This window comes from Xyrauchen texanus, chromosome 22 (genome assembly GCF_025860055.1).
Source record: "Xyrauchen texanus isolate HMW12.3.18 chromosome 22, RBS_HiC_50CHRs, whole genome shotgun sequence".
In the NCBI taxonomy this organism is placed as follows: domain Eukaryota; kingdom Metazoa; phylum Chordata; class Actinopteri; order Cypriniformes; family Catostomidae; genus Xyrauchen; species Xyrauchen texanus.
In genome coordinates, this window is record NC_068297.1 from 41,761,156 (window position 1) to 41,833,244 (window position 72,089).

Here is a 72,089-nt window from a genome sequence, read left to right on the forward strand (position 1 = left end):
TCTTTACACACTACACCACTGCAGCAACACCTGAGAATGCAGTTTGTCTTTCATTTCTGTGTTTCCACCAGACTTTTTGAGTGTAAATAACCACGCTGTGTGGTAGGTGCTATTTACACCTAGTGCTCATTCCGTTATACTTCAGGTTGAAAGTCTGTGTCTATGTTAAGAGTAAAACAATTAAACTTTACATAAAAAGGCATTTGAAAATCAGCAAAAGGCCTGGTAAAAATTCCGTTTTCATGTAACCTCAAATAACAAAAATAAAGAAGTTGAAATCTGAAGTTAATCTAAAATAAAAATCAACCCCTGGGACATAAAAACAAACACATAATTGAGGATTGTAATCCCTATTGTTTTATTTCAGTTCAAACCACAATAGGCCTTATTCATAACAATAGGAGATCAAATTTGGTTAACACTTCACAATAAGGTTTCATTTGTTAACATTTGTTAATTCATTATGTATCATTAACAAACTTTTTTTACAGCATTTATTAATCTTCGGGTCCCAATTTATATTAAGTGTCTTTAAAGTACCTGCATCAATTTAAATTTGTATTTACACTGTTATCCTTACTCCTAACCCTAAACATAACCCTAACCCAACCCTTACCCTAGAACCTAACCCCTAACCCTTAACCCCATGCCTACTTCTAAACCTACCCGTACCTCAACCTCAGTAGCAGCAAATGTGACAATCTTGTGAGAATAATGCAGAACAACATGTAGTTGCACAATAAATACATTGTATTGTATGTATTTTAATGTTAGTATATAATAGTGGTTGACTGATATTTCGCAGAGGCTGATAGTTCGGCAGATATTCTGAATAAGTAATTATCAGCATCGGCCGATACATTTTCTTGTTTGGCCGATTTGTTTCTTTAGGCCGCACAGAGAATCGCCTGCTTGCACATGAAGGAGCTGTCTGAGACATGTAAAAAAACAATCACGGTTTGTTTTGTTGTTACGTGTATTGTTTTTCTACAATAACAGACCGGTGTGCAACACTGTGTCATTTATAAGGTCCGCATATCAGAGCCACGACAGATGCGTTAGAGCTCATAATGAATAAGTGTTCACCTGTTTCATTCTCCCTCTCTCTCCTCAACAGTTCCCTGTAACTTTAACTGTCTTGTCTTATTAGTTTTATTGATATTTGCCTTTTTATCATATCATATATACTGTCTGCTAATACGTATTCTAACAGTCTCTCCTCAACAGTTCCCTGTAATATTGTACTTTCTTTTCTAATGCTAAGCGCTCATTTATTTACCTCTAAAGCACGTATTCTGTAAGACTCTTTTTAATAGTTCCCTGTCACTTTTAACTGTCTTGTCTAATGACTAAAAAGACAAAAATCATTATACTGCCAGCAAATATGCAAATATCTCGTTTAAACAGATGTAATAAACCAACCTCACGAAAAGTTAGTGTTCTCTTCCTGTCGTGCGCTCATTTAATATCTTGCCCTGAAGCTTCTATCAGCCAGGATCAAAACTCAGTTCCTCTTATTTAGGAATGTTTCATGAGCTTGAAGGTCAGTCTATGACAATCCAAGCAGGCCATCTGGACCGTGTAAGCTGTAAGGAGATTGCTGCCTTCTTGATCAGCACAAGCGCATGACATCAACTTAAAAGTTAAAGCACTTCATGTGTAAGTAAATAAAAAAGTAAGTACATTTCATATTCACTATCACTGTATGTACAATTAATTTGATTCTGACTTCTGTGAGAAAATGCCATTGTTAATGCACACGTCATCCGTGGATGCAAGAATACTGTGTGCACTGTTATTTCCTTCCTCCTAATATAGTAACAATTGATTTGCTCAACTTCATTACTACAATTGGATGACTAAAAAGAAATCAGAAGAAACTTCTATATACTATTTAAAACACAGTGTGTCAGTGTGAGTTATTTAATTAAAATAAAATTGTTCATTGTTAGATCATAGTGCATTAACTAATGTTAATTAACGCAAATTTTGATGTATTAGTATATGTTAAAATGTGTGTGTAAATTGTTAGTAAAACTATTCTTAAAAATAGATTTGTGAATGATATACTCACAAATTGGTTCTGCTCTTGTTTAATGAATAAGACCAATAGCTTGTAACTTTGTGCGTTATGTGGTATTTTGATTCTGTCCTTTTGATGTTACATCTTTCCTTTTCTTTGTCTTCTTTTTCTTCACCATCACACTGGCTTTACTAGTTGGTTCAATGTTTAATGCGGGTCTGGATCTGGTTAAGTTAGCAGTAGGACTGAGTTTACTGCTGGTCACACTGGGGTTGGAGGTGCAGTGCATTCCCTGGGCAGACGCCGGTTTACTGATGGACGGTTTAGTGGCGCTCTCGAACAGGTTTGGCTGCGAGTATGAGCGCATGCCCGATGAGCTCGGGGGTTTGTACGACATCGCACCTGCTATCATGGGAAGGTGGACGTGCTCACTACTCATGTTCTGGACAGAGTAGCGGCTGCTCGTGGACATGACGATGTGGTGCCAGGAGCTGAGTGGGGTGGCAGAAAAGTGCTGTGGGCCTCTTGAGTCCTCTTTGGCCCCACCGGGTGATATGATCATGGAGCTGCGTGGGGTCACAGCCTCCACGGCGCTCTCGAAGGTTTTTAGGATCCTCTCGCTTTTCTGCTTCTCCTTCTTCTGGCGAGATTCCACTTTCCGCAGCTGACGCCGGTGGTCTCGCATCATCTGTTTCCTCGTGTCTGCCAGACCTCTGTAGGATGAGACAATCATTCAGAGGGTTCGGCCTGTTAAAATCGAATTGTTTGAAAAAAAGCTAAAAGTGCAATTAAAACTCATAATAAAAACTATCAAGCATTTTAAAGGTGAATTGTGTCTTTTTATGTTTAAATGCTTTCTCATATCTCAGTTTAATGCTCAGAATCAAATACAAGTAAGCCATTAGGCTTCCTGACAAATGTAAATAATGTGACGCTATCAAAACATTGATTAGTTTGTTTAAGCATCCCGTCAAGCCCAACACTGCCACAATGACTTAACCAATTGTGTGAGTTTGGGATTATCTTTTCTTTTGGACCAATTTTTTTAAAAAATAGCCATTAATTTGGCTGTTTTTGGGCAGACTGATCTCAATATGAATTTGGCAACAGCAAGTTGTACGAAAGGTGAAATGTCCACCGAGGGGCGCCAAAAGTGAGTTGTATTCTTAGGTCGAAATGATATAATACAGTCAACAGGAATGCATATTTTACTAACCCTAGCTCCTAACCTAAACCCCAACCCTAAACCTAACCGTCAGTTAAGTAAAAATGTAATCTTAGAAACTCATGTAAATACGTATTTCTTGCATTAACCGATTTTTGGTAGTTATAAGTGTATTGCCGTGTATGTAGATACACTCAGTGCCTTGCAAGCACCAATGAGCAAGACAAAGACAACCATCACAGCAGGAATACTAAGATGTTGAAGTATCAATTAAAAGAATAGTATCCATAGAAATTGTTCAATAGGATAAAAAATATACTTGTTTTTTTTACACAATATTTGTATTTGTGGTGTATTTGAATGCTTATTAGAGTGTCAGTGTAGAATACTTTTACAGGAGGCACTAGTAAGGAGGTTTTGGGTGCCAAACTTGTGAACTCAATGAACTCAAAAAACTAAAAAACATTCCTCTTACAACCACAATACCTGAGACTTAAACTAATGAATGAGGAGATTAAATTAAAGCTTACCAGGCAATTAAATCAATCAATTAAACAACTTAAAGACCATTCCTCCTGTCAAACAAGAAAAAAACTTTTTGTTTGCAATTTTTTTTTTTTTTTTTTTTAGCTTCGCAACTCTGTTCGGAATAAGTTATGAGTGGATGGTACGTGTTCACTGGTGTGGAAGAAATCCACTCACAACACTAGAGCAGTGTTTCCCAACCTTTTAAATGCCACAGCACACTTTTTATGACTAAATAATTCTACGGCACACCACTATCCCACATAGGCTAACCATCGTCAATATTTTTCCTTTTCAAGAACTTGTCCATGTTTTCTGTCCGTCTTAGTAGCATGTTTACATGTAATGTTTTAAAAAACAGTGCTTTGTTGGACTTCATCATTTTGACTGACAGGGTAGTAAAAATTCCGTCACAATCTATTATTACCCGTCATTTTAATTTTCGTATTTTAATTATAAGACATTTAATAGCTTTTATTTTCATTCACATTTTCATTTTTAATCATGAACTTACAGGACGAGCATAGAGCAGATTATACATTTATTTACTGTATTTATGAAGAGAACAGATTAATGTTTTTTTCTCCGCAGTGACAGCGGAGCCCACTAAAACACGACATATGAACAATGCAATATTACAAAAAACAAATACGATTAAAATATGAACAAAACTCAATCAACAACTCAAACCTTCCTCCTGGTCCGCATCGACTTAAACTCCTCTGTGTGTAATCAAACGCATCAAATTGTCATTATCTTAATTGTCATTAGATTTTGTGTCTTTGTCTCTGACAGAGGACTTCTCGTGGCAGTTTTAATTTGTTTCTGGAGGCTGAACCTAGCGTCAAGCGTCGCATCGCCCTTCACATGACAAGAGTTGCAGGAAGCGTCACAGAAGGGCGATTTTACCAGTTTGTCACATAAAAAGCGTGAGGTGTGCACAATAAACTTTGAAAACATGTATTTGGAAGAGAGAAGAGCTTGCAGTTGCTTTAATAGCAGAAAGTAATAAAAGGACTTGTTTATGTTTAGAAGCGTTTTCTTGGTGAATTTAAATGAGTTCAATAACTGGGGTCTCTGATATTCATAAACGATAAGGTAATAATTATTTCAAAGAAATTATGAGACATTCAGTGTCTCTCCACAAATTTGGACAGTTTTTAAATATTTATTGTTGCTTAGTTACTCTCAAAGACATTATTGGTGAAGCAAAAACATGTGTGAAAAAACTTTGGTGTGACGTCAATTCATAGACTTCAGTGTATTCTGCAGCACTGACGTGAGTCATGTGATGACCCTTTACCCATATAAATTTCAATCGCTTCATAGACTTCAATGTATTCTGCAGCGCTGACAGAGTCATGTGATGACCATTTACACGTATAAATATCACTCACTTCATAGACTTCAATGTATTGTGCAGCACTGACACAAGTCATGTGATGACCCTTTACACATATAAACATCACAGACTTCAGTGTATTCTGCAGTGCTGACTTGAGTCATGTGATGACCCTTTACCCGTATAAATATCACTCACTTCATAGACCTCAATGTATTCTGCAGCGCTGACACGAGTCATGTGATGACCCTTTACCCGTATAAATATCACTCACTTCATAGACTTCAATGTATTCTGCAGCACTGACACGAGTCATGTGATGACCCTTTACACGTATAAATATCACTCACTTCATAGACTTCAGTGTATTCTGCAGCTCTGACACGAGTCATGTGATGACCCTTTACCCGTATAAATATCACTCACTTCATAGACTTCAATGTATTCTGCAGCGCTGACGCGAGTCATGTGATGACCCTTTACCCGTATAAATATCACTCACTTCATACACTTCAGTGTATTCTGCAGCGCTGACGCGTGTCATGTGATGACCCTTTACCCGTATAAATATCACTCACTTCATACACTTCAATGTATTCTGCAGCGCTGACGCGTGTCATGTGATGACCCTTTACACGTATAAATATCACTCACTTCATACACTTCAATGTATTCTGCAGCGCTGACGCGAGTCATGTGATGACCCTTTCCACGTATAAATATCACTCACTTCATACACTTCAATGTATTCTGCAGCACTGACGCGAGACATGTGATGACCCTTTACACGTATAAATATCACTCAATTCATAGACTTCAATGTATTCTGCAGCTCTGACGCGAGTAATGTGATGACCCTTTACCCGTATAAATATCACTCACTTCATAGACTTCAATGTATTCTGCAGCGCTGACGCGAGTCATGTGATGACCCTTTACACGTATAAATATCACTCACTTCATAGACTTCAATGTATTCTGCAGCACTGACGCGAGTCATGTGATGACCCTTTACACGTATAAATATCACTCACTTCATAGACTTCAATGTATTCTGCAGCTCTGACGCGAGTCATGTGATGACCCTTTACCCGTATAAATATCACTCACTTCATAGACTTCAATGTATTCTGCAGCACTGACACGAGTCATGTGATGACCCTTTACACGTATAAATATCACTCACTTCATAGACTTCAATGTATTCTGCAGCACTGACACGAGTCATGTGATGACCCTTTACACGTATAAATATCACTCACTTCATAGACTTCAATGTATTCTGCAGCACTGACACGAGTCATGTGATGACCCTTTACACGTATAAATATCACTCACTTCATAGACTTCAGTGTATTCTGCAGCACTGACGCGAGTCATGCGATGACCCTTTACACGTATAAATATCACTCACTTCATAGACTTCAGTGTATTCTGCAGCACTGACGCGAGTCATGCGATGACCCTTTACACGTATAAATATCACTCACTTCATAGACTTCAATGTATTCTGCAGCACTGACGCGAGTCATGTGATGACCCTTTACACGTATAAATATCACTCACTTCATAGACTTCAATGTATTCTGCAGCTCTGACGCGAGTCATGTGATGACCCTTTACCCTTATAAATATCACTCACTTCATAGACTTCAATGTATTCTGCAGCACTGACACGAGTCATGTGATGACCCTTTACACGTATAAATATCACTCACTTCATAGACTTCAATGTATTCTGCAGCGCTGACATGCGTCATGTGAAAGACCCTTAATACGTATAAATATCACTCACTTTTGCACAATCGTTGCTCTTCACAATCACAAAAGTCACAGATTTATTTATTTTGTGGAATTTGATAATTTTCCACGGCAAACCTGACAATCTTTTACGGCACACTAGTGTGCGGCACAGTGGATGGAAAACACTGCTAGAGTGCTTCAGGTGGTGGTTTCTAACATGTATAGTGAGTGTGTTGTGTCTATGATTGCTTTCAGTACATAGTCAATAAAATCACATACTGTATTTGTATGATTACAGTTGGAAAGATGTTAACTTTATTTATGAATACCCAGCCACATTATGGCCACAATGAATGTGTGCAATTACTATTTAAAGGAATATTCCAGGTTCAATACAAGTTCAGTTCAATCATCAGCATTTTTGGCATAATGTTGATTACCACAAAAATGTATTTTGAATCGTTCCTCCTTTTCTTTAAAAAAAAAGGCAAAAAATGTTTTATGGTGAGGCACTTACAATGGAAGTGAATGTGGCCAATCCATAAATGTTAAAATACTCACTATTTCAAAATTATAGACACAAAACATAAAGAATATATGTGTAACATAATTTTACTGTCATAAAATCACTTACTGACAGCATCTGTGAAAAGACAGACAATTTTACAACCTCATTACCATGATAATGTAATGTCAACAAACCCTAAAATTAAAAAAAAAATTGTGAAAAACTCAAATAATACATGATTTTTAACAATATAATGAATGTAAGTGTTTTTATAAAATTAAAGCTTCAAATTTCAGTCTTTAAACCCTCCAAAAATTGACCACATTGACTTCTATTGTAGGTGCCTCACTGCTTTTTTTTTTATGAAAAGAAGGGACGGGTCGAAATAAATATTTCTAGTCAGCAACATTATGCCACAAATGCTGTTGATTAAGATAAACTTGTATTTGTCACGATCCCTTGTCATCTGCACCGTGTTTCATGTTTCGATCCCTTGTTGTCTGCCCCGGGTTTTCTGTTTCACCCATCACCGATCACGTTCCATGTCATATTTTCCCTGTTGTCCGCCCCGAGTCTCACTGTCCTTTTGAAAACTACATTTCCCGTCTTTCCCTGCCCTTCTCTGCGTTATTGTCCGCACCTGTCTGTTGTTTTGTCATTACCGTGTCTCTTTATTTAAACCCCGCTGCTTCCCCTTCCCTTTGTCGTTCGTTGACGTTTCATGTTCATGTCGCCTACTCTTCCCGATACATGTTTATTTTTCTATGTTTGCTCCGTGCCCGTTCTTCCGTGTTTCCCTAGTTCCGTGGTGTTCGTGTTTTGGTTTCGGTTTTGTCCCCCGAATCACATCTGATTATGTTTATTTTTGTACAATAAAACCGCGTTTGGATCCGCACCTCTCATCTGTCTTGTCCTGCTTCCACACCAAGCGTTACAGAACGAATGACCCAAATGGATCCAGCGGTCCAACAGGCCAACTATCAGCTGCTTTGTTTAAAGCAAGGGGACCGACCAGTTGAAGACCACATCCAGGACTTCCTTGAGCTGGCACACGTCTCGGACTTCCCGGATTCAGCCCTGGTGGTCTTCTTTAGGGGCAATTTGAACGTGACGCTGAAGGAGCGGCTGCCCCTGACGATGCGCGGCTGGACCCTGCAGGAAATCGTGGAAGAGACTTTGCTGGTCAGCGGCTCGCCACTCACTGTGGGCATGGCAGAGGAGGACCCATCCTCACCTCCCGCAGTGGTGACTCCCCACTCGCCCATGGCTCTTCCCATCAGGCCTGCCCCACTTGCCAGCGAGCAAACCCCCACACCAGTCGTTTCCCATGAGCCTGCATGGTCCACTTCGTCTGCCCGGAGGAGGAAGAGAAGACGGGCTTCTGCCTCCCGGCCCACGCCTGCCCCGGTCTGCGAGCCTGCGCCCACGCCTGTCACTGTGAGTGAGCCTGCGCCCACGCCTGTCACTCCTCCTCCCAAGCCTCCCAGGGCTCCACCTCCCAAGTCTCTCGAGTCTTCCAGGTCTCCTCCTCCCGAGCCTCCCAGGGCTCCGCCTCCCAAGTCTCTCGAGCCTCGCAGGGCTCCGCCTCCCAAGTCTCTCGAGTCTTCCAGGGCTCCTCCTCCTGAGCCTCCCAGGGCTCCGCCTCCCAAGTCTCTCGAGTCTTCCAGGGCTCCTCCTCCCGAGCCTCCCAGGGCTCCGCCTCTCAAGTCTCTCGAGTCTTCCAGGGCTCCTCCTCCCGAGCCTTCCAGGGCTCCACCTCTCAAGCCTCTCGAGCCTCCCAGGGCTCCGCCCCTCAAGCCTCCCAGGGCTCTGCCCCTCAAGCCTCTCGAGCCTTCCAGGGCTCCACCTCTCAAGCCTCTCGAGTCTTCCAGGGCTCCGCCTCTCAAGCCTCTCGAGTCTTCCAGGGCTCTGCCCCTCAAGCCTCTCGAGCCTCCCAAGGCTCCGCCCCTCAAGCCTCTCGAGCCTTCCAGGGCTCCGCCTCTCAAGCCTCTCAAGCCTTCCTGGGCTCCGCCTCTCAAGCCTCTCGAGTCTTCCAGGACTCCGCCCCTCAAGTCACTCAAGCCTTCCAGGGCTCCGCCTCTCAAGCTTCTCCAGCCTTCCAGGGCTCCACCTCTCGAGCCTCTCGAGCCTTCCAGGGCTCCGCCTCTCGAGCCTCTCAAGCCACCCAGGGCTCTGCCTCTCGAGCTCCTCAAGTCACCCAGGGCTCCGCCTCTCGAGCCTTCTAAGGCTCTGCCTCTCGAGCCTTCTAAGGCTCCGCCTCCCGAGCCCCCTACGGCTCTGCCTCCCAAGCCTCCTTTGGCTCTGCCTCCAGAGCCTCCTATGGCTCTGCTTCCAGAGACCCCAGAGCCTTCCTCGGCTCCACCTCCTGTGCCTTCCAGGGCTCCTCCTCCCGAGCCTCCCAGGGCTCTGCCTCTCAAGTCTCTCGAATCTTCCAGGGCTCCTCCTCCCGAGCCTTCCAGGGCTCCGCCTCTCAAGCCTCTCGAGCCTCCCAGGGCTCCGCCCCTCAAGCCACCCAGGGCTCCGCCCCTCAAGCCTCTCGAGCCTTCCAGGGCTCCACCTCTCAAGCCTCTCGAGTCTTCCAGGGCTCCGCCCCTCAAGTCACTCAAGCCTTCCAGGGCTCCGCCTCTCGAGCTTCTCGAGCCTTCCAGGGCTCCGCCTCTCGAGCCTCTCAAGCCTTCCAGGGCTCCGCCTCTCGAGCCTCTCAAGCCACCCAGGGCTCTGCCTCTCGAGCTCCTCAAGTCACCCAGGGCTCCGCCTCTCGAGCCTTCTAAGGCTCCGCCTCCCAAGCCCCCTACGGCTCCGCCTCCCAAGCCTCCTTTGGCTCTGCCTCCAGAGCCTCCTATGGCTCTGCTTCCAGAGACCCCAGAGCCTTCCTCGGCTCCACCTCCTGTGCCTTCCTCGGCTCCGCCTCCTGGGCCTTCCTCGGCCCGGCCTCTGGGGCCCCCCTCGGCTCCGTCTCCTGAGCCTCCCTTGGCTCCACCTCCAGAGCCTTCCAGGCCTCCGCCTCTAGAGCTACCTACGGCGCCACCGCCCTCGGCTCCACCTTGTAAGCCTCCCTCGACTCCGCCTCCTGAGCCCCCAGAGCTTTCCGTGGTTCTGCCTCCCTTGGCTCTGCCTCCTGGGTCTCTCTCGGCTCTGCCTCCTGGGCCTCCCGAGCCATCCTCGGCTCCGCCTCCCTCAGCTCCGCCTCCTGAGCCTCCAGAGCCTCCCTCAGCTTCGTCTCCAGAGCCCCTCTCAGCTCCGCCTCCGGGACCTGTCCTTGTCCTGAGGCCACCTCCCAGGCCTCCTGGACCTGTCCCTGTCCGATGGCCGCCTCCCAGGCCTCCTAGACCTGTCCCTGTCTTGTGGCCGCCTCCCAGGCCTTAGACCTGTCTCTGTCTTGTGGCCGCCTCCCAGGCCTCCTAGACCTGTCCCTGTCTTGTGGCCGCCTCCCAGGCCTCCTAGACCTGTCCCTGTCTTGTGGCCGCCTCCTAGGCCTCCTGAACCTGCCCCTGTCCTGTGGCCACCTCCCAGGCCTCCTAGACCTGTCCCTGTCTTGTGGCCGCCTCCCAGGCCTCCTAGACCTGTCCCTGTCTTGTGGCCGCCTCCTAGGCCTCCTGAACCTGCCCCTGTCCTGTGGCCACCTCCCAGGCCTCCTGGACCTGTCCCTGCCCATTGGACTTCCCTCTTGCCCTCTGTGCCCCCCGGACTTCCTGTCTGCCCTGTGTGCTCCCCTTGGACTGCCTCCTTGCCCATGTGCCTCCTTGGTTTGTCTCTGTGTCCCTTGTGCCTCCTTAGTCTGTCTTTGTGTCCCTTGTTTCTCCCTTGGTCTGTCTGTTTCCCCCTGGGTCTACCCCCTCACTCCTTGGTCCTTTGTTTGTTTTTGTTATTTTTGTCTTTTTGTTTAGGACCGTCTGGAATCCGGTCCTTTTGAGGGGGGGTTATGTCACGATCCCTTGTCATCTGCACCGTGTTTCATGTTTCGATCCATTGTTTTCTGCCCCGGGTTTTCTGTTTCACCCGTCACCGATCACGTTCCATGTCATATTTTCCCTGTTGTCCGCCCCGAGTCTCACTGTCCTTGTGTAAACTACATTTCCCGTCTTTCCCTGCCCTTCTCCGCACCTGTCTGTTGTTTTGTCATTACCGTGTCTCTTTATTTAAACCCTGCTGCTTCCCCTTCCCTTTGTTGTTCGTTGACGTTTCATGTTCATGTCGCCTACTCTTCCCGATGCATGTTTATTTTTCTATGTTTGCTCCGTGCCCGTTCTTCCGTGTTTCCCTAGTTCCGTGGTGTTCATGTTTTGGTTTCGGTTTTGTCCCCCCGTGGATGTTTTCATTTGTGCCTATCTGATTATGTTTATTTTTGTACAATAAAACCGCGTTTGGATCCGCACCTCTCGTCTGTCTTGTCCTGCTTCCACACCAAGCGTTACAGTATTGAACCCTGGATTTTTCTCTAGAGTTCTGTCAAACTACCCGCAAACTTGCCACTCATTATTTTCACATGCAAATGTTGTGCAGAAGTTTGCAGCTCTTCACCGGTAGTGGTAAACCTGCAGCAAACCTTTGGCAACAATGGACAATTTGCCGCAAGTTTGCCGCAAATCTCATTTGAATGTGAAAATAATCAGTGGCAAATCTGTGGCTGTAACATATAGGAAGGAAGTTCAGGAGCTGGATCTAGATGTGGCAAAAGAGTTTAATGAAAAGAAATAAACAAGTACAAAATAACGGGTAAACACAGGAACAAATAAAACACCCACGATGGGAAACAATGACATAAACATCCACGAAAACATCCACGAAGTGCACGGGCAAAAAAACGCTAGGTCTCAACACATTCAACAACTGAACAACGAATGATCAAACCACAGGGCTTTAATACACAAAAGATAATGACTAAATGAAACACAGGTGAGGACAAAGAAGGACAGCTGGCAGAGATGAGAGCAGGGAATTATGGGAAGTGTAGTCCGGGAACAGATGACAGGGGAGAAACACAGGCCAGACAACAGTGAATCATGACAGTGGCAAGTTTGCTGCAAATTGCCATGCACTCTCGATTAAGCAGATTAAGCATTTATGACAGATGTTACCGCCCTTAGCGCAAAGTGTTTGACTTCCGCCCACCATATTTGCTCCTCATTTTCAAAAAGTTGAGCATTTCTCAAAACTCTCAATGCTTGCTCTGCTCCGCTGTCAATCCCAAAATCTCCCCGCATGCATGTCATTCAGCTCCCATTGAGATTAATTGAAAACGCCTACTCGGCTCCGCTCACCCTCCATATGTATTTTTTCAGAAGACATTATGTCTATTTTGGGGCTTGAAAATTTTTAACCCTGTTGACCTGCTTTGTACTGAAAAAAAACACACCATGTATCTTTTAAAATGTCTTCAGAAATTCCGCAGAAGAAAGGCTTAAAAAGAGATAGCATAAGGGTGACTAAATGATCAGAGAATTATAATTTTTAGGTAAACTATCCCTTTAAGGCTTGAGTTAACTTTAATTATGATTTATTCTGCAGTAGCTAGACTAGACTAGAGGTCTGCACAGGCCTTATATGAAACCCGAATCATACCTGAGACCGTATAGCCCCATGCCACCTGGCCCAAATGATACCGTCAGATTTGAAGCCCAAACCCGACCTGACATCGCTTACTATCTAATTTCTTCTCCTAAGCACTGTTGCACTAGGCTGTATTTTATGTAAGCATAATAGGTAACATTTGTAACAGTACTGAAACAGTAAACATAAAGTTTTAACAAGGCACGACAGCCCCTTAAGCTGCGTTCATACAGCCAGCTACTTTGTCGCTGCATGTCTTCAGTGGCTTGCGTTTTGGTCGCTAGTGGTGTATATGGAGAATCTAAACAGCACTGTTTCTTTACAATACATTTTATTATTAAAATATTAGGATCACGTGAGCTAATTTTCTCATATTAGCTGTTGCTCCTGAATGTCACTCTTTATTTGCATAAACATTTCTCAACATTGTCACATCGCTGGACACGCCCACATCCGGTCGCCAACGGTCGCCGTCGCTCCTGTTGCCAGAAGTCACCAGCTCTCATTGAGAAGGCATGAGATCGCTTTGTCGCTGCGTGTCTGAACGTGTTAATAATTTAACTGTGCTTAAAACAATCAGCACAAATAATGAATCACAGTGCAGGTGTCTCAACATGTGTTTTTGACAATTTGAAGTTGTTTTTAACTTGACATGGTGTTTAAAATGTGCTGGTCCTGCACGAGACACTGAAGAAACAGCGAGACATGGTGCGAATGTCAGACATGCTTCCAAACAGAACAGACATGTGCAAAAACACATTTGGTGTGAACGGCCCCTAACTCGTCCGTTCGCGTGTCTGTGAGTGACAGCGCATGCGCGAAACAAGTTTGGTAAGCGTGTTTATTTTTTCATTCATACAATCCCAAACCTGAACTGAACATGAAGTCCTACTTGAAAAACTCACCCGAACCTGGTCGGGTTGCTGAACTCTAGACTAGACTAACATATGCATTGCCCAAAACATAAATCACACATTAAGACAACATTTGATAACCCAATTGTGATCTGCTAAATAAATATTGAGACAGATTTAAGGGTAAAGTTTAACCTTCAATTAGTCCTTAAAACAATTTAACATGGTAACCATAGTTTCCAGCAAAATACCATAGTTATTACAGTTGTTGTCATTACTAATACATTAATATGAGACTTGCATCAAACAGTGTAAGGTTTCAGGAAAAATTTCACCATGAGGAACTGTGTGAGAACTAGATTTCAACATGATGACAAAGCATACATGACTAAGACACACCTTACTCTCCAAATTCTACTGACATTGCTTATCCCATATGTATTGACGGTGAACATTACACACATCCACTGTAACAGTTACTTTACAGACATACTGAATTCGACTTTAGAAGGTAGCTGCCTATGTAGGTAATAGGTGGCAAGACAACTCACTAGGTTTTGCAGCAAGGCTCATGATTAATGACATATACTCAAGTATGTCAAGTATCAATATTATCAAATTGGTGAGAAATGTTCAGATGCACAGGTCCACAAGCATACTTCATTTGTCATGTCAGATTACTTCAACTCTGTAACGTAACATCTAATATTAAATGACTTCATAAAGCAATAAAAGAGAGCTCACCTGTAGTCCACTATGCCTGTTCTGTCTCTGTCCAATCTCTGAATCAGCTCCTCTATCTGGAATCTCTCCAATGGGATGCTGGATTGCTGTAAAGTTTTGTCAAAATAATATTACATGTCATTTATAAACATTCTGTCATTATTAAGAATGAACGAATTTCTCATGATCTTAACTTTTTCACCTAAAGGCCATTATCCCTGAAATAAGTTTTTTAGCATATATAAATTGTGCCAACAATTTTTTGATGAATTTACTATTATTCAAAAATTTGCAAAATAGTTATAATTAAGAATGAGTGGGTTTGTCTAAACTTGGACTTGACTGATCAGATACATACAGTAAAATAGAGATTTTAGTGCATAAAAGAACACAAAGCCATTTTTGAATGAAACAAGATGACACTTTGTTGTTGTCACGTAGGTGGAGAGAGGAGACGATAACACTGGATCTAACTGCAGCTATTTTAATAAAACAAAAAGCAAAACAAACACTGGAAACACAAGAAACTGGAACACAAACACTACAGCCTAGCAAAGGACAAGACGAGGGCAATACTGTATATACACAGGGACAAGGTTAATAAGAAACAACTGGGGAAGAATTAGAGGGGTACAAGGAACAGAGACAAGACCAAAAATTAAAACATGGTTTCAAAATATGAGTCTATACAAAACTAAAGTCCAGAACATATGTTGCAGAGCCCCCTTTTTAATGGGTGGTTCCTGAAGCCCAAAACAACACCAAAAAAACAAAACCAAGTGAGACATGGTATGGCACGTGATGAAAGGAATCGGGAAGACTACTGGCGACCATCGGGGGTCAGGAGAGGATGTTGGAGTCCAGGACAGTTCAGTCGACCAGACTCACTCTCAGCTAATAATTGGTTTCTCTCTGGGGCCAGCCACCCCCAGCTCCAACCTCCCCAACCTGCCCCAGCCATTAGTTGAATAAGAAGAAAGGAGGAGGAAATAGTACAAGGCCACTCTCTCTCCACAGATGCAGGAAGTGTGAGTTTTAGTCATGCACCCAGAGAGAAACACAGAAAAACACACAGTATATTCACTTAAGACTTAATGTATGATTGTGATTACACATGACTAAGTATATAGTATTAACATTTCTATTACAGAGCCTCAAAGCATAATCAATATATTCCATCAAAGAGAGTTCACATCTATATCCCGGCAAACAGGACTTATAAGGTTCATTGAGTCCAAACCTGTACAAAACCTTAAAGTTGGCATGAAACAGAAGTTGTGACCGACTTCACTTCCGTATTGTGACGTATTTCCGAGTAAACAGCTTATCGAATAAAAAAAAAATGTAGGGCGGGGATTTGAGTTTATCCATTGGTAGTTGATTGGATTGTGAAAATATGGGCGTTGCATAGCGGAACGGAGGCAGATCTGAATTCACCGTTATTCCTCCTCATTTGAAATGTAAATTCAAGCCAGCTGACCAGTTTGGGTTAAGGAGCGATAGTTTTTAGGGAAAACAAATACACCTAGCCATCTTCACCAACATGTGATTGATGCTTTGATCAACTCTACGCAAGGTTGTGGTATTTATAAAAAGTGGGCTGGGTTTAAGCTGACTGAATGATGTCACCAGAGAGATGTCAGTTGTTTCTCTGGAAGATCGAGTTATTATCATTTTGATAAAATTTTACGAGGTCAAAAAAATAAATAAAACATTTGCATGGATGAATCGTTCACATTAAGATTTATAACATGCATTTAGAAAATAGATAATGTGAACTTTCATTTTATGCTCAGTGTCACCCCAGTTCAAACAGTTCATCAGTGTACAGAAAATCTCTGTGTATTCTTCAATTGAGTCTGTCCCCTGCCGGAGAGACAGAAGCTCTAAAGCCGATTGATCCATGTTATATGTTGTAACCTCTCTTGAGGTTGTAGTTTAAAACTCTCTTGATTTCTTTAATGAATGTCTGAAGTTAATATTTAGCTATTGCATGATCAGAGGACAGAATGCATGTTCTATATTAAGTGAGAATACAAGCACAGTACATGCATTTGACTTCCACTTTTCAGGACAATCAGATTCAACACATCACAGATCCAGACCTGAACTGCTTTTCTGAAGTCTACGACAGGAACGCGCATGGTCCCGTCCTTATCAATGTTACGGAAGAAGTCCCACAGGCGAAGCTTCCGCTGGTCAAGGTAATCCTACAAAACAATTATTTGACATTTTGAATGCACAAAACTTCAAGATATGTATACAGAATTTTAAAATGAGATCACAATATTTGGCACCCCAAAATTAGCTTACTAATTAATTTGCTAATGATACCTCAGTAGATTTGCGTTTGTGTAGACAATTTACCTGAATGACTTTCATGGGGTCGATGCGTTTGTGAGGTTTTTTGGCGATAAATCCACCGACGCCTCCATACTGCACCTCCAGACTGGGATGTTCCTGACAGATCAACTCTAAGAGCTGGACGAAGTTCTCATTCACCAGCACATTCTTGAACACAACACACAACATGATGCATAACTGTGCGGTTTTTTATTTATTTTTGTATCATACGGGTTATATTGGATTTCTCTTACTATCACAGTCTACAGCAAAGATTCTCTATTGTTGGGTCCTCACGGGTCTTTTTGATATATTTGCGGACAGCAGGGATAAACGATGCTAAATGAAAATAATAAAAGTGCAACTGTACATATAACCGAGCAGAGTTATGATCGCAAAATAAATAGACTTATCAGCTTTTAAAAGGGAGGCAAAAATGCAAAGGTAAAGAAAATTCCACCCAGACTACATTAAATCTCGATTACTATTACACTTTTTAATTAATATATTTTATTAATTCGTGGATTTTTATAAAATAACTCTAATTACAACAAAACTCACTGGGCTCAATTTTAGTGAGCACGCTAAGCGCAGCGCTAGGTGCAACCACATGCGCTACATCTAATACATCTTATAGGGCGCTAATTCTGAGCAGGTCTGTTTTCAGCACAAAGTCTAAACTCAGTTCCTGCATTTGCAGTTTGGAGATTCACCAGCAGGTGATGATAAATGTCCAAACTCTGAAAATATAGTGGAACATTAAATGATGTCCCTGACAATCACTGTTGTAGATGTCTTATGAAACAAACATTTATGAGACGTCATGGTTTATTATTATGCTTATATTTACAATTGTATTATGATCTAATTTGTATTGGTGTTTTTCCAGCTGTTGTCTTAGAATGATTTTTAATTTACTGCAAAAGGAGCCTGTCAAAGAAGTTTCACATCGTTATTTTAAATATATTTAGTTTTTTATTTTATTTTTATTTCATTTGAATATAGAAATATTTTTCATGTTTCAATAAATGTATTTAATTTTTAAAGCAAAATCTAGTGAAGTGTGTGCAAGAAAAAAAAATTATATTACATTCTCTATAATTGAATGGAGTACATCCAAATCCTGATGAGAATCACATCATCAACACTTTTTTATAATATTTTCATTTTGTTTGAAGTGTGATTTTTTTTTGTGTGTTTAATTTTGTAGTGTTTCAATAAATGAATTTAATTGTTCAAAATAAAAAACGATGGTACAAGTGTGTGCAGATACAATCACTGTTAATATTAGCCATGATTTGTGTGTCAGTAGATGAATACGATTATTAATAATTACATTCTCTATAATTTAATGAAGCATTCATCCAAATCCTGATGAGAATGAGTTTCACTGTCATAGAAATATGTCTGATATTCAACCAGGACACAGTTAATGCACAAAAGAACGTAAGTCCATATTTCTATTCTTCTAATTCATTACACACAGTCCATTTACACAACCAACTTCTTCTGAATGTGCTGTGTTTGTTTATATCGCTGGTGTTTGAGGAAATGGACTATATAATAGAGATTATATCATGCAGCGAGTTCAATAACTGGAGAAGAACATTAAACTGCACTTGACTCCGCCCATTAGTGCGCTCACTATCGCCAAACCCACTTGCATGGACATGACCACTGACTTTGCGCTTATTTTTTATCCCATTGTGCTGCGCTTAGCACTAGTGTTCTTAAAATAGGACCTTTAAATAATGTTTACTTGCCCAAACTTTATTAGAGGTTTATCTTCAGTTTTCTTGTCATTTTCTAATTTGACAAATCATTTTTTTTCTAAATGACTTAATAAAGGTTTTGTGTTTGGTAGTTCGGGGAACAGACACAATCTCTATGTGTTTATGTTATGCCACATAATCATTCATAATAATTCATTTGTTCTTTATAGCACTGTATAATTATGCTGTAGATTTAAAAAGTAGCGGTTCATAAGAGCCATTCATTTGGGAATCTGACTACACTGGTCAAGCTGTATGCTGAATGTGTTGTGGTGCACATGTGAGTGGTAGCAGGAAATGTTGTCAGAGTAATTTAGTACTGTGTTCCGTCCAGCAAAAGAATGCACTTTCAAGAACTGTTAATGAAGAGAGTCATGAAAAGCATTCAATTCAGTATTTTTTCTTGGATCCCAACCCTACTTGCAACAAAGATAAACATTTATGTTAACCACATTATGTTTTGTGGTTAATATTGTGGTAATTATTGGCTGCCGAGAGCATGAAACCGTTGAAATGCTAATAATTTGCATATTGCTAGGCCTATGCAGTTCATGGTAATATAAGCGAATACAATCCCATGTTTGAATTTAAGGACATTTTTGTTTTTTTAACAATTAACAACTTGGGTTCTGGGTTTCCACTTGATGTTCAGTGTAAAACCTGTAGAGAACCGCTGGTCTATTTGACTCACACAAATGTTGATCTCTTCAATGGCAGTTTTAGGTGTGTTCTTGACAACATTAATCAAAGTAAAAGCTCCCTCCACTGTCAGCGAGTTATATGCCAGCTATAAGAAAACAGAACATGACAATTATCTCTGACACAAAAAAACACTTCAGAATCTAGTTAGTAATAAATATAGCATACATGTAGATCATAACATTATTGCTCAAAATAATCTTGTACTGTTTTTATTGGTTCTTACGCCTACTCTAAAGCACAAGTATATTTTCAACACTTCACGTTAGTTTTGCTGAATGAAATCATGACAATCTTTGAGAGTTTATCAGAATCTAAAGTCTAAAATGTCTCTGTAATATTGAGTCTTGTGTTTGTGTCTCAAGTGTTACATCATTTGAAGCTGTTTTGCACAGAAGTCAGACTTGCATTTGTTATGACTAATCTCATCTTTTGGGACACGTCCCGAAAGGCAAGATTTATATTTATACACTACTGCTACTGAGATATAATTCCTCAAAATGTGATTATGAGATCACTCGTCCCCTAATCCAATGGAAGCACCCCCCACACACACACACAGACTCACACAAACACACACACACACACACACACACACACACACACACACACACACACAGACACTCACACACACACACACACACACACACACACACACACACACACACACACTCACTCACTCACACATTCACACACACACACACACACACACACACACACACACACACACACACACACAGACAGACAGACATGCACACACACACATGCAGAAACACAAACACACACTCAAACGCTCTCACACACACACACACATGTAGTGTTTCCATGTTTTATGGGGACTTTCCATAGTCATAATGGTTTTTATACTGTACAAACTTTATATTCTATCCCCTAAACCTAACCCTACCCCTAAACCTAACCCTCACAGAAAACTTTCTGCATTTTTACATTTTCAAAAAACATAATTTAGTGTGATTTATAGCTGTTTTCCTCATGGGGACCGACAAAATGTCCCCACAAGGTCAAAAATTGCGGGTTTTACTATCCTTATGGGGACATTTGGTCCCCACAAAGTGATAAATACACGCTCACAGACACACACACTCACACACAGACTACACCCACACTCACACACAGACCACACACACAGACTACACACACACACACTCATACACACAAACACACACACATATACATATTTCTATTCTTCTAATTCATTACACACAGTCCATTTACACAACCAACTTCTTCTGAATGTGCTGTGTTTGTTTATATCGCTGGTGTTTGAGGGAATGGACTATATAATAGAGATTATATCATGCAGCGAGTTCAATAACTGGAGAAGAACATTAAACTGCACTTGACCCCGCCCATTAGCGCGTTGCATGCACGATTTCACCAAAACTTAGCACGAGACACCGAAACATCACGGTCATGATTTTGCGCTGAGTGCTAAAAATAGCTCTTAAAATGGAGCTCTGTATCTCAGAAATTTGATTTACCAAAGCAGAAATTGGCTTCCATACTTAAGAGACACTGTATTACCCAAATTAGCATACACATTGTGTAGGTGTAAGGTATAAACTTCACAACTGTTATGTTGTTTGCTTTATTTATTTTCTTCTATTCATTTTATTCCCTTTTTAATTGCTTCTTGTTCATATGATTTAACCAATTGTACTTTGTAGAATCACAGAAAAACTGTAACAAATGTGTTTCAAGGGGTAACATCTAAATGATCTCATTTTATTCAAGTCAAAGATGTTGTTTAATTGGACTAAATCAATCTGACAAATTAGATTGCACCATTGACAGTATAGATCCTTGAAGTAACAATTGTACAGTCCTGTAGGTTTCCACTTTCTTCAGTGTATTGTGTTTCACTTGTGCAACGTTGTTAAAAATATCACTTGAATCTATTATACTGTAGTGTAATCATCCCTGATGTTCACCTGCAGTACTCTGAGTGTATCATTAAACTCCAGTCCCTTACAGAACATGCTCACACCCTCATCTGTGATGCGGTTGTTGTTGAGGTACATGTAGACCAGGGTGTTGTTGAACTTGAGCGCTTCACCCAAAGCTAACGCCCCCTCATTTCCAAAGCCGTTCCATGACAGATCCAAGTGTTTCAGAGTCGTGTTCACCTGATAAGACACAAATACTTGATTTGCATAATTTGCTAAATGTGACCGACATGTAATGAAAAAGCAAAATGTCATGAAGTAGATTTTGCAACATTACAGCACGTGATTCATAACACAGTTCTGAGGTGAAATGTCCTCTGTGTGGCGCTAAAAGTGAGTTCAATGTTATCCCAAACAGATGAGGATTTAGGGTCAATGCTCTATTGTGTTTTAAATCAACACATGACCTCCCTACCTTAAACCTAAACCTAAACCTAAACCTAACCGATAGTGTCAGCAAAAGCAAATGTGAGATAAAAAACACAAGCACGTCATTTTGTGCTGCTTCTATGATGCTTTCGCCCTCACGTCGACTCATGTGCTCTTCAGGACTCGTACCCGCTCCTTTACATCACAAGTGCAACTCTCTATCAGTCGAGCTAATGCACAATTTCATCTCACTCAAACAAGCTTGTAAATGTGTTGTTATGTAATGCAAATGTTAAAATGAGACATATGTTCTAGTATACGTGTTTAGATGTCATAAGATACATTGTGTTAGGAACAGAGCGAAAAGTGTTTATGAATTGATAATCTGCCATTTTACTCGTGATTTGTGTATAAGTGAATAAAAGTAATTGTTGGTGTAGTGCCTCAAGCGTTCATTTGACCAGGAAACTGCTGCAATTCGTACAATGAGTCACGAAAAAATTGTTTAGCAAAAATGTAGGTACAATAACATGATTCAATGAGACCCGGTTGCGCAAGTTATAATACACATTCTTACGGATCTTCCTAAAGTCACTTGTGTTCATACCTTATAAATCAAAAACAGCTATTTGAATAGCCTATTGAAATTTCCTGAGGGAACCCATGGTTAATTAGCCTTTCAAGCCTACAAACTGATGTCATGACTGAACAGTCGAGTCTCTGGGAGGAGTACTTTTTGAGTTGCTTTCTATGTAGGGGTTCCAAACCATACACTGATGAGGTGAGACTGCTACCTTAAAAGGTAACTGCCTACGTAGATGGTAGAAGGCAAGGCAGCTCGCTATGATTTGGAATAGAGCTGTGCTGTTAGTGAGGTAGAGAAACCATAAAAAGTGAGTTTGGATGCTGTTGATAAAAGTGTGAACAGGTCAAGCGTCACCTACAAACAAGAGTCTGAGATGGCATGCTATTTATGTGTGTTTTAACAAGACTAAGGGACTGAAATAAATATACAGTACATATGAATCTTGCAAACTCTTAACGGTCTACTGTTACATCCCTTTCCTCTCTTGTGTATTTGTGAATTTGTGTGGTTGCACCTTCAGTCCAGCACAGAATGCTACGGCTCCTTTCATCCGTAAATGATTCCAACTCAGATCAAGAACTTCCAAACCATCATTGTTTGCTGTAGAAACAGAAATGAAATGTTTTATTAGATTTTTTATTCTGACACATCACAGGGATCCTTTATAATAACTTATTTACCGATCATTTGACCCAGATGTTCTCCACCTCTCCCACAGAACTGATTGTGACTCAAATCCAACTCCTTCACTCTGTAGTTACTCTGAAATCATATTCATGTGATGTTTATTTTCTTGTCAAAAACAAAAAAAAAAGAGTTAAAAGAAAAAGAATGGTTTGAATTTTACTTCTTAACGTACCGCTAAAACATCTGCAAACCACTTGGCATCATCTTCTGTGAATTTATTCCCTGTAAACATTGTGTGTCTGTCAATATAAATCAATGTCATAACAATCTCCAAGACAATGAACAGGACAAATCTTTCAAAAATGTAGTTTGAAATACATGTGCCAAGTTCTATAACTTGCAGTAATTTATGTTTATGTTGGGTTCATATGGTTTTAAATAAACATTTACACCATTTTCAACAAAGAGTTTGGCCCTAAAAATTACAAGAGCTATGAACATCAAGTAAAAAGTATATATTTCCTCCCACCTTGAATACATGTGTGCACATCTCTATCATTATAATACAGTATATATAAATATATAAACACTGGTAGCCAAAAGACTGGAATAATGTACATATTTGACTGTTTCAGAAGGAAATTGGTACTTTAATTCATCAAAGTGGCATTCAACTGATCACAAGTACAGTCTGGACATTACTGAAGTAAAACAGCACCATTACTATCTGAAAAAAGTCATTTTTGATCAAATCTGGACAGCAGCATCACTCCAACACCTTATCCTTGAGTAATCATGATAAATTGATCATTCATCGTGCTTTCCATAACATTGACTCTGAAGTTGTTAACATTATTGATGAAGTTTTCTTAAAATTAAAATTATGTTCTTCCTAATTTTTTAATTTTTTCCCCTTTATTATTTCCTGAATTTTACCTTTTCAACAGATAGACACACCCACACACGCACACACACGCACACACATGCACACACACACACACACAAACACACGTTGTGTTTCCATGTTTTATGGGGATTTTCATAGACATAATAATTATTATACTGTACAAACTATGTATTCTATCCCCTAAACTCAACACAACCCCTAAACTCAACACAACCCCTAAACCCAACACAACCCCTAAACTCAACACAACCCCCTAAACCCAACACAACCGCTAAACCCAACACAACCCCCTAAACCCAACACAACCCCTAAACCTAACACAACCCCCTAAACTCAACACAACCCCTAAACCTAACACAACCCCTAAACCCAACACAACCCCTAAACCCAACACAACCCCTAAACCTAACACAACCCCTAAACCCAACACAACCCCTAAACCCAACACAACCCCCTAAACTCAACACAACCCCTAAACCCAACACAACCCCTAAACCAAAACATCCCCTAAACCCAACACAACCCCTAAACCTAACACAACCCCTAAACCCAACACAACCCCTAAACCAAACACAACCCCTAAACCTAACACAACCCCTAAACCCAACACAACCCCTAAACCTAACACAACCCCTAAACCCAACACAACCCCTAAACCCAACACAACCCCTAAACCTAACACAACCCCTAAACCCAACACAAACCCCTAAACCCAACACAAACCCCTAAACTCAACACAACCCCTAAACCCAACACAACCCCTAAACCCAACACAACCCCTAAACCCAACACAACCCCTAAACCCAACACAACCCCTAAACCCAACACAACCCCTAAACCCAACACAACCCCTAAACCCAACACAACCCCTAAACCCAACACAACCCCTAAACCCAACACAACCCCTAAACCCAACACAACCCCTAAACCCAGCACAACCCCTAAACCCAACACAACCCCTAAACCCAACACAACCCCTAAACCCAACACAACCCCTAAACCCAACACAACCCCTAAACCCAACACAACCCCTAAACCCAACACAACCCCTAAACCCAACACAGCCCCTAAACCCAACACAGCCCCTAAACCCAACACAACCCCTAAACCCAACACAACCCCTAAACCCAACACAGCCCCTAAACCCAACACAACCCCTAAACCCAACACAACCCCTAAACCCAGCACAGCCCCTAAACCCAACACAACCCCTAAACCCAACACAACCCCTAAACCCAACACAACCCCTAAACCCAACACAACCCCTAAACCCAACACACCCCTAAACCCAACACAACCCCTAAACCCAACACAACCCCTAAACCCAACACAGCCCCTAAACCCAACACAACCCTAAACCCAACACAACCCCTAAACCCAACACAACCCCTAAACCCAACACACCCCTAAACCCAACACAACCCCTAAACCCAACACAACCCCTAAACCCAACACAACCCCTAAACCCAACACAACCCCTAAACCCAACACAACCCCTAAACCCAACACAACCCCTAAACCCAACACACCCCTAAACCCAACACAGCCCCTAAACCCAACACAACCCCTAAACCCAACACAACCCCTAAACCCAACACAACCCCTAAACCCAACACAACCCCTAAACCCAACACAACCCCTAAACCCAACACAACCCCTAAACCCAACACAACCCCTAAACTCAACACAACCCCTAAACCCAACACAACCCCTAAACCCAACACAACCCCTAAACCCAACACAACCCCTAAACCCAACACAACCCCTAAACCCAACACAACCCCTAAACCCGACACAACCCCTAAACCCAACACAACCCCTAAACCCAACACAACCCCTAAACTCAACACAGCCTCTAAACCCGACACAACCCCTAAACCCAACACAACCCCTAAACCCAACACAACCCCTAAACCCAACACAACCCCTAAACCCAACACAACCCCTAAACCCAACACAGCCCCTAAACCCAACACAACCCCTAAACCCAACACAACCCCTAAACCCAACACAACCCCTAAACCCAACACAACCCCTAAACCCAACACAACCCCTAAACCCAACACAACCCCTAAACCCAACACAACCCCTAAACCCAACACAACCCCTAAACCCAACACAACCCCTAAACCCAACACAACCCCTAAACCCAACACAACCCCTAAACCCAACACAACCCCTAAGCCCAACACAACCCCTAAACCCAACACAACCCCTAAACCCAACACACCCCCTAAACCCAACACAACCCCTAAACCCAACACAACCCCTAAACCCAACACAACCCCTAAACCCAACACACCCCCTAAACCCAACACAACCCCTAAACCCAACACAACCCCTAAACCCAACACAGCCCCTAAACCCAACACAACCCCTAAACCCAACACAACCCCTAAACCCAACACACCCCTAAACCCAACACAACCCCTAAACCCAACACACCCCCTAAACCCAACACAACCCCTAAACCCAACACAACCCCTAAACCCAACACAACCCCTAAACCCAACACAACCCCTAAACCTAACACACCCCTAAACCCAACACACCCCCTTAACCCAACACAACCCCTAAACCCAACACAACCCCTAAACCCAACACAACCCCCTAAACCCAACACAACCCCTTAACCCAACACAACCCCTAAACCCAACACACTCCCTTAACCCAACACAACCCCCTAAACCCAACACAACCCCCTAAACTCAACACAACCCCTAAACCTAACACAACCCCTAAACCCAACACAACCCCTAAACCCAACACACCCCCTTAACCCAACACACCCCCTAAACCCAACACACCCCCTTAACCCAACACACCCCTAAACCCAACACAACCCCTAAACCCAACACAACCCCTAAACCCAACACACCCCCTAAACCCAACACAACCCCTAAACCCAACACTCACAGAAAACTTTCTGCATTTTTACATTTTCAATAAAACATCATTTAATATTATAGTATGAGTTATAAGCTGTTTTCCTCATGGGGACCAACAAAATGTCCCCACAATGTCAAAACATTTGGGTTTTACTATCCTTATGGGGAAATTTGGTCCCCACAAAGTGATAAATACATGCTCACACACACACACACACACATACACACACACACACACACACACACACACACACACACTACACACGCTACACACACACACACGCTACACACAGACACACACACAATACACAATACACACGCACAATACACACACGCACAATACACACACACATATTACACGTCATTTTAATTCAGAACTCAGAAGAGGTGTATCACAACCATTTTCACTTGACTGAATTTCTAAACAAAATAAATGAGTGTCATGTCAATGATCACATAAAAATACCTGAAAGTTTTAAAGATTTAATGGAAATGTTTTCCAGCAGCATTTTAGCAACACTTTCAGCACCGGCAGACTGAAGATTATTATTGGACAGATCCTGAAGAGACCAATGAAGTCACATTTCAATGTTTTGCTTCCCTCTAGTGGACAAATAACAGTCATGTTGTGCAGACACGGTCATTACATTGATCATTGATTAATCATTTCTTCAGGGGGCAAAAACACTTAATCATGAAAATATAAACTGACAAAACACACTTACAAGATTCTGAATGGTGAAATTGGCCTTCAGCATCTGCATGAGATATTTGGCCCCTTCAGCCAACAAACAGTTATCTGCCAGCTCCAGTGTTGCGGTGTGCATGTCTGTCTTCAGACACGGAAATATTGACTCAATATTAGTCAGTATCAGCACTGCTTGAACAAATATTTGACCCGATGGACACAAAAACATCTCTTACCACCAGGGCGATTGCCAGAGCTTTTCCTCCCAAAGGACCGAGTCCGTGATGATTGAGGTTCATGGTTTCACAGCCCAGATTCCTGATGAAATATCTGACAGGAACGACACCACACAGTTTACAGGCCTGCAGGTATAATTCAGCAGTGGACATGTCCTTCTTCATGTGCTTCACCTCTGATAGAAAAACACAAGTGTTTTCAGGCAAGTAACTCAATATGGAAATTCAAAAACTGGTCTTTTTACGTTAAAATTTTGATGTCAATATTTATTTATTTTTATGTATTGATTATATAATAAGCCTTTTTCACAAGAATCGGAAACTAAGTCACAGCAGGCAAAGCTACTTCCGCTACAGGTTTGCGGCTATTGCCAAATGGCTAATATAAAATAATATACACATAAATGATTTATCATCTTTTCCCAACTGATTCGGCTATTCAGGCCGCCGTCTGTTTAGAGTTTATGAGCTCAAATGCAGCGTTGTGATGGTTTCGGCACCAGCTTCTGTCATATTCATTCAACCATGTCCCTCCTCTCATCACCGTGTCACAAGAAATAAATAATAAAAATATATACTCTCAGCAAAGATGCAAAAATACAAATAAAATCAATATGGCTAGCTGAAATTAAATGCAGTTTTTAAAAGTAAAAATCAAATTTAGTAATGAAACCAATCATCTTGTCCTGTTTAACATGTATTTACCCATAAATGATATATATTGTACATTAATCCCAACATCCCAGTAGATCAACAGACAGCAATAAGGAACTGTGCAATAAACAATGTATTTATAAGGATGATAAAATTACAATAAATAAGTCTTATTTTGATATTTGAGCCGTGTGCTATAAAAAATGCTGAGTGTAGTAACTGAGTTAGTTTGGCTTCATGATGTGAAAAGCAGAGTTTAATGAGTTTAATCCTGAATAACTTAATTCCATTTTCATTCAAATCTAAATAAGAGGTCTGAATCATCTCGCAATTAAATCAAAAATAAATAAAAGGAAAATGTAACGGGGTTTGTTCATTCTCATGTCCAGTATCCCGTCTCACCCTGAGCTTGCAGGTCTGTGTCAAATTCCTCATCCAGGGAGACATCATGTGGATTTTCCTGCTCTGTCAAACTGAGGGAATCCAGAGACACTGTAAACATTCGTTTCATCACCGCTCATCTTCTACATACAGTATAATATCTGTCGTATTGATATAGATGGGCATCAGTTCTCTAGTGTTGTCTGATATTGAAGCTGCAGGTTTCTGTCTTAGCAACAGGTGTACATGTGATACCTGCACTACTGCTGGAATCTGCCTGTGCTGTGTAAGTGGAAGAAAAGTCATTAAAAATGGATGTAACACACAGTCATGCACACACTCAAATTCCTACAGGCTGTTTTCAAAGCTGAGGAGAAACGCAACATTATTTACACATAAAAACAGCAGCAAACACAAGCAATGAAATTAAGAAAATCATGTAGGCTGTAATCATTTTGTGTATTATTATTCTGTCCTGTTGGAGGTCATATCACCTTCCTTTATAAAAACATTACCATGGTGACAATAGTTAGGGTTCAAATTTGCACACAAAAAATGCCTGTTTTAAATATGTCAAATTATTTGTTGATTTAAAATTATATGCATTGTTTTATATTTAACTAGACTTTAAAATTTTTATTAAATAAATGTTTTAAATAATGTCTTTTTATTTGTCAATTTAAAAATGATTTAATTTATGATTTTTATATTTAACTTCATTTTAAATATTCAATAAATATATTCAGATAAACAGTTTTTAATATGTCTATGTGAAGATTTACAAGTAATCTTTAATTAAATAAAATAAAACTAAATAATACGTTTTATAAATTTTTATTTGATAAACATTACACAGTTACATTTGATGTAATTTTGTTATGAAATTGAAATGAGTCAATCTTAAAAATAGGATAAAATATTATATAACAATTTTAATATCATCATTTATTTTAGTCATCCAATTTAATTTGTCAAAATAGTGCTTATTAAAAACTCATAATATTGCAAACAACAATCATATCCTGTCAAAAAACACAAACATTTATGAATAGAATACAGTCATTTAAAAATGAACACTTGTAGATATTACATAAAAATAATTAATCAAAGTCTTCATGTTTTTTTTAAGAAACAACTTAAAACATAATTTATTTCCCAGATATCTGACAGACAGTTTATTTGTTCTATTGAAAATCACTGACAGCACCTCTGCAAATGGAAGATTTATATAATATTTTCCCCCTATCATAAACCAAAAATGTCCATTTTCCTTTTTTGGGGTTTGGCGTGACGTCATTCGGCTGTCTGGATCTCCTACAGTGTCGTCATGCTAGTTACGTCATCTCGAGCTCAGTGTAATGAATCAGTTCCCCTTCTGTCACTCACTCGACGAATTAAGTGACACAAGGGGTCTTCCTGGGACGCCAAATGTACCTCTGAACCTGATAAACAGCCAATGTCAAGTTGGCAGACAGAATTTGCATGCCCCTCTCTGGACATACGGGTATAAAGGGAAGCAGGACAGCGAGTGCCAGTCAGAATTTTTCTTCTGAGCCGAACGGTTGTGCAACAGCAAGCTAAGTTCACCACTGTTCCACTCACCTCTACTGGCGATAAGCACTGCTGTTGGATCTACGGTGTGTTTCCAGCTGGCGTTCTCTCTCTCGGCACGATTTATTTCCTCTAAAAGAGTTTGAGTTCCCACTCATAAAAGAGCAATACACAGCAGGTGTTGAACATCCTTTTCAGGACACGTCTTTTTAAAGATGCCTTTCCGCTTCTGTGTAGATCCTGGATGCGGTTGATTTCTCTCCCCTTCGGACGGTCATAAAAGCTGCCTCGCGTGCCTGGGCTGCTATCACATGCAGGAAGCATTTTATGAATGGTTCATGTTCTCAGTGTGACATTGCGGTCTTTCTTTTCTCGTGAGAGAAAGCCACTTCAGCCCACGGGACTGAGGACGACACAGCTGGCGATTACGGCGATTTGGGCGATTTGGGGATGACGACAGGCTTGGTTTCGCCAGGTAAATCCTCACGAACCACCAGCCACCCAGCACGTTTGCTTGCTTCCGTCCGAGCTCGGGATGTGTGAGCTTCACCTCGTGGCCAACCGGCATTCTCCCTTGAGCCCCCGGATTTGGATGACGACATCACCGCTGCATCGGAGAGCGTCACAGCGGTGTCTGATGCCGATGACTTGTCTGAGCTGCCACCTCCGGGTCTGCTCGCCATTTCTGAGGCTGACTAGCAGATGTCCGCTATGCTTTCCCTGGCCGCCGTGAGCACGAGGCTGGACTGTAAACCTCCGTCCCCCCCTCACGGCTACTCAATCGGTTCAATCAGGGCGCCGCTCATAGCCACGCCCCCCCCGGTTCCATTCTGGTATCCGCTCCCAGACCCCTGGAACCTCCACGTCTGGCCCCTGGAGATCTAGCTGATCTACCACCTGCCGTTGTAGACACAATCAACCAAGCCAGAGCCCCTTCTACCAGGCAACTTTACGCCTTAAAGTGGCCCTTGTTCACGAATTGGTGTTCTTCTCAGGCCGAAGACCCACAAAGGAGCGCAGTAAGGTCAGTGCTGTCATTTCTGCAGGAGAGGTTGAAGGGGAGGCTGGCTGTCCCCGTCCACCTTGAAGGGGTATGTAGCTGCTATCGCAGCCCACCACAATGCAGTAGACAGTAAGTATTTGGGTAAGCACGACTTGATTATCAGGTTCCTAAGAGGTGCCCGGAGGTTAAATCCCTCCCGGCCAAGCCTGTTCCCCTCCTGGGATCGCCCAATGGTCCTCTCGGGCCTTCAGAGACCCCCCTTCGAGCCGCTAGAATCAGTTGGACTCAGGAAACTCTCCCTAAAGACGGCCCTGCTGATCGCGCTACCCTCCATCAAGAGGGTCAGGGACCTACAAGCGTTCTCTATCAGCGACACTTGCCTGGAGTTCGGTCTGGCAGACACACATGTGATCATAATACCGCGGCCGGGCTACGTGCCTAAGGTTCCTACCATGCTCTTCAGAGACCAGGTAGTGAACCTGCAAGTGCTGCCCCAAGAAGAGGCAGACCCAGCCCCTTTGGTACGTGCTTTGCTTACCTACTTTGACCACACACAGAGCTTAAGGCGTTCTGAGCAGCTCTTTGTCTGCTTTGGTGGACAGCGGAAAGGGAACGCTGTCTCCAAACAGAGGCTCTCCCACTGGGTGGTGGACGCCATTTCATTGGCCTATCGCACCCAGGCTGTGCCCCCCGAGCACACTCAACAAGGAGTGTTGCGTCCTCATGGGCACTGGCCAGAGGCACCTCCCTGCCAGACATATGCAGAGCAGTGGGTTGGGCAACACCTAATAAAATCTCAGGGTAGAGTCAGTTTCATCCCATGATTTCTCAGGTCTGAGCCAGTAGAACTCGGTAACACGCTGACGGACTAATCCGGGTGGATCGCTTGCACCTAGCGCCCTTTCCCTCGGTTGAGGTAAAACCATGCGCTTTTTCTCTGAGGTGATCCCACTCACTCGGCTCCCTGGATGACTCCTCCCTAGCCCTCTGGGTCCGCAATTCAGCGGAGGAATTTGCCAACCCAATCCACTGCGGGTACTCAGATCTACCCTGTACTGGAATAGGTGCTCCACAGGTCAGGGCTCCTATGTGGACTTCCCCCCTGTGTGTATTTTCCGCTGTACGGTCTGCTCGTAAGGGGACCGTACAGCGGAAAATACACACAGGGTATTATCTCCCTTGGGCAGTTCCCACTGCCCCCCCGGTCGCCGTGTCTGTAGAATTTTTTTTTTTTGGGTTGACAAAAGTTGATCAAAATGCAATTGTATGCATTTATGATACACCTTTATGTATATATCATTGGTGTTTTGGTTTTTGTTTTGAATTTCTATTTGGAATGAAGCAAAATAACCAGATGTGTTGAGCATATTGCCTAAGAAATATACATGTTAGCCTGTGAATACTGAAAGGAACAAGATGTTTCTTATTCAAAAAATATATAAAAACAATAAAAATAAAATAATACAAGGTAATAATTGTACATTTTATTTTAAGTGTCAAAAAGTGGCTAGAAAGTGTAACAATGACATAACTTTGCTGTGACATCATACATCAACTCTACATTTAATCTCAGAAATAGAAAACAAACAACAAAACAGAAGAGAGTGATTTCTGCTTCACGTCACTGATCAACAACATGACCAAAAGACAGAGGTGACAAACAAGAGTATTGAACAGCACCATACACCTCTGTGTTTCTCCGGATATTTGCACTTGTAGCGATTCATACTCGCCTAGAGAGTAAACACAGGTTCATCGTGTCCCACACCAAGTATGTTTGGCTTTACGCAAGACCATTATGTAAATGTGTCTACAGTCTACTCATTTGTGTTTAATATCTTCTTTATAAAAATATCATCTAATATTTAAGATGTAATTAGAAAAACAAATTCCTATTCCTAAAAAACTATAGCCAAATTCCACATCTAGATCAGGAAACTCCTAAAGTTTTCATGAAACAGCATTTGCAACCCATTTCACTTCCGTATTGTGATGTATTTCAGTGAAACAGGATTTTCAAAGAGAATAAATGTAGGGTGGGACTTCACGAATGATGAATTGATTAGAGGGTGTTGTTACGTGTCACTAGATGACAGGTGGCTGAAGAATACGAGGGCTTGGTGATGTGATGAAAAGGAAAGTTTTTATTTTTTGTTGTAATTGGGACTCTTTTGATTTCATGTTGACTTTAAATATTAAATATGTATAATAATGTGTAGAGCAACATGCTATATATTTGTAAAATAATGTCAACAAATGAAATGTGTGTTGTTGGTTAAGGGCTGCATTCACCATGTATAATGACTAAACCCTGTATATGTTTAATTGGAACACCAATCACACACTAATATTTTTAAAGATGCCCATTTTAACAGTTACATAACCCTATTTCAGTGCCTTTATACTGTGCTGCTCATATGTTACAACCAAACATTTCCACGATTTAGGAATTTCCACTGATGATAATGTCTTTTTATTATTCCAATAATGCAAAATTTAATTTTTTAGGTGTAGAGTTTGGATTAGTCTAGTTATTATAATTTGTTTTATATAAAACAATATGGTATGTCCCCATTAATATAAGTAAACATGCACTTGTGTGGGTGTGTGTGTGTGTGTGTGCGTGTGTGTAAACAAAGTTTATAAAAAGGCACCTAATAAATGGATTGCAAACTAGCCTCTACAAAAGTCTGGTTAGTTTCTAGTAGAGTTAAGGATAATAATGGGGTAAAGGATAATTCCCATATATTTACAGATTAAATGTGAAAAGTGAATATTAAAATGAATATAAATAAGTGCGGTTATTGAACATTCTTGAATAAAAGCCATTGTGACTACATTCCCTGTGAAGTGTGATACTTTTCATTAGAGGTGAACACAATTGTCCAACTGAGTTTCAGTCTTCTGTATTTCGTCAATCTCTCAGAGTTTGGCTGACCAGTTAATCTTTGATTTGAAAGTCATCCAGAAATCTGATCACCCACATCACACCCTGATCTGGTATCCATTCACATCAGCAGCAGGTCCGGTCTGCACCAGTTTCTTCTCTACTGACACCCTGTGAAAACACACAAACACTAAATGATTATGAAAATATGATTTATTTATTTATTAAGTTAAAATAAATGAGACATTTTTTTTTTTCCTTTTATTAACTTTTTAACAACATATATTACACACACACCAGGAACAAAAATACAAAATACAAAATGCAGTATAAACACATATTGATGTCTTTCGCATCATTACAACTTAGCATGTCTCAATTTGTACAGGACTCACATCCTCAAGACTGATGAACTAAAAAAAAAAATAAATAAAAAAAATACATACAAACTATTAAGGCCTCCTAATACAAATACATCCTATAATCTCACATATCTTCAATTGTCTCTTTAAACATGTCACTATCCTCCTTCTCTATGAAGGATCTAAAGGGATCCCAAACATCTTCAAAAGTCTTACCCTTTCCTTTAATAATATATGTTATTTTCTCCACTGACATATTCAGTACCATCTCCCTGAGCCACCTTTTTATGCTGGGTGGTTCTAGATTCTTCCATTGTAATGCAATGAGGCGTTTAGCTTGTAAGATACACATAGAAATAAAGATACATTCCTTTGACTTAAGCTTAGGATACAAATGCAGTAGAAAAATCCCTGGTCCAAAAGGAAGACTCACATTTATAATTTTACCAATCATATTATGCACTTCTTTCCAGAATTTCGATATTTCTTCACATTCCCATATACAATGGAAATAGGTACCTTTACAAACATTACACTTGGGACATGTATCTGGTATATTTTCATTAAATTTGTTTGATAATACTGGAGTTATGTATACACGCATAAGCCAATTATATTGCAACACCTTTAATCTTATATTAACTGTTTGTACTTGAGCATCTTGACAAATCTCACTCCATTCATCTAGTGTGATCTCCTCGTTAAGATCCTTACTCCATGCTCCTAAACGAGAGCTAGAAGACTCTGGGGAGCCCTCTACCAACATATTATACAGAAGTGAAATCTGACCATTATCATAACAATCTTTGGTGACTACTCTTTCCAAGACTGATACTGGTGGTATATTTCCACTACTTTTTTGAAATGATAAAATGAAACTTCTTATCTGTAAGTACCTAAAAAAATTACTTTTAGGTATATCAAATGTATTACTCAGTTCTTGAAATTACATAAGATTGTCTTCCTTATATAAATCTTTTATACTTTTAATACCTTTTTCTGCCCATGTCTTAAAACCTACATCTACTTTTCCGGGACTAAACTTAGGATTTCCCCATATTGGAAAGTAGCAAGATATCTCACTTGTATAGGAGATATTCAAGTATCTCTGCGTCTCATGCCATACCCTTACCATATTTAAAACCATTGGATTCGTAACATTACCCTTCATTTTCTGTAAAATTTTACAATCTAAATCATATAAATATGATTCCAAGGGTATTTTATTCGGAATAGAGTTTTTTTCCATTTCTACCCATACGGGTTGTTCCTTAGATGTTGAGAAGAAAAACATAATAGATCTTAACTGGGCAGCAGTATAATAACCCCTATCAAATGGCAAATATAAAAGAGATAATCTAATTCTAGATCTTCTATTGTTCCATATGAATTTAATAATTAACTTTTTAAGTCTAGAAAACAGATTACTAGGAGGTGTGATCGGAATATTCTGAAATAGGTACAAAAATGTAGGTAAAATATTCATTTTTAAAATATTAATTCTTCCTATTAAAGACAACGGTAAAGAAGCCCATCTTTCAACCAGCGTCACTGTATTCTCAAAAATTGAATTATAATTCTTTGTTACTATGTCTTCCAGTTTTGGAGTAATTTTAATTCCCAAATATGTGAACATTTCCACATTATTAAACATATCTACCTTACTGATAGAACTTTTCCTTTCGTCTTCATTCAGCAACATAACTGAAGATTTTGAATTATTGATCCGATACCCTGAGATTTTCCCAAATGTCTCTATGATTTGAATTAAAGCCGGAATGGTTGAGTCTAATTTCTTTAAAAATAATATAACGTCGTCAGCAAATAGCGCTATTTTATGTTCACTGCCAAACATTTCTATACCTTTTATATCCCTTTCTTTTCTGATAGCAACTGCCAAGGGTTCAATAGCCATCAGAAAAAGGAGAGGGGAAAGAGGCGATCCCTGTCTACATCCCCTAGAAATATTAAATGATTTTGATATAAAATTATTAGTTAAGACCTCTGTGGAAGGATTCTGGTACAACAATTTAACCCATTTGCAGTATTTATCTCCAAATCCAAACCGAATTAAAACATCAAACAGAAAATCCCATTCCACCCTGTCGAATGCCTTTTCTGCATCTAGTGCTAGTAATGCAGTATCTTTTTCCCCCTTTTGTTGATGCAGGATATTTAGCACTCTTCTTACATTATGACATCCTTGTCTATTTATCATAAAACCATTCTGATCCATCCCAATGACGTAAGATGCTACAGTTTCTAATCTTCTTGCCAATATTTTGCTCAGGATTTTAGTGTCTGAGTTGAGTAAACTTATAGGTCGAAAATTTTCACATTTATTGTTAGGTTTTCCTGGTTTAGGTAATAAGGTAATTATAGCTTCATTCAAAGACATAGGAAGTTTATTCTCCGCAAAGGCTTCTACTAGCATGTCTAACATAGGTCTTACTAATTTATCTTAAAATTTTTTATATATATCTATGGGGAGACCATCAGGTCCCGCCGCCCTCCCCGCTTTCATCAGATCGATCGCCACTACCACCTCTTGTAAACTAATGTCTTTTCCTATTTCATCATTATGTTCTTCTGGGATACTAGGTAACTCCAAATTATCCAAAAAAGTTTTTTGTATTTCTGAACCTGAAGTACATTCAGAATTGTATAGTTTCATATAATATGATCTAAATAAATTATGAATTTCTTGTGGGTCAACAATGATATTACCATCTGACTCTTCAATCGAATCTACAGCCCTCTCCATTTGCTTTTTTTTAATTTGCCATGCCAACACTTTACCTGTCTTTTCGCCTTGATCATAAAATGTTTGTTTTAGCTTTAATAACTTAGCTACAGTTTTATTTGCAGAAAGTGTATTATATTTAGATCGAAGCATTAATAGCTGTTTATGTTTATTTGCACATATCGAATCGCTATGATATACTTCATTTTCCAGCTCTTTAATCTCTTTTTCCAAATCTTGTAACTCCTGTCTAGATTTTTTACTTTTAGAGCTACAAAAACTAATAATTTGTCCCCTAATAAAACATTTAAATGCCTCCCACCGAATTCCTGCTGAAGTTTCCAATTGATTTGTTTCAAAGTAATTGTCAATTTGATTACCCAAGAACTCTACAAATGACGCATCTTTAAGCCAACTTTGCTGGAATCGCCATTTAGGGGGATCTTTAACTAATTTTGAATCGACATACGACAAAGATACTGGTGCATGATCAGAAATGACAATACTAAGGTAATGACAATCTATACATTTTGAAAGCAATTGGGCTGACACAAGAAAGTAGTCTATTCTAGAGTAAGTTTGGTGTGTTGCCGAATAGCATGAATATGCAGTCTGTTTTGGATTAAGATGCCTCCATATATCCACTAGATTAAGCTCTCCTATGAAATGTAGAATCTGTTTTGTGCGGTATCAACTCCCGTAGATCTATCTTTTCCTGGATCAAGTGTACAATTCATATCCCCCGCCATTATAACCTGACCTGATAATGAAGCCACCATCAGAAATATGTTGCTATAAAATTTAGAGTCATCCTTATTAGGGCCATAGATATTTAGTAAATGTATTATCTCTATTACCAATCTTCCTTGAATAATCACAAATCTGCCCGCTGGGTCCTTAATAACATTATTTACTTGAAATGGCACAGCTTTATGTATTAATGTAATTACCCCTCTGGCTTGTGTAGTAAAACATGCCGAAAATACCTGTCCTTGCCACCTTCTTTCAATTTTGATCACTTCCTCCTTAGTCATGTGCGACTCTTGCAAGAATACCACATTCGCCTGTATCTGCTTAATTCTAGTCATCACCTGTTTAATCTTTTTAGTTTCCCCAGCCCCTGCAATTCCATGATAGAAACTTAATCCCTCCTGTCTGTGCCATTTTTTGTTTTAACCATCCTCATTACCTTGAACCATATATTTGCCAAAATATAAGAGGCCAAACCTAAAATAACTAAAACAAAACTAATAACATAAAATATGAACTTACCCCAGCATTTTCCATGCTTCACTGATACCATCTGTATCAGTAACCCCCTTCCCTACACTCGACTTCTTAAAATGGTCTTCTCCTATTTGTTCTGTTGTTCAAAAAAAAATGAACACCAACACCTCTATCCATCATTACAGTTTCAACCTTCTTATCCATTTTTATACCCACATATTTTAACCAAGCCATGACTTGTCCCATAAAATACTATTACCTCAAAGAAAAAAAAGAAGAAAAAAAATACAAGAAATACGCTGACAATCTGTCATTCTTATATCTCCAAGTAACATCTTTCCAAATATACACATTATATTAACATAATATCTTCAAACTATTATCTTAAAATAAAGTCAAACTTTCACTTTGTGTCATTTCTTTTTTCAAATATTATAGCAAAAGCGCCCTCTTCTGAACCTTAAATGAATTAAATTAAACATCTAATAATTAGCTTGTTACCCTTATTAAAACAAAATTAAATATCTACTTTGGACGAATATAGGCTACAACTTACCGACAAAGAAAATAAACTACAATTTTACATTTAGTCCTCAGTACCTCGCATTAATACCTCAGTTTACTTGTTCTCAATTTGTTGCATTCCTTTATCCATTTCTTCTGGACTCGGTACCTCAGTTCACTTGTCCTCGACCTGCTGCATAAATTTCTCCACTTCTTCTGGGCTGTTCATAATTACAGTATGGTCTCCATGTGTAAGAAGCAATCGAGCAGGAAAGATTCCTTTGTCACGCAATTTTTGACAGATAGCATCGTACTTTCTTTGTTGCCTGTGAAGCTCTGCTGACAAATCCGGAAAAAAAACGAAGATTGGAACCTTTGTATGCAATTGCTCCCTTACTCTTTGCAGCCTTTAGAACCTGATTCTTCTGTTTGAAATTGAGGAACTTCATTATGACAGTCCTCGGCTGCACTTTACCATCTTGTCCATTTTTTTGACCTGAGCTGGGTATTCGATGAGCTCTCTCTATTATCAATGGCGTAACGCTTTCTCCCAACTCCAAAGTCTCTGGTAGAAACTTTTCCAGAAAAGCACACGCATCCAATCCCTCCTCTTTCTCCGGCAAGCCAACCAACCTAAGATTATTCCTCCTACTTCTGTTCTCAAAGTCAATTACCTTATCAGCCATTGATTTCATCTGTTTTTCCAGCGTATCATTTCTGACCTTCAGTTGGACGATTTCGTCCTCTGTCCCTGAAATTCGTTCCTCCGTCTCTGTCAACCTCTCTTTGACATCCACGACCGCCGAAAGAATTTCATCCACCTTGCCGCTTACTTGTCTTTCCATTGCTTTAAAGGCCTTCATCATCTCCGCGTTACTAAGATTCTCGTTTGAGGCCTCCCCCACTTCATCCTCCGTCTCTTCGTGCTCGCTCAGGCTTTCAGGTTCGGATGGCATACTTTGTGATTCCGCTTCCAATCTCCCTTTTGATTTTTGATCTTTTGATCTTATTTTTGATCTTCGACGGCATTGTTTTAGTAATCGCTTTAGCTATTCCACCAACTTAAATTAAGTATCTTAAGTGGGTTTAGAAGGATTGATTCTAGCCTAATGCACGAGGGTTGAAATCTGCGACTTATCACACCACCGCCATAACCGGAAGTCAAAATAAATGAGACATTTAATAGTTTCCAGATCTTTTGAAGGTCAGAGCTGATCTACTAATATAGTCTTGTAAAGATTGCGTCTTTCAGATGCACAAAATAACATGTCTTGGCAATTTTTGCAGGTTTCCCTGAAATGAATATGCAATTTAGAGACATGCCTCCAAATGCACATTTTAAAGGGCGGTGTAGATACATATTAATCAAACTGCAACCGCAGTGATTTATCAAGTCTGAAAGTAATTTCAGAATCTGAAACTATGAGCAAATCAATATTAATTAAAAAATGATTTGCACTGTGCATCATGCCGTCATTTTTAATAAAAAGGAGACTTTGAGAACAGCTAATATGTTGAACACCCTTTATTGACACACATTAATGTGAAATGAAATGAATACTCATGAACAAAAACTATTTGATTATTTTAAAACTGGATATCTGATAACATCATAATCCTACTTAAAATTTTTGCCCAAATGATGTTGTAATTTATTGTTTTAAATATAGTTTATAACTGCCGAAATATTGCAAAATATTTTAAGTAGTGGTTCTTTCCAGTATACGAAGCAGGCCGATGTATGTATGCTGAACAGGTTTCGTCTTGATCCCCTGAAACCAGCAGAGAGTGCAAGTTCTGTACCGCGCAGCTTCCCGTTTCTCTCGTACGCAGTTAACTTTACCACATGCAAAAGCATCCTTTTGCTGAGTGTGTCCAACATATTTGCACGTGTAGTTATTTGTGCAATTTTTATTAGTAAATCACCCGCAGAACGCCCACGACACGCGCACACAATTTCATACATTGCACAAGCAAATTAGCCCCTGTTATTTGAGATCTTAGTAAATTGAGCTACTGTAGTTACTGTATCAATGAATCTGTTGTGTTTCTTTGAGGACAACACCAATGAATGTACCGTCTGTCGCTGTTCTTGCGCATAGGGCTCCTGGGGTTCCTCAGAGGAGAACCGACATCCTTCCTCCTGTCTTTAGTGGGCGATGGAGGAGTAGTTTTACCAATCTGAAACATAAACAGCTCATTTAGTCCACTGTCAATCAATAAAACAATATATCTATATATTACAGCAGTCAAAATGAATGAAACGCATTTAACAATTTTGACGTTAGACTTTTAATTCAGCTATGTGTGAGTTCATTGATTAGAACATGGCGGAAGCTTTGTGATGTGTCCGGGGTCTTTACACTGTTGCACGCATACACAACACCGATTCCGTTTCAATGATCAAGTGATGGATAAAGGACCTTTTACAAAACAAAGTACTTTGCATCCTTTGAAATTGTATTACCACAGACGGATGTCAAGTCTAATCTATTAGTTAAAAGCCAACCGTACGGGGGTCTGGGTATCTCAGTGAGTATTGACGCTGACTATCACACCTGGAGTCACGAGTTTGAATTCAGGGGGTGCTGAGTGACTCCAGTCAGATCTCCTTAGCAACTAAATTGGCCGGTTGCTAGGGAGGGTAGAGTCACATGGGGTAAACTCCTCATGGTCGTGATTAGTGGTTCTCTCAATGGGGCGTGTGGTGGGTTGTGTGTGGATCGTGGAGAGTAGCATGAGCCTCCACATGCTGTGAGTCTCCGCGGTGTCATGCACAACGAGTCACGTGATAAGATGCGCCGATTGACCGTCTCAGAAGTTGAGGACACTGAGACTTGTCCTCCACCACCCGGATTGAGGTGAGTAACCGCGTTAAAGCAGTGTTTGATGCTGGGGTTAAGCGCTGTGTTGACGCCCTTGCAAATCTTGTGACCCTGCCAGCTAACTAATATTGTTGAGGATGAGGGTTTAGATAAGGGATAATATACAGTCAGCCAGTATGTTATCATAAAATAAACCTGACATGGTGTTTAGAGTGATCATGTATGAAGGAGTTTAGTAATACAAGAACACAAAATATTGATTTGTGTTGAATAATGTAAATATGTGAGAAGAACATAAAAGCAAATATGAGATGAAAAGCACAACCACGTCATTTTGTGCTGCTTCTATGACACTTTCAGCTCTTGTGTTGATTTGCGTGCTCTTCTGAACTCATACCGTGGTCCTTTACATCACAAGCAAATCTACATATCACTTTCTACATCGCTGAAGTTCTGATATGCATGTCTCAATTCATGTTTCAAATGTATTCTACAAAATATTTTGGAAATGCGTGAACCATGTACTTAAAAGTCAGCAGCTGTAATCTGATTACAAGGATTTAAAATGTAATGTTTTACACTACTTTTGACTAAATAGATATTTGATTCCTGTAATTACTTTGTAATCAGATTACACACAACACATGTCAAAACGATGCATGTTTTGGTATTGTCAGTAGTAATATCATGGAATTGTAAGCGTATCATGCGTTACCTTTAGTCTCATATCGCGAGTGTGTCTCTCCAGCTCTTTCTTCAGCTCTTCTGCGGACAGTTTGTCCACGTCCAGCACTGAATGCTTCCACTCGATCTGCTCCACGCTGTGAGGGTCATGTGACACATAATGACCGATCTTCACCTTGCTCAGCGTGTGCCAGTAGCCCTGATAGGCCACACGGAACTCCTGCACAAGGTCAGAAAGTGTTTTATACTCCAGTGGTTTGTACATCAGGTCCTCGCGCCGGCTGATTCCAAGAGCGCCGAAGCGCCCGCCGCTGTGCACGGCCAGCACGATGTGACAGAAATGACTCCCTGAGAACTGCGTCTTAAAGCTGAGAGGAAACCGCTCGACCGCCGGCATGCTGTTAGTGAGGTAACTGACCGGTTACTGGGGTTAAGGGTCAAAAGTCATATATGGCATATAGTCAAGATGGGAGTGTTCCAGTAAACAGTTTGAAAACATAAATGATATTTTTCACCTTTAAAGTCAACAAAATTGACCCTATCGTAGTGCATGTTCTATGTTCCAAAGAAAAAAAAGAGTTTGATAATCTTTTAGCAAAACGTAATAACTTGCTCCACCTCTGAGACAACTTTCCTTTTTAGCAGATATTGCTAATCCGTCTAATTTTTAGGCCCCCTTAAAACCATCTTTGCAAGTATTGAATTGTTGTTGTTATTATTATTATTATTAGCCTATAATTGGCACATTTCCACATGCAGTTTATTGTGCAATAAAGTACCAAAAACAGCCATAAAAAACTTATAAGTAGAAAGAAACAACTATTTACACAAACAAACATCACCAGGACACCCACAGTTACACAAACATCATTAGAACATTCTTGAAACTGAACTGGGTTCTGAATGTGATTTAAACATTATCAGCAACATACACAAGTTCATCACGATTAACACTTTAAAACAGGATCTCTGAAGTGAAGGATACATTCCGAGGATTACGGCTTCCAAACATTTGATTGGTAGAGATTCTCTCGTCATGTCCTTGGCAATGTCCATTAATCTGAAGGACGAATCAGAGGAAATGATCAAATGAGCGGATATGAGATCATGTGCTGATGACAAGATAATTTCAGCAAAACAGTCATGGGTGTTGCTTCAACTTTGGAGGTTGATTTTTATTCAAACAAACAGAATTGTGCTTTTTTCTTTGTTATTTGAAGATCTTATTAAAACTGACTTTTCACAAGGTCATTTATTTCTGGTACTTTTCAAATGTCTTTTATGAATAGATTTCACCTTGTCCCAGACCCAGACTTTCAATATTAAACTATGAAAATCGACTATAAGAATAAGAATGTTTCAATATCTAAAAGAGTGAAATAATATAAACCATTTCAAAATGTATTGTGTGAAAATTATTTCTATCAATAGGTGAAAAAATGATGGTGTCATTTCCAGCACACCAAACAATTTTGCCCCAAATAACGTTTGTTCAAAAGTTAGTGTACTTGTTAATCAAGTGGACAAACGTGTCAGTGAAGAGCATGCTTGAGATGAAATATGAAACAAAACAAAGAAAAATCACTTTTTATCAGCCGTCATTTCCAATCAAGCCCAATCCAATCAAAGTGTGAAAATATGATTTAATTGTGTGTATTTATGACATTAGCCTTAGCACCAGGAGTCGAGCATTTCATTTCAAAAACTTTACAAATTTAATTCCCACCAAAATATAGTCCAACTACCTTACGCTGGCATACAATTTGTGCATTTTGTTTTATTGTTGTTTTGTTTTGTGGCTGTTATTGAATCCAAGAATGTGTCCTGTGTAAACAGCCCATGCTTTCAAAATGTGATTGGCTTGATCAGATGTCATGATTTAAGTGACATCATACTCATCTGTTTCCTGTGTTTTCTTTGTGTTTAAATGCCGTTCAAAGGACACAACATCATTCTGAGACTGACAGTGTGAAAGTTAAAGATGAAACTATTAAAACATGAAATAAAACGTGTGGACTGGTCTTACGCTGTGAGTGGCCTGGTTTTCTTAATCTCAAAAAACTGTGTTCCAGTGTGATTGTATCTGAGAAACACTGTTAAGTACACAACACAAATAATGTAATACATCATTTCAGTCACCACACTAATCCCCAAACTCAATAAAAACAACTGAGAAGAAAGAGAGAAACATTCCACTACTTCAGAAGTTTAGATGCACCAAATCATTCTTTATTAATAATGTCACATTTTAGAATAATATTAAAGTCATCAAAATAATGATGATCAACTAAGACAAATCAAAACTCTCTTATATTTGACCATGCTTGTCTAGATTACTGAGTGTAACACAGTTAATGATGGGCAAGGAGGAGGCAAGAACCGGCTTGTCAACATAAATGATAATTTAATTAAACTCCAACCAAAAGCACAAACATAAACACATATGACGGACATGCCCGTAATTCTCTCTCTCTCGAACCATCGTCACCGGCTGGCTTTATCCCTCGCGCGCCTCATCAGGCCGATTGGGGCCCGGGCGCACGGTATTCCGACCCGGCCCCGCCCCCCTCTGCTCCACACTCCTCCCGCCGTTATCTCATGCCACCGGCATGACGTACACCCCCCCCATCCCTGGGGCGGGGTGTATCTTGCGTCCCGCATGGTCATCCCCGCCTTCCTCGCCCTGGGAGGAGACAGCAGGGGAAGAAAACAACAACAAAACAAATAGGCGAGGGAAAAGGCCAACACGGTGCAAAAGAGAGAGAGAGAGAGAGAGAGAGAGAGAAAAGCTCACTCACCGGTTCTCTGATGTACCGTCGCGTGGTCCTCGAACACTCCTCCACACTCTGGCGGACAACAGCCGCTCCAACCCCGGGCGACCCGGAGTGAAACCTTCGACCCCTTCGTGACTCTGACTGTTGTTTGTGCATATGCATCGAACAGCAGTTCTGAGTATTCGGCCTTCTTGGAGACCCTGAATGGAGTCCTGAATAGGGCCCCAGTTGGGCACTCCATAATGATACTGGGTGACTTCAACACGCAAGTGGGAAATGACAGGACATCTGGAGAGGTGTGATTGGGAGAATCGGCCTCCCCAATCTGAACCCGAGTGGATGTTTGTTGTTAGACTCCTGTGCTAGTCATGGATTATCTATAACAAACACCATGTTCTAACATAAGGATGCTCATAAGTGTACGTGGTACCAGAGCAGCCTAGGCCGAAGGTCGATGATCGATTTTGTAATTGTGTTGTCGGATCTGAGGCCATAAGTTTTGGACACTCGGGTGAAGAGAGGGGCAGAGCTGTCAACCGATCACCATCTGGTGGTGAGTTGGGTCAGTGGGTGGGGAAAGATTCTGGACAGACCTGGGAAGCCCAAGCGAGTAGTGCGGGTGAACTGAGAACATTTGGAGGAGGCCCTTGTCCGCAGAGCTTTTCAGGCATCCCTGCAGAGGTTGGGGACATTGAACTGGAGTGGGCAATGTTCAAGGCTTCCACTGCCGAAGCCGCGGTGGAGAGCTGTGGCCCCAAGGTCTTGGGTTCCTCAAGGGGTGGTAACCCTCGAACACAGTGGTGGACACTGGTGGTCAGGGAAGCCGTCCGACTAAAAAAAGAGGCCTTCCGGGATATGTTGTCCCGGAGGTCTCCGGAAGTAGTTGCAAGGTACCGACAGGCCAGAAGGGCTGCGGCCTCTGCTGTGAGGGAGGCAAAGCAGTGGGTGTGGGAAAAGTTCAGGGAAGCCATGGAGGAGGACTTTCAGTCAGCACCAAATTGCTTCTGGAAAACCGTCCGTCACCTTAGGAGGGGGAAACGGGGAACCATCCAAGCTGTATACAGCAAAGATGGGATGCTGTTGACCTCAACCGAGGTTGTTATTGGGCGGTGGAAGGAACACTTTGAAGAGCTCCTAAATCCCAACAAGCCCTCTATGCTAGAGGCAGAGCCGGAGGCTGATGGGATCAAATTAAATTTCCCTGGGGGAGGTCACTGAGGTAGTCAAACAACTCCGCAGTGGCGGAGTTGAGTGATGAGATCCGACCAGAAATGCTGAAAGCTTTGGATGTGGAGGCGGTGTCATGGATGACATGCCTCTTCAACTTTGCGTGGAAATCTGGGACTGTGCCCAAGGAGTGGCAGAACGGGGTGGTGGTTCCCCTCTTCAAAAAGGGGGACCAGAGAGTGTGTGCCAACAGGGGTATCACACTTCTCAGCCTGCCTGGTGAAGTTTACTCCAAGGTGCTGGAGAGGAGGGTTTGCACGATTTTCGAACCTCGGATTGAAGAGGTTCGAAGAGGTAAACCAGATCTTTACTCTCGCAAGGATCCTGGAAGGGGCCTGGGAGTATGCCCATCTGATCTACACATGTTTTGTGGATCTGGAGAAGGCGTATAACCGGGTCCCCCGGGAGATACTGTGGGAGGTGCTGCGGAAGTACGGGGTGGGGGGGTCAATTCTTAGGGCGATCCAATCCCTGTATGTCCAAAGCGAGAGCTTTGTCCGGGTCCTCGGCACGAAGTAGAATTCGTTCCATGTGGGGGTTGGTCTCAGCCAGGGATGCGCTTTGTCACCAGTCCTGTTTGTGATATCCATGGACAGGATATCGAGGCATAGTCGGGGTGGGGAAGGGACGGGGTGTGGTTCAGTGAGCTGGGGATCTCATCGCGGCTTTTTGCAGATGATGTGGTCTTTGTGTCCTCATCGGTCCGTGACCTTCAGCTCTCAATGGATCGCTTTGCAGTTGAGTGTGAAGCGGGTAGGATGAGGATTAGCACCTCTAAATCTGAGGCCATGGTTCTCAGCAGGAAACCGATGGAGTGCGTACTCCAGGTAGGGAAGGAGGTATTGCTCCAAGTGAAGGAGTTCAAGTACCTCAGGGTCTTGTTCACGAGTGAGGGGACAATGGAGTGGGAGGTTGGCCAGAGAATCGGGGCAGCGGGGGCGGAATTGCACTCGCTCTATCGCACCGTTGTCACGAAAAGAGAGCTAAGTTGTAAGGCAAAGCTCTCAATCTACCAGTCAATTTTCATTCTTACCCTCACCTCTGGTCATGAAGGCTGGGTCATGAATGAAAGAACTAGGTCGCGAGTACAAGAGGCCGAAATGGGTTTCCTGAGAAGGGTGGCAGGCTTCTCCATTAGAGATAGGGTGAAGAGCTCAGTCATCCGTGAGGATCTCGGATAAAAACTGCTGCTCCTTTGCGTAGAAAGGAGCCAGTTGAGGTGGTTTGGGCATCTGGTAAGGATGCCCCCTGGCCGCCTCCCTAGGGAGGTGTTTCAGGCACGTCCAGCTGGAAGGAGGCCTCGGGGAAGACCCAGGACTAGGTGGAGAGATTACATCTCCACACTGGCCTGGGAATGCCTCGGGGTCCCCCAGTCCCCAGTCAGAGCTGGTTAATGTGGCTTGGGATAGGGAAGTTTGGGGCCCCTTGCTGGAGCTGCTGCCCCCGCGACCCGACTTCAGCGGTTGAAGATGGATGGATGGATGGATATTTATTTTAAATTTTACTTTGTTTCATTTATTGTAACAATATTTTATAATTTGCAATTTTATAATGGGATGAAAAATGTTTTTACACGTTTACATGTCCTTTGAACGTGATTTTCATAAACCAGAATAATCTTAGTGATACTATCAATTGTAAACCTTTTAAATATTTGATGTACCAAATGTTGTATTTCTTTGTGTATAATGACAGGTTTTACTTGCTTTTACTGACTTTTGACACATCATCTGTCAGAGTGGCAATGTGGAATTAAATGAGAAAATGATGACAAAATGATCATTTCTGGATGAACTGTTCCTTTCAGCTGATACATTTACCAGGAAAATCATGGGCTGCAGAGTTGTCTCATTTAAACTATATAGGATGCAATAACTGTGCAAATTCCTGCAGACTGAATAGCATTGAAACTGTGAGTATATTGAGCATGATCAGAGTAAAAGGATACTGCAAGTCCCTGATGTATCTCTGTATGGCTTCCAGGCGCTGGGGAATACTGGTGTTCAGCTGGAATATAGGCACACTTGGTGTTGGAATCTGTGGAGTTCAAAAAGAGTTAGACTGATATATCCGCCACAACAATTCATCCACAGATATTTCGATTTCCTCTAAAGTGTTGATCACCCTATACATATGTTTGGAGTATTTCAAGTGAAATTACAGCATTTGTAGCATAATGTTGATAACCACAAAAAACATGATTATTTTTTTTTTAATTGGTGTTCCAGTGAGGCACCTACAATAGAAGTCAATGGGGTCAATTTTTGAGGTTTAAAGGCAGAAATGTGAAGATTATTATTTTATAAAAGCACTTACATTAATTCTACTGTTAAACATATTTATATTTGAGCTGTAAAGTTGTTTAAATTGTTATTTATTGTTTATGTCTTGTGTCTAAACTTCTGAAACAGTGAGTATTTGAATGTTTACAGATTAAACCCCATTGACTTCCATTGGAAGTGTCTCACTGGAACACACATTTGTGCTTTTTTAAAGAAAAGGGGGAACGAGTCGAAATACATTTGTGTGGTAATCAACATTATTAATGAGATTAACTTATATTAATGGAATAATTCAATCAAAAATAATAAAATCTGTCATCATGTACCAACCCTCATTCTGTTCCAAACCTGTTTGTAACCTGTGATGCTTTCTGTGAAAGACAAAAATAATCTTCATGCAGCTCTTTTCCATACAACAACAGTTCTTATTGCACAGCTCTCTGGAATACCCGATTGTGATTGGTCAACCACCGCATCAAACATTCTGACAAAGTGATATTTCGCTGGTCATCCTGGTATTGTGTCATTTTCCTACTTCTCGTCTTACTAATAAAATAATTTAAACTTAAATCAATAATGTTAAATAATCAATAATTAAATCATGTCTCCTTGTTTATGTATTTGTTAAGAAGTCTAGTAATGAGTGGGATAGTGAGCAGTTACACTGCAATTTTATGAAGATATTAATAATAAAAATAATACATTAATTTAAATAAAAACAATAAATAATATGGTTAATTATGAATAAACCTTATTAATTATTTAAAATAATACATCAAATGCTCCACATCCATAACAACAACCCCCCAAAACACCAATAATAAAAGTATCCTTAAAGAACTCTGTATGACTCGTGTGCTATATTCCAAGGAACTTAAATTGAATGTCAATTTGCATCTTTCAAATCATATTTTCAATTAAACATGTATGAACAGGCATACCACATAGGGGTGGCAACACACATGAAAACCAATGCTGCTTGGCGTCAAACCAGGTGCAACACATTTTAAAAGCCAGATTTGTATTGAACATGATCACAAATGAGACCCGAGACCTTTGACGGGAGGACTTTCAGTGAACAACAACTTCAATTTGGGTCTGCTCCTCACTCAGTTATTGTAGGACGTCAGAAGACTCGGAATATAGCGCACGAGTCACATGCACTACTTTTATGGTGTTTTTGGTCCTTTTTGGATCTTGACAGTTGTGGTCGCTATGAATTGTATTTGTATGGAAAATATCTGCATGAAAAGTCTTCAAACTTTCTCCTTTTGTGTTCAGAGGAAGAAAGTCATTCTGGTTTGGGACAGAGAGAAAATTAAGGCAGAATTTTTGGGGGGTGAATTATTCCTTCAAATAAAGGGATTAAAGGCAGAACTCAGAAGTCATACTTTGGGCAGCTCACAGGTTCCTCGTATCCTCTTCCCCACTTCCTCTCCATCTGGATGGATCCGGGCGATGTGCCTCCACATCTGCTCCCACGTCTCCTCGTTCACAGGCAGACCACCCCGATTAATGATGAAGGGAATCCCACCATCCCTCAGATCTTCACCTTCATCCTCCGGTTCCTCATCTCTCTCCTCCACTCCCTCCAAACTCACAGCAGTCTGCAGCATCCTGAACCCCACAGATGATGAACTGGGACACGGCTGATTCACACAAGTCCTGATGCCTGAACTCTGGGCGATTCTCCTCGGAGAGGAACCGTGATGGAGAGACGTCCCACAGCAGGACAGGGCCATGGACACGTAAAAACACACAATATCAGGAGCTCCTCCAACTCAGCTGGTAAAGCATGGCGCTAGCAACACAAGGATCAGGGGTTCGAACCCCAGGAAAAACATTCTGATAAAAACAGTAATCATTTAATAATAATAATAATAATGTACAGTTAGTAAATTGTCTTCCAAATGTAAAATATCAACACAGTCTCTATGGGTGGCTGAGGTGTCCAAACACACACTGACCCCCAGCCCAAACTCTGTCAATATATATGAACCAGCATTATAGATGGACAGGATGTAAACATAAAAGAGAAAATTAAAATGCTTTAGCAGCACAGAAATCACCTCCTTATGGCATATCTAAAGTATAAAACGCTTAGATTATTTGGTAATATCACAGGTGATCATTACAGTAACACATCAAACTATTTCTGATCTATGTTATACACACACCGCTCTGCTACATTACAAACAAACAGCACTTCATCTTCGACTAAAGGTTTAACTGCAGCATTCGCTCAAGGAGACGCGTTAAATCGAGGATCTGAGGAGAATCAGCAGCACATCGCAATTACAGTAAAGACGCACAGATGGACGCTCCTCTGACGTCAATATGCCGCTCTCGAGCGTCTTTTACGCGCATGGAGTTAAATGCAATAAAACGCAGTAGAGTTTTGCAAATCCAGCTCCACGGTGTGGGCTATCGGCCAGAGCCATCGCCCAGTCAGATCAAACTCACAGACCCGTTATATGACGCTGATTGTGATTTCCGTATCGAGAACGAGTCATTTATGTGAGCCGATACATTTGAACGATTCGTCCGAACCGAAAGCAAAGCGTTTAAAAATGACTCGACTCCAGGGTTGGGAGGGTTACTTTTAAAATGTATTCCAGTACAGATTACACAATACATGTTGTAAAATGTCATTTGTGACGCATTCCGTTAGACAACGCAAGGAAACGTAATCTATATACTTGGATTACTTTTTCAGCACAGATTTTTTTCACATGTTTTGACTATAAAGAAGTGAAAAATATCTGTACAGTAAGACAAACACACTTTTAACAATACATTCTCTGAAAAATCAAAGTATATATATATATATATATATATATATATATATATATATTTTTTTTTTTAAAGTCAAGTTCCTCAATAATGTCATATTTTATTTGTTAAAATAAATATACATAAAATCAATATTAGTTGATTTTATGTATTTTTATGATCAACATAAAATCTAAACCATGTTTTAAGGTTTTAATAACTGTTTTTTTTTTTTTTTTTTTAAGTGAATTGGGTCTCTTAAGTATTCATATTTAAAAATTATTTGCGAAAGAGTTTTTGTTTGTCATGATTACCAACAGTACTGTAGTGGAATACAGTTACTAATATTTTGTATTTTAAATGAGTAATCATGTTACATTTATTTCGTTACTCAACATCCCTTTGGATATTTAGGAGCAAAACTGACTGTCAGGATTTATTTTCTTTTTAGTTAGAAATAATTCACTTTGTTAATAATTTATATTAGTGGTATCAACACTTTTGTCATAATCTACAATATATAACCCAACAGTCAAAACATTACAAACTTTTTAATTACAAATTATTACAAAATACATTACATTCAGCAGAAATTCCGCGTGAGAACACTTTTGAGCAATGACTCTGTTGTGAATCGGTTCATTGAAATAAACTGTCCGAACGAATCGATTGGTTAAAATGATTCGGACTTCCCAACGCCCAAACACGCTTGACGCTCTCGAATCCCTGCTAGCTGCGCATGCGCAAAACGAACAGAAGATTGTAGGGCGTGTAGACGACGATCAAGTTTACAGAAATGCCAAAATCACGTTTTCTGTGTCTCGTTCTTATTTATCGACTCAGAGTTAGTAGGTTTTTGAATGCGTGTCAGACTGCGTGTATGAGGCGCTGGGTTTGTGCAACTAATGCTGTGCCTTAAAAATACAAAGCTCATAGAAACATAATTGCTTAATTCTGGTCAATGACTACAGAATACATAATCTTATGATTTCTTGCACAAAATGTGTAGTTCACGCATATTCGGTTATTATCCAATAAAATGTGGCAAATAGCATCACGATTTTAAAAGACACTGCGAAGTCATTTTGGGCCACAATAATCTGAAGAAAAGTGTTGTAAAATCGTGGTGACTCATTATTCAAGTCAAGTCAAGTCAAGTGGTTTTTATTGTCGTTTCAACCATATACAGTTAGAACGGTACACAGCAAAACGAGACAACGTTCCTCCAGGACCATGGTGCTACATAAAAACAACAAAGGACCAACACAGGACCACATGAGACAACACAACGAAATAAAATACCTATATAAACTACCTATATATACCTATATAAAGTGCACGTGCAAACATGTGCAAAAAGTACAGGACAGTACAACAAATTACTGACAATGAACAGGACAATAGACAGTGCAGCGCCGACCAGTACTCAGTAGTGCAAAAAGATGACAGTTTCTAAAAATGTAAACATAACATACTACGAGATAGTGTTCTATGCACATAGCAGTTATTGAGGTAGCAGACAGTTATAAAGTGACAGTTATTAAAGTGCAACTCAGGACACGTGTGTGTGTGTGTGTGTGTGTGTGTGTGTGTGTGTGTGTGTGTGTGTGTGTGTGTGTGTGTGTGTGTGTGTGTGTGTGTGTGTCAAACCAGTCTCTGAGTATTGAGGAGTCTGATGGCTTGGGGGAAGAAGCTGTTACACAGTCTGGCCGTGAGGGCCCGAATGCTTCGGTACCTCTTGCCAGACGGGAGGAGGGTAAAGAGTTTGTGTGAGGGGTGTGTGGGGTCGTCCACAATGCTGGTTGCTTTGCGGATACAGTGTTATAGACTCTTTAGTGCCGTTTATAGCTCAATTTAAGCAGTAGGGCAATTATGAAACAATTAATGGAATATCAAAATAAAAAGGGTAAATAAATAAAAAGGGTAACTAAATTTGTGCATGTGTATATATATATATATATATATATATATATATATATATATATATATATATATATATATATATATATATAAAGAATATTAAAATAAAATTATATAATATCAACAACAAATACAACACATGTGACACTTGCATGTGACCAAACATATTTTATTACAAATGTCTGAATAAAGAATAAAAAGTACACGTCTCGTATTTATGAGATATGTAGATTCAAAGAATAGGAAATGGGGGAAACAGCTTAAATATACAAACAAACATGAGCATAAACTGTTCTTACAGGAAAAATACAAACAAAAGATTTTTTTTAGTTTGCAATTGTAGCAAAACATGCTAATGTCAATCTAATAGTTTTGCATGAAGTGATGTCATTCCCTTATTTGGCAATGAATACAAAATAGTGATAGATGCTGTAGAATGATCTTTAAAAAAGAAAATCAGCAGTTTTGAACATTTCTCCATGTATATAACAAACATGCATAAGTTGCACATCTCTGTTAATTGTGAATACATAAGAACAGAGACTGTATGAGAGAAACAGGATTCACGTGCACAGAACAGCTCATCTGTACCATATGCGCAGCGTTAACGGAAGGTTTTAGGTCTGATGCGTGTCGAAAAACATCTCTTGCATTAGATCATAAAGACTAGATGAAACCAGTGGAGGTGACAGATGTGCAGCCAACAAAGAAAAACACTGTAAATATATCCTTAATACTGACGTTAAAGACAAATATAAAGGCATTTTTGGGAATCTCCTTGACAGTCCTATTATAAAAGAGTCATTTAGACTAATTTAAAAACATACTATAGTCAAACAATATTGTCTTGAATGATTTTTAAAGACAACAGTCTGATAAAAGCATTCTGAGCAATCCTGCTGAATGTGGACTAAAACAACTGTTTATAACACCTCTATTACATTCAGGTAGGGATCGTTTCATGCGAACCGTTTAACAACCTAGTCTCAGAGAATGAACGTTACTATAACTTCATTTTTGCAAACTGACTTTTACATGCCAATTTCTAAGTTTCTTCATTTCCTAGTGAAATGAACAATAGATCGCTACAACAACTGTGAGTTTTATTCACTTTCACACAAATCACGAGTACAACGGCTGACTATGACTTCATAAACTCTTTTTATTCACAAGAGTTGACACGTGAGACAAAAGTATCATAGAAGTGACATGAAATGACGTTGCTTCAGAAAATGTGCTTTTCATGTCGCATTTGCTTTTAGGACACTACCGGTAATGTTTAGGTGTTGGTGTAGGGTCAGGATGTCTCTCATTGGCATTTAGATCACAATTAGTTAGGTTTAAGTTTCAGGTTAGTTTGGTATATTTTACTCATTAAAATGTCTTAATATTCACCTTAAAAACCATTTAATTCGCTTTTGCCTGCCATGTTTTACTGGGAAACTGCAGCCAAACGTGTAATGAAGCACCTCATTTCGTTTAGCGGAAATGTTGCTATGGTCACATAATGTTAATGAGATCCGGCTGGTGCTTAAACGTGCTGTAGGTATCCAAAATATTAATAATACAGCACTGAAATATATGCTTTGGCTTGACATCCGCAGCATGAAGCTTATGATACACTCTTTGGTTTCAAAAGGCACTATATGATTTTGGCAGCTGAATAAAGCAATAAGTCACAAGAGGATGTGCGTTACAGTGATTTTACCACAGTTAAGTAGTGTTCGTAGGCACCACATGGCTCAAACGTGCCTCGTCCAACCAGAATTTACAGTCAGAACAGTCTGTTTTATAACCCTCATTTTGCCGTTCTCTTGGCCAAATGACTAACATACTCACTGTTACTACCGCTAACCGTGATTTAAAGTTCCTTTCTGAGCAGTATTGAGATTTGATCTGGATGACGTGTGGATCTCTCACTAGCCTTCGTGTTTGGAGTGGTGATATTTACTGATGTTGTGATGATCAGCTCCAGCTCTGATGCTCTCAATGGCTCGCCACAGTCTCTCGTTCGCTTTCAGCTGATCACTGAACTGAAGATGAAAGGAGAACTAATTTATTAACTTATCAAACCAAATCTCTTTAAGAAAGTTTGAAAGATATGTGGAATATTAAGACTGAAAATTGCAGTTGTTTTGTTGCTCCTTGGTCTTCATATTGAAGTTTCTTTAAAAACGTTCTCTACCAAATTCTGGGAAATTCCAGAAAAAAGTCTTTCTAGCAAGTCAGTCCACTGTCGGTCATCTTTGGAGCACTCTCAGGAGGTTATTTCCAGTCATGACAGTGCAGCTCCTATCTACTTGAATGGCGAAAAACCAAAATCTCAGTTGGTCAAGATTACGATCAAAGAACATATTTTAATTCAGCAATAAAATCTGACAGTACTGGAATCATAAATTGCAAATTATATGAACTAATATTACACTAAAACACGCAATTTTACCGGAGCTAAAGTGCATGTGCGTTCTCCAGTTGATTGACAGGTGATATCTGTATCTAAAATGTGATTGGTTCTTTTAACTGTAAGGCGGGACTTCCTTTCTACATCCGTTGACCATTGGGAGCTAGAGCTCTTTGTTTGGACGTTCCACTTTCTCCCATTCATTTAAATAGAAGTAGCCCGTCTCTGCTAAACAGTCTCTGACTGAGATCCTGTGACACTTTAATTGCACATTGGTGCACATTTAGCACATCTTCGTCAGTAATTGTGTTAACGAGATTAACGCTGGTGTAACAATCTGATCACTGTTTGTAAATCAAAGTTCCATCAGATCCAATAAACTTTCATGACCTCCACATGCTTCAGTTTCAAGAACAACACAATCAACCCACCAAAACTAATGCCGTTAAATGTCCAACACTTGCACTGGCCATGAGAGAGAGAGAGAGAGAGAGCCGGCGCTGACGTGATAAATAAATTCCACTTTACGGCTGTTCTGCCGTGTGTTTTTCCAACAGTCCAGGAAACCATACAAGACCTGTAAAAAGACCAGCATCAATTTCCAGACTGGTTGTACTGGTTTGAACCAGTGTAGCCATGCTGTTCACTAGCACAAACGGTGGTCAATCAGCGTGGTCTTTCTGGTTAAACTAGTTAAGACGCGAGGTGTGGTGTGGAGCATTTGAAACACAACACATGCTGGTGGGCAGCACCGCTGGTTCGTGATGTCAGGATGGCTGTTTTGCAGAATGACTGTGGAGTTATTCTGGGCTTTCAGGGGAATTCTGGAAGGAAAAGGCCACAGGAAACACTCCTGAAATAAAGGCGGAGGAAGAGAACGTGTACTTACTTCCCCCCTTTCTTTACAGTAGAGCCGTTACATGTAGTGCCACTGGCCGTCCATGCCCATATTCATGCCCATACCGCTCATGGGACCTGCAGGCACAAACACCAGACACAGTTAGAGTCCAGCGCTGAAGACCAGACCACAGACAGACAACATGACATATCAGTCACTCAATGATATTCCAGTGAGGCATCTCAGATGTTTCTCAGTAAGAATACAAATAGACACAAATGAGACTACCGGAGTGCTTTATCATCATGACAAAAACATTTTGTATTGCCAAAGCAATTGCATGAAAAGAATTGAACAAGGACTACAACATGAAAACAGTAATAGCTATCAGGAAATAAATACGAGAAACATCAGAGTTGCAGCAGACTTCTGCAAGATCTCCATTTGCTTTCCATTGTCTCCTTGCTGTATAGGAGAAACAGATCTCATGCGTGAGGTGTATGTTGTATGGGCAGACAGACAGCAGGTGTGATGGCAGGTAAACAGCCGTCTCGTCTCACCTGCCGGTCGAATTCCCATGTGTTGCTGTCCATCCAGGACGAAGCTGCCCATTGGCTGTCCCTCTGGACTGTACGCCGCTCCCTGACTCACTGAAGGATCAAGAAGAAAACCTGAGTGAAGTCATGCGTGGACACCAGAGAGAGAAGAAGAGAAGATACCAGACCATCAGTGATCTTTTCACTGTAGCAGCAGTTATTGTTGTGCTGAACTAAAATCACCGACAGGTCTGATCTGAGGTCCATGAGTTTTATCAGAGGAATGAACGTAAATGTTTTTATAAAATGATAAGCTTTACATTTCTGCACTTAAAAATTGTATTTAAAAATGGACCCCATTGACTTCCATTGTAAGTGTCTCACTGGAACACAGATTTATTTTTTAGGTAATAAATATTATTCTACAGATGCTGTCGATTGAGCTGAACTTTTATCGAACCCGGAATATTCCTTTCATTCATGACTAATAATCTGTAAAGCACTTTAACTCTCCCGTGGCCCATTACCATTCTGATGCGCTAATGTTGCTGTATAAAAAACATCCAATCAGATGTGCTGAACGTCTCACACCACAGACACAGAAGAGCGTGATACAACACTCATCCGCTCAAACATCTGACGAGAACTGTCTGGAGAACATCAGAGATACATCGAGATGTTTACCTGCTCGGTTTGACTGGTCAATCATGGGCTGGACTATTCTTCTTCTCGCATTAATGAACCTGAAAACATAAAAAGAAAAACAAGAAGAGTTTAAATCAGATGCCGTTACACAAGACCTGCTCTTCCAACTGTAATGAAAAACAAATCATGTCACAATCGCATCGAAATCAGACTTAAAATGTCTGTGATCGAGATTTGTAACCTGATTCTAGAGCTGTCATAAATAAAGCTTTTGATTTGTTTGAACAACCATCGGAAGAGAAGAAACACAAATGAGTTATTTTTAATATCTCGATGTCTCAAACCGTGCTCAGATTCACAGAGATATCAAAGATAAACTCAAACATTTCTCCTCAAATTCTCCAAACAACAAATGGTCTGAGCTCTTCGTCCACACAGCTCTCTACTCTTACTTTATGTCATCAGTTGATTTCTATAAGGAACTTTAAGAGGAACCTCAGTTCTGAGTGATAACATGTTCCTCTAGTAGACTGCAGCGTGCTCCTGTAGATGAACTGAAGCAACTACACATGAAACCAACATCTCCCTCTCATGCACAAACATTTTTGTTCAAGCGCTCTCCAGAATGTTTTGAGGGCCGACACAAGCGTTCCTTTGAGATGATGTTTGTGCCTGCCCCCCAGTTAGGTCTCGCTCTCTTCTCCAGCTGTCTGTAAATGAACGAGCTGCAGGCTTTTAGAAACTATTGTGATGTCAGCGAGACCATCAATTAGACCGTCTGAAGTTTTATCACCAGCGAACCCTCCCTCTCCCAATCACCCTCCCTCTTCAGCCTCTCTCCCGCGGCTTCAGACTGTGCAGCAGCGTGGGTCACGTTGAGGTTAGTGCCAACCGAGGGAACCTTTTTAATGCCGAACGGGTCACAGAGGGCCGTGTCAAAGGAGAGTACAGAGACTTCTTACTCAAACGGCACAGAGGAGCGAGAGTTAACGGTACCCATATGTGTTTGATATTAGGTCGTGGCGGGCGATCCCGCATGAAAGCTGGAGGAAAAGAAGCGGCCGTGCGTGCAGAGGGCGACTCAATGGGACCGGTCATTAGATCCACGCACAACTGGAATCAATTTGAGCTGTAATCCCTCCTGAAGCCGTCATACATGCCCTTACCTTCCATTAACTTTTAACGCCCGTAATCTGCACTTTCAAGTGACAAGCTCAGATTTAACAAACGTACAGCTGGGAAAGAGACATCAAGAGAGCACCGAAATATTTTTAGCTTTCTTTGTCTGAAAGAGGGAAACACTTGGATGAATGATGGACAAAAGCTGATCAACATGTCACACAAAAAAAGAAAAAAAGAGAATCCTGCATCACATACTCAAATGCTAAAATCATCAAAGTGTGCGTGTGAGTGTGTGTGTGAGAGAGGGAGTGTGTGAGTGTGTGAGTTTCTCACAGGTGAGATGAACACATGAACACACACCTCTACAATTTCTCACATGCATTATTATGATTATTATTGTTGTTATTTTTATATAAGTGGTGGTAGTTTATTATTGCATGGCTCTCTGGAATACTTGGTTGTGATTGGTCAGTCATGGCATTCTGCAGTCAATAGAGCTCAACAGCCTCCGGAAGTAAAAATCCTATTTCTTTTCTCCCTAGGTGAATTGATTATTAGCCAATAACTGATAAATCTTTAAAGGCAGACCAACCGTGAGCTCTGAGGTTGTTAATCGATAGTACATGTTTCTGTTGAAGCATCAGTCTGCGTTATTTCCACTTTATTGTTTAATAAATTATGTTTAATAGCAGAATTCCTGAAGAACTACACTACCCATGATTCTACAGCGATATCCACCAATCAGAGAAGAGCTCTGCAGCTCCGCCCACTCCCATGATGCACTGTGAATGATGCAATCAAGTCGCTCTCCCTCAATCATTCATGATGCACGACTCATTAATGAAGGAGATTATAAAATCTCTATAGAAAAAAGTGAATTTGAAAATTCTTCTGGAACCAACATGGCTGAACAAGTGTGCATGCATAAGTGGACTAATCTACATTCAGCTGGTTATTATTGCAAAATAAACCCCGTTTGGGTCACTTGATTCAATTATATTATTTTATTATTAAAAAACTACATAAAGCCTCATTAAAAGTGTGAAAAACACAGTGCAGCTCACAGCACAAGAGGGATTTATGAATTTCTTTGGGAGAGGACTGACCCCATCATAACACACACACACACACACACACACACACACACACACACACACACACACACACACACACGGGCAGTTTAACACAGAGTCTCGTGTTGTTTCTTCCACCGTTAGACTCTTTATTGAAGCTGCGGAAGAAACGAAAGAGACACACACTCACACCCCCACCGCTGCACTCTGCATGGAAACCCCACGCTGTCTTCAAACAAATAATTAAAGGCAAGGTGAAAGGTCACGGCAGGGCCATTTCTCTGGATGTGTCTTCACCGCCGCCAACAACAAACCCTCACAACACAGAGAATCTGTAATGCTGCATGTGCACGAGAAAAACACATTAAAGCAAGACGTTAAGTTGCTGTTTAGAGTGAAAACGATCAGATATGTTTGACAAACGAATATTATGAGAGAGCATAAGAAGTCGCTAGTTTTAAACCAATCCTCAAGCTCAACCATGAGACCAAAGTTACTGTGAGGAAACTGTTCAGAAATATGGGAAATATTTTGTTTAATACAGTAATACAGGTTCAAATCAATAAAAATGTAAAATACCAACTACATCAGTCCCTACTGAGCAATTCTGAAACCTGATCACCCGTTCTCATTTTATTCATATACTTAATTAATTATTTAATTGAACTCATTTTTATGTTTATTTAATGTTACTAGAAAATATTGAAATCACTGGAATCAGGGCCTTAAAATGTAATGTAACTGAAGTAACAGGGCTGTAGAAATTGCAACGCTCATATAAAACAGGTAAGGTGTGCGATAAACGATTTGAGCGATTCAGCACCAGACGAGAAGTGTTTAAATCGTTTAACACACACCTCACCGTGACTTATCCCGATTATACCGAGGTCCCTGGCCAGCATTATAAAGTTAAAGCTGTCACTGATTATTGCTGCACAAAAATACAAAAACTCAATTAAAAATAACGGTTATCTTTACTGTTGTTCATTATTTATCTACAGGTGGGTGTACAATCACAAAGCGTTTCAAACAAACGACACATTCATTCAGAACAGTGATTAAAACTGACCAAATGGTTTTAATGCACAGAACCGAGTTTTAGATAAAAATAGAAAATAAATGTCATTTTCTGAAGGTTAAGCTCCTCTTTCACGAACAGAGTTTCAAGCTGTATTCTGTACCCCATCCATGCAAGAGGCAGATATTCCCTCTGAAACACACAGAACAGTGAGTGCCGGTGGACGCTTGTCTTCACTGTGGAGCTCCAGAAACATCCAGAAGTCTCACTTCATACACGAGACGATGTCCCGTCACCACGCCTGCTAACATCCTCAACATCCCTGCCCTGAAAACTACAATCTGCCCTCATCTGGTACATGTGGAACAAAAATGTCCTTTAAATGTATTCAATATTTCATCAAGTGTAAACATTTGAGTCGATTTACTCTATTTATTAAAATGGCATTTATATTTAGTCAAAAACAAACAAACACATATTTTAGTTAGTAATAATGAGTAAAATGACAAACATGTATCAAACTGTTACAGAGCAAACTATAACGAAATATTCCAGTATTTCGACAGAAACTGCGCACAATTCTTTAAACATGTATCACACATAATAAAGATGAATACATTTAAAAGGCTGATCTCCTGAAATAAAGGTGTATAATGAATCTTCTGAAGTATTCAATACTTTTAAAATGACTCTGTTGTGAATTCCTCACGTTTAGACGGTTTAGGATATTGTGTTACGTGTGCATCTGTTCATTGTCTTTATTGTCAGTGCAGATGTAAGTTGTATTATGAGGTTTATGTTGTAGATATATTGATTAATGTCTCATATATGGGATGTGTTTGAGTGAGGTAATGAACCCGTTAGTAAAGTTCACTGAACAGGTGTGACTGGATTTATACATCAATTCTTCCTAGATTTTTCTTTCTTTACAAACAATTGAATAATAGAAAACAGAGTTAATGCATTTTAAATATATATATTTTTTATATAATATTGGATTTCTTGTCATCTTTTATTCAACAGTATGTTTGAATTAAAACCGTTTGATTATCGTCATAATTACTTTTTTTTTTAATCTCATATTACTTATCGTTGACAAAATCAAAAAAACCTTTGAAAAACTGTAAACAGGCACTTTTTGTATTGTCTCATTAATGCTTTACTCATCTGAAACAATACTGTCTAATAATGATCTGAATAATTACATACATACAGTATATGACTAATTATTTAAATATAATTCTTTATATTCATTATATTTTTTATTTGGGGGCCTTTCTCAGCAAATGTTGACATATGCATGAAATTAATTGAATGGTATATCATGTAATTAATTTAATTAAAAAATACACAAACTATGTCTGGATTATTTCAATCAATTCTTTCTCGATTTTTCCTCTTTTGTTATCAGTGATGATATCAAAAAAAATCTTCAACACATTTCTTCTTAAGCAATGTTTCTGATGAGATTTACTCTGTATAGGATGTAACTTTTATCTTATGAATTAATTAGTGCTGCATATTTTCACACATACTACAACTGACAGCTTCAGTTTTTACGCAAACTTAAGAAACATCTGAAATCGTAGCACTGATCATTCATTTAGCTATGATTAAAAACTCCACACGGTTCAGATAATGTGAACATTAGTAATGTTAGTTGATGCTGATGGGTAAATAATTCCATTAGTGTGCAGCTGATCTCTCACCTTCAGGCTTTTTCCAGTGGCTGCAGCGGCAACAGCTTGAGCGTTCGGCTCTCTGTGTACGAGGATGTGAGCGGATCGATGGGGTCTCTGGAATCTTTCGGCATTGGGATGAACTCAGCATCTATCAGCTCCAGCAGTCACACCAGAAGAACATGGTGAGAAAGTTATGGCTGGTGAGAAGATAACAGCAGATGTTAAAGTTGGATTCAGGAGGGACATGAGCGATCGTTGGTCTTGCCGTCCATGGAGAATATTGGGGTCTCCAGACCTCGTTCATCCATGTCAGCCTCTACGGTTCCTCCCAACATGCCCTCACGCAGCACAGAGTCTGTCGGTGACTCTGTGCCCAGATCCACACATCTGGTCGAGCACTGACCTACACATAAATGTTAAAACATCAGTACGCAAATTAAAGTTAGAGGTACGATGGTCCACCCACGGATGCATACTGCCTGCAATCCTACTTGGCCAATCAGATGAGAGGGCCAGAATCTAAATATACATACTGTATATAAATCTGTGCTTACCACTTCCAATGGACAGTCCGCTACTGTTTGAACGGATGGTTTTTGAGTTCAGAACTTTTTCTGTAAAAACAATCAAATTAAAGAAATCAGAGTGTCATCTTTAATAGGAAACAGTCGCAAGACTCTAATAAATGTAGTGTGCTACTTACCCATGATGAGTATAGTATGCCAGCTTCTGCAGGACAGATCAGGCCCGTGATGCAGCGAACCAAAGATAGGACGAGGAAGAGCCGGACAACCTCTGAATCGAAGCCTTTATCACGGGGCATTCCCAAACGCCCGTTACCTGCGTTTCCCCACGCAAAGATCTGATTATCTGCAGGAGAAATCATCAGGAAAGGTGTATTACACACAGTGATGTTAGTTTACACCAGGTGAATGAGTGTTCCTCTCACCCTCTGTGGCTACAATAGAGAATCTGTCACCACACGACACCTTAGTGATGACTTTCCCTCCGAACGCCCTGACGAGAATCTGAACTCCTTGATGCTTCTCAAAGTCTTTCACACCCAACTGTCCAAACTTGCAGCCGAAGGTCATCAGACGCCCGCGTTCTGCATACATACACAGACGGTGAGTGTCCACTGGGTTAATTCAAACCATTAACAAGCTAAACTAGCAGTCAGACATTTGGACACATCTACTCATTCTTTATTATTAATATTTGAGATATTTTAGAATAATAGAAGATCTGAAAACTACAGTATGATGAACCAGAAGCAGCTTCAGGAGGTACATCCTGACATACCTTTTAAACACTATTGAAGGAGTTTACATGTTCACTGCTTTTCCTTTACTATTTTCTCCAACTTATCTGCCTAAAAATATTTCCATAATTTTTGTAAAGAAATTCAATTATTATAATTTTACACAGTACAATTTGTCAACAAAGTGTTTTTCAAAACATTTATCAATTTCAATCATTAGCATTTACATTTTTCTTTTTTTTTTTTGTAAATCAGGAGAAATATTATGCACACTGTCCAAAAGTTTGTAATAATGTACATATTTTACTGTTTCAGAAGTGGCATTCAACTTATCACAAGTACAGTCTGGACATTACTGATGTAAAAAACAGCACCATCACTATTTGAAAAAAGTCATTTTTGATCAAATCTAGACAGCAGCATTACTCCAACACCTTATAATCATGCTAAATTGATCATTTGATACTAGAAAATCACCTGCCATTATATCAAACACAGCTGAAAGATATTTGTTCATTAAATGATGCATTAATAACGTTGTCTTTGTGTTTGTTTTTGTGTTGCCGCAATAGACTGGCATGTCTTAAGGTCAATATTAGGTCAAAAATGGCAAAAAAGAAACATCTTTCTCTAGAAACTCATCAGTCAATCATTGTTTTGAGGAATGAAGGCTTTACAATTCTTAAAACTGACACAAAACTGAAGATTTCATACAAAGGTGTCACTACAATCTTCAAAGACAAAGAACAACTGACTCTAACAAGGACAGAAAGAGATGTGGAAGACCAGATGTACAACTAAACAAGAGGATAAGTACGTCAGAGACTCTAGTTTGAGAAATAGACAACTCACATGTCCTCTGCTGACAGCTTCATTGAATTCTACCTGCTCAACACCAGTTTCATTTACAACAGTAAAGAGAAGACTCAGGGGTGCAGGACTTATGGGCAGAATTGCAAAGAAAAAGAGACTTTTGAAAAACAGAAAAACAAAAAGAAAAGGTTTGAGTGGGCAAAGAAACACAGACATTGGACAACAGATAACTGGAAAAGAGTGATATGAATCTGAACCCCATTGAGTTGTTTGGGATAAGCTAGACTGTAAAGTGCGTGAGAAGTGCCCGACAAGACTGGCAAATGCTACAGGAAGTGTGGGGTGAAAGATCAGGTGCTACAGGAAGTGTGGGGTGAAAGGTGAAGTGCTACAGGAAGTGTGGGGTGAAAGGTCAAGTGTTACAGGAAGTGTGGGGTGAAAGGTCAAGTGCTACAGGAAGTGTGGGGTGAAAGGTGAAGTGCTACAGGAAGTGTGGGGTGAAAGGTCACCTGAGTATCTGGACAAACTGACCGCTAGAATGTCAAGGATCTGTAAAGCTGTCATTGCTGCACATGGAGGATTTTTTGATGAGAAATATTAGTAGTTAAAGAAGTTCAAATTATAATAGTAATTTTACATATTAATATCCTGACTATACATTGTGATCAGCTGAATGCCACTTTGGTGAATAAAAGTACCAATTTCTGCCCATAAGAGCAAAATCTGATATGTTATTTACAGTATATATATTATTTAACTGGCTTTTCTTTATTATAAAATAAAGACTATTTTAGGACCATTAATATTTTAGCAATATGACAATCAAGTACATTTCCCCCTAATCTCTAACTCTTCATAAATTAATATGATTTTTTATTATTATTGTTATTTAAATCAGCATAAATTCAGGGTAGTACAACAAATGCTGTACTGTGTACAGTAAATTATATATCATATTTTTAAACCCTTAATGCTCCTAGAAATAGGCTTTGTTTTCTTCATGCTAAATGTATCTTATTTCATTCTTTTGATTTTAGGTTGAAAATTGACCTGGAAATGTTCTTGGCAGGTTTTATGAGATTTACAGCATGAATGTACAGTAAGCGTACAGCAGATCACACGTTTACTCATGGTCTGACACGAGCGATGACGGGCTGCTCTAATATCTGCTTGGCTGTGGGTCTTTTTTCAGGGTCCTTCAAAATCAACACACATCGACTGTCATCATGACATCACGACAGACACGATCACCCATAAACACTCATTGATATGAAGAATAAGTGCAGGGCAGCACCTGATCTAAACACTCATACACCAGCATGATGAGTTCAGATGAATAAACAGTTGATCTCCATGGTCCAGTTGCCCTGAACGATCTTCACACACAAGTTCAGAGGATTCTGAGAAAAGAGCAAACACACAGTCACGAAAGCTTGAAGAACAACTCATGGCATTTGATTAACAAAATCAGCCGAGTGCTTTGAAATCTAAAGTCTGTGACTGAAAGTAAGTAACTCTTAAAGGACACTTATGTTGAACATGTTTCAGATGAGGATAATTACCATTGCATCAAAGGTCCTGGTGAGGACGAGCAGCTCAAATAAGACACATCCCATGGCCCAGATGTCTGATTTAAAGTTATATTTCACCCCTTGACAGAGCTCAGGAGACATGTAGGAGTGCTGACACACTAGAGTAGAATTACATCATGTTAGGAAGAAAAAAAAACACAACTTTGCAGAAATGGGAGTGATTTAATTTGACAATAAATCAAGAACATCATCAAATCAATCATAGGCAAATGTAAAGACAATAGGGCCTTAAATGAAAAACAAAAAGGAAAGTTTGTTCTGAATCAGATTCTAAAAGGATTTTAAGATATATTTAATACTTCTGGTGTTACAGGCACTTCAACTTTGGAAAAACAACACAAATAGTGTCGTCCATTAGCTCCACTCTTCTCCACAATGCTAACCTCCAAAAACATTCAACATGACAGACATTCTTCTAAATCTCAATTTAAGAACTTTCAACACTAACAAGTCTCCTACTTTTCATTTAGCATAGAAAGACAACTTAAATAACACTTAATTTTACAATGTACTCTCCCAATCCAGCCCCATGCAAAGCAGGCTGGGAACTAGAAATCCCCTGCCCGGATTAAGAAACACGTTGATGCAACACATATTATTCACACATAGATTAAGTGAACATAGATGAAATTAAGTTGAGACCAAATGCTAAAGAATTGTGTTAGCTCATTGTAAATAAGATAATTGAGAGGCAGTATAAATCACAGGTCATCCATGCTAGTCTGAATCCATTTGAACATTTCATAGCAATGTGATCATATCACTTTTTGATGACTGCGTGGAATATCACTCAGACTTTACGCAATATAACCAAGTTCTCATCTCAAACATAAATGTGTAAAGTTGATTTCAAGTATACTGGTTTGGTATTTTCAATAGCGCTGCTTTCCCTTTTTTCAGAGTGGATTACTCTGTGAATACTGATCCATGACATTTCATATTTTAGCTTTCATCATTTATATGTATTTTTCTTCTGAAAAAGCCTTCACAAAATCTGGTTGATTTGACATGGGATAACTGTTTCATACTGCCGTTGAGTCATATACAGAAGATAATGTATGCATTAACTCACGGTTTCAGCCATGATTCCATTGTGAGTCGAGTTTCTTTGCCAACCCATAATCTCCTAACTTAATCAGGTTGGTTTTGGTGAGGCAGATGTTCAAGGTTTTGATGTCCCTTTAAAAGAAAAACAAACACTATTTAATGCATATCCTAGAATTATATTCATAACGAATTGATCAAACATTGCAGAAAATTAGACAATTTCCCTTTTACCTGTGCAAGACACCTGCTTTATGAATATGAGCAATGGCTGGTTGTGCTGTAGAATGGACAGGATGCTGATTTCATTCATAACGTCTCTGCGCTTCTTATCAGACAGATTGTTCAGATCGATCTCCTTCTAAACCACCAGAGAATTATCCTGAAGAGATGACAACATGTGTGTAAATCCACTCAGAAAGATTCATTTGCACATTTAAGTGTTAGTGTAACATTTATTTATCCATGTATTAAAATGATTGCAAATAAGTCCAGTGTTTTTTTGTTTTTTCAATATTTTCACACACAACTCCATATTCCTTTCTTCATATCCTATCAAATGACCTTTTCCATTTCAAAAACTGATGCAATCAGATGCGCTTCCATGAATTTTCCAGTCACTTGTGATTATTGGATAAGTCACAGATGACATCACTTTATCACATCAACTTTCATTTTTCACAAACACTAACAAAGTGCAAAATTTAGCAAATGAAAGATTTTAGAGCAGAGCAAATGTAGAAAAACGTGTGTTCACTATAGAAATTTCACTAATTTTCAAACCTGGAAATCACAATTTTAAAATGAATGATATCTCCAAGTTTTCCATGACTATGGGAACCCTGTATAAACTCTAATGTATAATTCCAATTTGCCAATCAAGATTATTTCGTTGAGTGTACTCGTTTATATAGCCATATAAGCAGTGGGCGTGACCAAAACACCCCAATCCACCAATCAGAGGAGTTCCACATACTTTTGACCACACTGTCCACGCTGTATTTGTTTTCATTAGTATATTCATGGCTTGTTGTTGTTTACCTCAGTGCGTCTGTACAGTGTCGCTTCTCCAAAAGCCCCTTTTCCCAGCACTCGAATGGGAATATAATGTAACTTCTCCTCTTCTCCACTGTAAGATGATGAAGATCTTCCACTGACGGATTCACATCTTCCTCACACACTGGAGCGGTAGATCACACCGAAAACACACTTTAAGGTTTGTTTAGTGTCTTGGCCTGCACACAATCAGACATCTGTCTGTCGCTCAAACGAACTTCCTAGTGTTTTAATTTGATGATTTCGCTGCGTTCTGTTTCTTCTTTTCCAAACCGAACTACATGAAGAAGATTCCGACAAGGAATCGATTCCCTCTGTCACAAGTCTACGTCCAAGCGAGTCAAATGAATCTTTGAGAGTCGACTCACTATTGACAGCTCTGTTCGGACAGAAACAACAACAAGCGGTGGCGGAAACGGAAGTGGCTAATATTTCATAATAATATGCCAGCAAACTTTATTTGTTTAACCTGTAGTTCTAAAATGTATTTACATATAAATAAATAAATCATATAGAAAACAATGTAAATAGTTTTAACCGTCAACATGTTAATCATTTATTTTATAAAATGAATGTAAAAACATGGTCAACAACTATTTTTATTGTGTCTTGCAAAAACCAATATAAATCAATTTATTGCAAAAATGTATCTCTGGTCCGTGTAATGCTTCACAGTTAATTTTTCAAACCATATCCAAATAAAATGTAATAAATAAAAACAAAAATATATATATAGTCATTTTCTAAATGTTCCAGTTACTTCATGAATGATAGTTGAATTGTTTCTTCAATTGTACTTTTTTAAATTGTGACTTCAGAAATTATTTTATTTAATATATCACTTATCATCAATTTTTACATATTGAAATTTGCATTAGCACAGGTGTGGTTTGGGGAACAGACTGCTTATTAGTGCATTGACGCTTAGGAGGAGTTTAATTAAAAAGCTCCAGGGGGAAACCTATGGCACTCGTGCCACCATTGGCATGCAGAGGGGTAAATAACGAGAAACCTCCAACACTGACCGATCACATGTGATCACATCAGTCCAGCAGCCCTTTCCCAAAAAGTTTTTCTCAAAGTCTCTTTACGGGGCTTACAATAAAGCATGGATATTTCTCCTGAATTGCTATTCATTTTTTATTTGTATGACCTTGTATGGAGCTTATTTGCTGTGAATAATCTCTCCTTGTATGATATTCATTCCTTATGGGAAGAAAACTGCCTCATGGTGGCTGAACAAGTGAAGAGCTCTGAATTTGGAAATGAATCGCAAGTTCTAATAAAGGCATTGATTAATAAGAATAGATCCATAAGACCAAATTTATGTATTTATTTTGGTATGATAAGCACAAAATTCTGAACTCTTTAATGTGATAGTGGCTGGCTGGACTGGCCAACCAGTATGAGAGGCAGTTTGGTAATTTATTGACTGCTGTAATGGCAAGTAAAATCCATAATAAAAGCATTAATACACAAGAATATATCCAATAGAATAGATTCATCTAATTCTTTGGAGTCAGAGTGGAAGAATTTTGGAGTCAAATGTTCAAAATTGAGAGCTGTTCAATCCAACAGCAACTGGCACTCCAGTTACCAGTTTCATCCAGTTCAACCTGGTACATTGTAAGCTCAATATAAAGGTCTTAATGCTTAAGAAATGATGAGAGATTGAACCCAAATCCTCCACTCATCTGTGGGGATCGAACAATGCAAAGTGACCCACTAAAAGTGTAGAGATGTGCTTGGCACTCTGTCGGTCGTGCAGATATTTTGTCTCTCTCGCTATTGCCTGCAGTGACGTGCGGTGATGTCTTAAAGAGGCTAGGCACTGAGTTATGAAAGCCAGATTACCTGATTGTTTAAGATAAATAATACGTAATAACAGTGAACGTTACGCACAAGCGCAGCATATCAAGAAATGTACAAATCAGGATGTATATAGTGTACTCTCTCTCTCTCTCTCTCTCTCTCTCTCTCTCACGCACACACACACACAAGCGCACAGCCACATAGCCAATCTTTTCTTACATACCAATCAGTTTGAAATGATCGGATAATTTTTGGGCCCTTTTGCTGTACTAGTACATCTAAGGCTGGCGTAGACCTCCCTCTTGCAATTAACTCATATTTGGAATTAAAATCGAGCTTGGAAAAATTTCTTAATTCCGTGATTACAGCCGGTGCTGTCATTTTGATTTTAGGCTTGTTTGAGATGCGCCTTGCCTCGCCTGAAATGTAGGTGAGAGTAGGCGGCTGCAGTGAGGGGAGGAGTGAAAAAAGTGCAGGCAAGCCGGACACTTCCTGAATCTCGCTGTGTTGTGGACTGCAAACGTCAGCAATGGAAGAGATCGCGTTCGCGTTCTTTATCGCAGACGAAGTGGATGCAATTGAAATACCACTGTTTTTACACGAAGATGGTTATGATGAGGAGAGTGAACAGTGCTCATTACTTAAAATGCCTTACCTTGTTTCTGTTCTGCATTTCTCACTTGTTGCATTATATATGCTGCATATTTTTTTTATCTGTAAAAAGGAATTTAAATCAATAAAATAAAATTAATTCCATCATCAAGCATCCAAATTAGTCAAAGTCAAGGGTTCACCCTAAGCAAGTCAAGTCAAGTCAAGGGTTCACCCTAAGCAAGTCAAGTCAAGTCCTGATAAGTTTCAAGTAAAGTCAAGTCACACTACTAAAATAAATAGAGGTAAATTTTTTCGATACATATTTATTTTTGCACAGAAAAGATGAACTTGTATACATATATTATGTATCTTATTTATTATACATTTGCTACATATTAATCATATGCATATCTGTGCTACATTCATATCTGAAAATAAAATAAAATTGTGTTGTTTACACAAAACGTTCAGACATTAACATTACCTGTAAACATTCAAACAAATTTATTTTCGTATGCACAAACATTCTTTACATTTTTAAAAATAATGTAATTTAAGGAAAATCAATTTGCAAAACCACATTTATCAATCAAATCAAATCAAATCACTTTATTGTCACACTACCATGTACACAAGTGCAACAGTAGGTGAACATAGGGTTGCCAACCACAACAGTTTTCTGTAGCCTTGTGCGAACTTATTCAATAGAATTAGACTTCTAGAATGTTCTTTCAAGTGCAAAAAAATACATATTTTTTAATTTAGTAGTTTTTCTTATCATAGCCAACAAATGTCTTCGGAAACTCCTTTTCCTCGATTTACTGAAGCCTATATGTAAAACGCATTTGCAGCTGCACAGCCGTGTATATATCTATGCTGCATATATCTATGCCGTCTGGCTCGCTCATAGGCTGTGCTGCGGCAACTGCACAGCCAATGGCGCGAGCGCGGGTCAGAGCCCGCCAAGGGGGCGCCAAGTCCCCGAATTTTGCATTAAAGCAGGTCTTCGTTCATTCATAGTCTGTCTGACATATATATTATAATAGAAGCTATGTGTCTGTCAATTCATTGCACTGAATTGATACTCAAAAATACGGAACAAAGTGCGTTCCGTATCAGTTCAATACGGAACAAGACTTTATATTATACTATATATTATAAGTATTATACGGAACGGTTGGCAACCCTAGTTAAACAGCCCCTTAGAAATGTTTAGGTGCGTGCTAGTGATCACATCGGCGCCTACATGTTAGCCTGTCATGCAGTAACGTTATGTGCAATGCTTTATAGT

General features: G+C 39.9%; 2 protein-coding genes across 2 annotated transcripts; both read right to left on the minus strand.

Annotated features, from left to right (window-relative positions):
• Positions 1-2,129: 2,129 nt before the first annotated feature.
• LOC127662715 (leucine-rich repeat-containing protein 74A) lies at positions 2,130-28,680 on the minus strand. Its single transcript, XM_052154000.1, has 13 exons — positions 28,583-28,680; positions 27,516-27,726; positions 27,317-27,424; positions 27,058-27,151; positions 23,029-23,078; positions 22,850-22,931; positions 22,684-22,769; positions 21,200-21,394; positions 19,240-19,335; positions 16,801-16,944; positions 16,539-16,643; positions 14,455-14,540; positions 2,130-2,736 (listed from the first exon to the last, which is right to left on the minus strand). The coding sequence occupies exons 1-13, from the start codon at positions 28,678-28,680 to the stop codon at positions 2,130-2,132; spliced, it is 1,962 nt and encodes a 653-aa protein (XP_052009960.1).
• A 3,888-nt stretch (positions 28,681-32,568) lies between these two features.
• On the minus strand, positions 32,569-51,103 carry LOC127662128 (tubulinyl-Tyr carboxypeptidase 1-like). The gene is made up of 7 exons (XM_052153160.1): positions 50,011-51,103; positions 48,286-48,374; positions 44,363-44,419; positions 43,322-43,396; positions 42,368-42,749; positions 40,905-41,008; positions 32,569-34,162 (listed from the first exon to the last, which is right to left on the minus strand). Exons 1-7 carry the CDS (start codon positions 50,359-50,361, stop codon positions 34,090-34,092), a joined length of 1,131 nt encoding a protein of 376 aa, XP_052009120.1. The 5' UTR covers positions 50,362-51,103; the 3' UTR covers positions 32,569-34,089.
• Between the last annotated feature and the right edge of the window lie 20,986 nt (positions 51,104-72,089).

Coding starts and splice junctions, on each gene's coding strand:
- LOC127662715 (XM_052154000.1), bottom strand. CDS start 28,680: ATGAAACGAATGTTTACAGTGTCTCTGGATTCCCTCAGTTTGACAGAG. Junction 22,932..23,028: donor GGTTTGCAGATGTTTTAGCG/GTACGTTAAGAA, acceptor ATATGATTTCAG/AGTAACTACAGAGTGAAGGA. Junction 2,737..14,454: donor ACAGGCATAGTGGACTACAG/GTGAGCTCTCTT, acceptor CTCATCCTACAG/AGGTCTGGCAGACACGAGGA.
- LOC127662128 (XM_052153160.1), bottom strand. CDS start 50,361: ATGGCCCTGTCCTGCTGTGGGACGTCTCTCCATCACGGTTCCTCTCCG. Junction 44,420..48,285: donor AGATACATCAGGGACTTGCA/GTATCCTTTTAC, acceptor AGTGTTTCTCAG/ATACAATCACACTGGAACAC. Junction 43,397..44,362: donor AAAACCAGGCCACTCACAGC/GTAAGACCAGTC, acceptor TTCGTCCTTCAG/ATTAATGGACATTGCCAAGG.